Source organism: Lactuca serriola, chromosome 5 (assembly GCF_051521515.1).
Source record: "Lactuca serriola cultivar US96UC23 chromosome 5, Lser_US96UC23_V15, whole genome shotgun sequence".
NCBI classification, from domain to species: Eukaryota; Viridiplantae; Streptophyta; class Magnoliopsida; order Asterales; family Asteraceae; genus Lactuca; species Lactuca serriola.
In genome coordinates this window covers 91,586,711-91,658,799 of record NC_136412.1, presented here as the reverse complement: position 1 = coordinate 91,658,799, position 72,089 = coordinate 91,586,711, and the positions used below count along the sequence as shown (strand labels likewise).

Below are 72,089 nucleotides of genomic sequence, written 5' to 3'. Positions count from 1 at the left end.
TTGATATGTGCCAACGAGGGAGCTTTCCCTGTCCACATCTCGTGAGGAGTTTTGGCAACCTTCTTTGTAGGGACTCGGTTAAGGATATGGGCGGCAGTCTCTAAGGCATACCCCCAGAATGAGATAGGTAGTGAAGCACGACTTATCATAGAATGAACCATGTCTAACAGGGTTCGATTATGCCTTTCTGCCACACCATTCAACTACGGTGTCCTAGGTGGCGTCAATTGCAAAACTATTCCGCATTCCTTGAGATAGTTGTGGAATTCAAGACTTAGGTACTCTCCTCCTCGATCGGATCGAAGCATCTTGATTTTCCTGCCCAATTGATTCTCCAATTCATGTTTGAAATCTTTGAACTTTTCAAATGTTTATGACTTGTGCTTGATTAAGTAGATATACCCATATCTACTATAATCATCGGTGAAAGTCACGTAGAAGCGGTTCCCATATTTTGTGGTGGATCTAAAGGGCCCACACACATCGGTATGTATGAGATCCAATAATCCCTCACCCCTCTCACAAGTGCCAGTGAAGGGTGACTTGGTCATCTTTCCAAGCAAACAAGATTCGCACGTGTCATCTTCCCTAAGGTCAAATGTCTCCAACACTCCATCCTTTTAGAGTTGGGCTATGCGCTTCTTGTTGACATGTCCAAGACGACAATGCCACAAAGATTCTTTATCCTTACTATTGGAAGAATCTATACACAACACATCATTTCCTAGGTTTTCTACAACCATAACAGTTTCATAAATTCCATTACAAGGCATTGCTTCAAAATATAAAACACCATTTAGATAAGCATAAATCGAACCATTCTCATTATTAAACGAATATCTAAATCCTTGTTTAAACAAACCATCAAAAGAAATGACGTTTCTTGCCATATCCGGTGAGTAGCAACAATTATTTAAATCTAAATGCAATCCATTACGAAGCACTAAAGAATACACTCCAATCTTGGTAACAGGCGACGATCTTCTGTTCCCCATGATTAGATTTATTCTTCCAAGCTCCACATCCCTATTTCTTCTTAGTCCCTGCAAATCATAACAAATGTGGTAACCACACCCTGTATCAAGAACCCAAGAAATAGCATGGCATAAATCATTAGATTTAATTGTGTATATACCTGCAAAAGATGGCTTGATCTTTCCATCCTTGATGGCTTGCAGATATTTCGGGCAGCTTCTCTTCCAATGCCCTATTTTGTGGCAATGATGGCACTCTGCCTCTTTTGGGTTAGGGTTGGGCTTGGCAGGATCAACCTTGGTCCCACTAGAAGAGGAACCATCTTGGGACTTTCCCTTGCGGTGGTTCTTCGAAGAAGCCTTCCTTTTCTTGCCCCTTCCCTGCCCAATAGCCAAAACAGGAGCAGCAGACGGATTGGGAGTTGGTGTAACAGACTTGTCCTTCAGGTTGCTCTTAGCAGTCCTTAGGAGACCTTGGAGTTTGCTTAGGGTGACCTCTTCCTTGTTCATGTGGTAGGTCATCCTAAATTGATTGTAGCATGAGGGCAAGGAGTGAAGAACAATGTCGATAGCCAAATCTTCCCCAAAGTTGACATTCAACTTGCGAAGATGATCGACATACCTTTGCATCTTTTGCAAGTGCACGGTAAGAGATTCTCCGCTTCCCATTTTAGCAGTGATCATATTCGTTATGATCTCATAGCGCTCTTGCCTCGCGCTTTGGTGGTATCGCTCCATCAAGTCTAGATGCATCTCATAAGGATACATGTCCTCATAGGACTTTTGGAATTCGGAGTTCATTGTGGCTATCATGATGCAATGGACTTTCGTTGCATCACGCTCATGTGTTTCAAACACGACCATTTCTTCGGGAGTAGTAGTTTCTGGATTGATCTTTTCGAGCTTCTCATCGAGAACATACTCCTTGTCCTCGTAACGAGCGATCGTGCGAATGTATCTTATCAATTCGCTAAAGTTCGATCCATCGAAAGTCACTTTTTGACAAAGGATCATTAGAGTGAATGAGCTAGCAGCAGCGTTGTTTGCATTAGACATCTACAAATAGAAAGGAACAAAGTTGATTAGAGTTAAGTCCCTAATTAACACCCAAAATGGAAATTTAGGGCTAGGACCCAACAACATTATTTACATATTTAGAAAAGGGATACCGTAATCCAATATGCAAATAATTTAGAGGTAAGTGAATGACGATTCACTAATTCTTCACCATGAAAAACATAAGCTTTAAGTTTTAGATGTATTGAGAATTCCTAGATTTTTTTGAGATTCATTGAACTTTTCAATGGCATGTTTAAATCTCGATATGCCCCTTTAGTTTGTGACTGATATACCGAGGATCACAAAGCGGGTGTGAATAACCATGCAAATCTACATGGTGCCTTCATTGTTACAATCACCTATTCGATGTGCCGGTAAACCACACACGCTCCATCGAACTATGACAAACAATGAATCACCCTTTTCCATCTTTGCTTAGAACCAATTAGTATGCCGGTTAACCACACACGCTCCACTAACATCTAAACAAGGGTGCAAAGTGCAATTTCATGGGATTGCATCAATTCACTTTTCCTAAAGTAACTAAGATTGGGAAGTTTATAAAATAGTTTAGTTACTTTATAGTTTCATTATACTTATTAATGAGAAGAGGTTTGCCCTATCCTACCCGTTCGGCTAACGACCCTCCATCAATCAAGCAAGCGGTGGGTGTGAGTGTACACCCATTAAGCGCCATTTTATAGGCAGCAACCTTATACCCACCTTATAGACTGGCTTCGTGAATGAGGTCTACTAACGGTAAGACTAGCATATTTTAACTCATACATATATATATTAAGCTTGTAATAATATATAATTATAGTGTTGAATTTTAAACTTGTAAAATTCTAGGGTTTGAAATTTAAATTATTAAACTTTTAATCACAAACTTAAATTTCAAAACTTGAGGACAAGTTTTAAACTTTTCAAAACATAAGGATCAAATAGCAAATAATGTAAATCAACAATTAAATTATCTCAATTTGATCTTATTCAATATTACTTGCAAGACAATTCACCAATACAATTCAAATAATCAATTATTATCATATAAGGAAATTATTATTCAACTAATTGGTAATTATCTTTTGTTTGGTCAAGAATATACTCATATATATGGTTAAAATAAGATTTTAATGACCCAAAACAGTTAAGGCAAGTTTCCTCAAGAAAAACAGCAAGAAATCTCGAAACTACCTCTTTCTGACGCTCAAACTCGCAGAGTTCCCACTATGGACTAGCCGAGTTGGAGCTACTCACCGAGTCCATAGTGGAACTCGCCGAGTTTATTAGGCAGAAGCATACAAATCGAATTTTTCAAGCAACAAGCAATCAATCAATGCATCAATTCAATAGAAATCAATCAAAGCTCTGATACCACTGATGGGTTTGAGCAATAAGAACTTTCCTATGTGCACATTCAAACCCTAATTGCTTGGATCTAGGTTTCTCTAATTGAAAGTGCATTGAATCCAAGACTTACAATGCTAGATCTAATGTAAACAATTGAATCTAATCATATGAAATTGGATCTAGAACAATACCTTGGATTACTTGCTTGATACTTCTTGTTCTTGGAGCTTAGAGTCACAATTGTCACTCCTCTAATGGCTTACAAACACCAACTAGCAAGAAGATGATCTTGAGAGAGAGGGAGGAGGGTGAGAAATCGGCCCTAGGGTTCCTTGCCTTGCATGAGTGCCGATTTCCCTCACCCTAGGGATCTATTTATACTATGAGCTACTAGGGTTTCTCCTTAAACCCTAATTGAATAACTTAGGCCCTAAGCAATCCAATATCCTCCTAGATACTAGGCTTGGACGAATTTAAGGTTCCCTAACCCTAAATTTCGTCCACCCTCATATCCATAAGGATACATAGCCCAAAACACAACTATCACACATTTGACAATTTATGCCCCTTTATTCAATTAACCTCTTTAAGTCACGAAATTAATTCTTAATTAATGTATGACTTATATTAATCAAATAACAATATTATTCCTTTAATATATTATTCTCATAATATATAAACAATAATATCTCTTCTCTCTTAACAAATCATCATGTCAAGTTGCTATGGTGAAGGCAACCCAAAAGGACCATGCATAACGGGGTCAAGTACTTACCAAATATAGTTATAGCCTTAGACACTAATCCAACAGCACCTTCGCCTTTGTTGCGGTTGTTCCTCTTGTTACCCAATAGGTTGCTCAACATCTTTCGAAGGTATGACAAATCCTCCACCCATGTTCACCACCACTCGCATAACACTCAAGAATTGAACCGTCAAATCATTATCCTTGAAGCGTGTAATGTTCCCAATGAAATTAGGACTCAAAATACCATAAGATTGGGTGAGTCGAGTGACCAAATGTCCACCCGTAATGGGTCTACCGGGCCGATAACTAGCTGCCTTCTTCCCCAAAAATCGTGCAAGCATGTATGGTAGGTCACAGAAAACTTCGGGTGTAATGATGCTCCAAAGATAAAAACAAGTTTTGAGTAGGCACCTTATTCCCAAGATGTTTATGGTTAATGCAGAAAGTGATCAAACGATATAAAAACCGGTAAATAGGAGACCGGATTTGATCTTCACATGCATCACGTGAATTGTACTCGTGATTTGAAATGCTCCTCCAAAACTGGACATCAATCAATCCCAAAGTAAAGTCCTAAACGCAACCTTGTAAGAATGAAATAAAATGGGGTGGTTATGTTTCCTCTTCAGTATAAATCCCCATTCTCCATGCAAACTCACGAAGGCTACATTTGCGCTAGACACCTCCCAAACGGAATGTAAGAGCCCGATTGTAGTTTGGGTCAATAGTTCGTTCTTTAAAATTCACCATGGCAAAGAGCTCAACGGACAATTCCCGATAAACGTGTTCTTAAATAGAAAACAAGTTCCTCCACCCATTGCATGGGAATGAATAAACCCCTCCAATAAATAGTTTTGTCCAATGTCTATCCACTTTCGCAACCGTTCCAACCCTACGCAGCCATGCCAAATCCACCAATGGAGCAATTGCAAACTCTCAGTTGTACAACGACCTAATATGTTCATGTAATTGGTGAGCATTTCTTGTGAAATGTTTTGTGGAAATCGGTAAAGCGGATGGATACTTGATATATCTATGTATTCCTGCTCCTCCGAAACTGCATGTCATGGCCCCATAATACCTGAAAAATAATAAATAGCAAGAAAAACAAACAAACCACCAAGAAATTAAATCATTAAGCAAAACAGAAATCTATGTGCCCAGTATTCACGTCGTGGTCTTGAAGTCCGCGTCGAGAATCCAGTTCATCGTGATTTTCAATCGGCCATTCTATGGTCAAAACGAACTGAAATTAACACTTGGGGTTTGTAGAATCTGCTATTCTGAGGCCTTGTAACACACGTGCAATCAAAATTTACTAACTAATTAACTAAATTTTGGCATTGTAACTCCAAGAACAAACCCTAATCAAAATGCCTAAATCTAGAAGATATTAGTACAACTAAAGTAAATAGATCTTATCAAAGGAGGAGATTAAGCACAAATCTGGAAAAAATGTTGAGATATCCGACAGAAAATTAGAATGTGGGGCTGATGAACTTTTGTGTGTGAGTGATGTTTGAAAGGGATAATATAAAAAATGAAGTCTCCTGAGTTAAAATGGTCCCCCCTGAACTTTTAGTCCACGTCGTGAATTTATTAATTCACGTCATGAATTTTAAAACTCCCAAATATGCATCGTGAAATAATTTATGACCACGACGTTGTAACGCCCCATTTCTGGTATGTAATTTAAATAAAGTATTTTCATTTCTTAAGGGGTACTCGACGAGTCTGTAGCCCGAATCGTCGAGTAGAGACAGGATAATCACGCAGTTTAAGTTGGCAACTCAACGAGTCCATATGTTGGGACTCGGCGAGTTTACCTGTCTAGATGAAGCCCTAATTTCAAGGGTTTGCACCCTATTTAAACACATGCATGCGCCCCAAACCTGCCTCCATCACCCTTAGAGCGTCCTTTACGTAACCTTATCTATTCTTTAAGCAACCTTGAGTGAGTGGGGGGCATATAGAGGTATTAAAACTCGAACCCTTGTTGTTCCTTCAGTTGAATCTCCATAAAAGCTTAATCTAGTCACTTTTGGGCCATTTCTAAAGCTATTAGTGAGTGGGGGCATGTAGGGATAGAATGTCACACCCCAAAACCATGAACGGCAGAAACGTTCTGGGGCGGAGGACGTCATGTACAGTATCACAACAATGAATAAGTAAACAAGCAACAACATCATCCATTGCATTAATAATATAATTTTATACAAGTGTGTTCTGTCAAGTTATATAGACACCAAAAATACATATCAAAATAAAAGACGAATCTTGAACGAACTCCATCTTCTCAAAACCTGGCACATGTACCTGTCTACAGGTGACCTGAGAATACAAGTTATTTTGAAAGCGAGTATCAGCTTTAGAGCTGGTGAGATCATAAGTATATTTGTGTCTGTATTTGTATGAAAGTATTTGTAAGATGTTTTGTAGGATGTTTGAACTCTCCTAGAAAACCCAATGTTTCCTACTAATTGTAGCCTTCTACCAAGGCATCTAGTACATGTGTGTGTGTCTCTTGTAAGAGTGTGCATTTTCCCAAGTCCGACTATCATTAACCAAAAAAATATAGCTTTTACATTACCATGCATCGTGTGAATATTCACGAAGTGAATGTAATGGGAAAATATCATAGTACTGTAGTATTTGTAATAACTGACTACTACTGTACTAACTAGCTTAAACCAATTGACATTTAAAATAACATGTGATCGGCCTGTATCCTACTACCGACTCTAGTAAAACGACGATGTAAGACGCCGTAAGAAATGACATTTGGCACCCGTAGACTTGCAAGTCCCACTGTAGCGAGCAGCAAGGTGTAGGATAGTCAATCCAGTATAGATCTATATGCAAACTCATACGCTCCCCAATTAAGGAGATTCTGGATACAAAAGCGGTCATGGAAGGTAGTGTCGTGCCCCGTTTAGTGGCTAACATAACTATATGTATATGTATATGTATATGTATATGTATATGTATATGTATATGTATATGTATATGTATATGTATATGTATATGTATATGTATATGTATATGTATGTGCCAGCTGTATTGTATGTTCTTTCTCTGTCTAGCATGTATGTTTTGTTTCTCATCACTCTGTACCATGTTTGTTTCTCATAACTCTGTATCTATGTTTGTTACTCATTACTATGTATTAAGTTTGTTTCTCATCACTATGTATTAAGTTTGTTTCTCATCACTATGTATTACTCATGAATGAACTGACTCAATTGTATGTTTCATTGTTCTAGTAATAGTATTAGTATCTTCCTAAACTACCCCTATGGTAGCTTACTAGTAATGTATGAACATGCTTGTATACCCTTGCTACCCAAAGGTATGGAACTGATTGAAGGAACTTTTATGACTATGTATGTATACATGATATACAACTAATATTTAAACGACCTTCGGACGGATAACCGATGCCCTAAAGCCACATCCAAACAAGGAAAAGGAATTAAAGCGAGCTGGCCTTCCTAAGTCTTTTAAACATTGCTTATATAACTATACATATAGAGACATGCATTTGACAATATATAAGTATGAAAGAGTTTAAGTAAAAGTATTTGAGAAGTAAAACAGTTTGTAAAACAGTTTGAAGTAAAGTAGTATGGTAACCCAGTTGAAAAGTAAGAATTTCATTTGTTGATAGCTTTTAATCACATGTGATTGGTTAACAGCTATAGTTGTTCAACTTGTATCCCCCCATAAAAGCATTTAAAAACATTTAAAAGGTTAATTAAGGGGGTATGAACTCACCCTGTAGTGAGTAACTCGAATGAAAGATCGATATAAGATTGTTGGGTGCAATTGGAGTCTTGAGCACAAACGAATCCTATTTAACATATAATTACACATATATGAATATAATTAGTGTTTAAAACAACTAATTATTGGATTGGGACCACCTTAGGGACTAGTAAACACTTATATTGAAGTGTTACAACCATATGTGATTGTATATAAGGGGTGTTTGGCTACACAAGGGAGTGTATGGTCAATACACACACTATAAGTGTGTGTGCGGCCAGGAGGCGTGTGCGGCCGTACACATAGTGTTCTTGACTAAAGATGCTACCTTTTATGAAGATCCTCAAGGAGATTTGGATGATACTTGAGAGGATTTCGGGTCCTAGCTTTGTAGAAGTGTAGAAAGTGTTCCAAATGGCTAAGTGTTCTATATATAGGGAAAGTGTGCGGTTGGGATGGGTGTGTGGCCGCCCACTCTTGTGTGCGGCCGCACACACATTGTGTTGGTGTGATTGGCTCAAATGCAAGGCAATACACCCACAATACTTATCCCACGACTCCTACCCTGCTTATACTAGGCTGTATACACTCTATTTGACTCCAAAGAGTGCTAGAAAATAGCAAAAATGAGTTTAACTTTGATAAGAAATGAAGAATGTAAGCTAGAAATTTTCGGGTTGTCACATCATCCCCCCGTTAGAGGGAATTTCGTCCCGAAATTTGAGTTTAAGCAACTAAGCTATTACAAATAACTAGGTAAAAAGATGAGGATATTTCAGTTTCATCTGATCCTCTCGCTCCCAAGTGAATTCAGGTCCTCACTTGGCGTTCCAGCAGACCTTCACTATCGGGATACGACTCTGTTTTGTTTGCTTGACCTCTCGATCCATGATTTCTACAGGTTCTTCCATGAAGTTGAGGCTCTCATTGATCTCGATCTGGTCGAGTGGGATTACAAGAGTCTCGTCGGACAGACACTTTTTCAAGTTCGAGACGTGGAAAGTAGAATGTACGTTACTGAGTTCGCGCGGTAAGTTAAGTTTGTAAGCTACAGGGCCGATTCTTGCACAATGTACCTTGGATTCAGCTTTCCATGCTTTCCAAAGCGTATCAAGCCCTCCCAAGGTGAGACCTTCAATAGAACACGGTCGCCCACCTGGAATTCCAACGGTTTCCTTCGTTTATCAACGTAGCTTTTCTGTCAGTCTCTGGAGGCTTTCAATCGTTCAAGGATCTGAACGATCTTCTCCGTTGTTTCCCATATGATCTCCGAACCTGTGAGAGTGCTTTCAGGAACTCGTCCTTTAGCTAACTAGGTATCACCCACCTCAGCCCAGCATAGAGGGGATCTGCACTTTCGGTCATAGAGGGCCTCGAATGGAGCTGCCTTTATGCTCGTGTGATAACTGTTGTTGTAGGAAAATTCCACAAGGGGTAAATGAGTATCCCATGTTTTCCCAAAGTCGATCACACAGGCTCGCAACATATCTTCCAAGGTTTGGATAGTCCTCTCACTTTGCCCGTCTGTCTGCGGATGGTAGGTTGTACTCATGTCCAGCCTAGTTCCTAAGGAACTCTGTAGCGACTGCCAGAACCTAAAAGTGAACCTACTATCTTTGCCCAAGATAATGGATATGGGAACACCGTGCATTCATATAATCTCCTTAATGTAAGTTCTTGTAAGTTTCTCCATTTTGTCTGTTTCTTTGATAGGCAGGAAATGTGCGGACTTGGTCAATCTGTCGACGATGACCCATATGGTATCAAGTCCACCCGTTGTCTTGGGCAACTTGGTAATGAAACCCATAGTGATCTGCTCCCACTTCCATTTCAGTATCTCAGGTTGTTGTAGGAGACCTGAGGGTTTCTGGTACTCGACCTTGACCTTCGTGCAAGTAAGGCATTTACTTACGAAGGTAGCAATTTCTGCTTTCATGTTAGGCCACCAGTATAACTTTTTAAGATCCAGATACATCTTATCTGAACCCGGATGCATGGAATAATGAGTGTTGTGCGCCTCGTTCATGAACAAGTCTCTGAAACCACAGAGTTCCGGGGTCCAGATCCGGTCCATGAAATAATAAGCTCTGCCACCCTTAACCTCCAAGTTCTTATCCATCCCTCTCAGGGATTCACCCGCCATGTTTTCAGGCTTCAAAGCGTCGAGCTGAGCCGCCTTAATTTGTGTGGACATGTGTGAATGGATAGTCATAGTCAATGATTTGACTCTATGACCAGAATATTCCTTCCGACTTAGGGCGTCATCTACCACATTGGCTTTACCCGGATGATAACGCATTTCGCATTCGTAATCACTGAGTAGCTCGACCCACCGTCGTTGTCTCATGTTGAGCTCCTTCTGGTCGAATATGTGTTGTAGGCTTTTGTGGTCTGTAAAGATAGTGCTTTTCGTACCATACATGTAATGTCTCCAGATCTTCAGAGCAAACACAGCTGCTCCCAGTTCAAGATCGTGGGTCATGTAATTGACCTCATGTGTCTTCAGTTGTCTCGAGGCATAGGCGATGACCTTACCTCGCGGCATCAGAACACATCTGAGTCCTTGATTTGACGCATCGCAATAGACAACGAAGTCTTCTATTCCTTCGGGAAGGGATAGTATTGGTGTTGTGCACAAGGCTCGTTTGAGCGTTTGGAACGCTCTCTCTTGCTTCTCTTCCCAGTGAAAGGCCATGCCTTTCTGGTTCAGTGTTGTCAGAGGCTTCGCAATGCGGGAGAAGTTCTGAATGAACCTGCGATAGTAGCCAGCAAGGCCTAAAAATTGACGAATTTTTGTAGGCATCTTCGGTGCCGACCAGCTCTCAATGGCTTTAATTTTGGAAGGGTCCACGTGTATTCCCTCTTCGCTAACCACGTGCCCTAAGAATTCGACTCGTCAGATCCAAAATTCGCATTTCGAGAACTTTGCGTAGAGCTTCTCCGAACGTGATGTTTCTAGGACTTGACGCAGATGTTGACTATGCTCCTCCTTACTTCGAGAGTAGATAAGTATGTCATTGATGAAGACGGTGACGAACTGATCCAAGTAAGGACGACACACCCTATTCATTAAGTCCATGAATACAGTAGCGCGTTTGTTAATCCGAACGGCATTACCACGAATTCGTAGTGTCCATAACGAGTTCGGAAGGCTGTCTTCGGGACATCCTCCCTTAGCACTCGTAATTGGTGATATCCGGATCTTAAGTCAATTTTTGAAAAGAAATTCGCCCCTTGAAGTTGGTCAAATAAATCGTCGATACGAGGCAACGAAGAATGATTTTTGACGGTCAGTTTGTTGAGCTCCCTGTAGTCGATGCACATACGAAATGATTCGTCTTTCTTCTTGACGAACAAGACTGGAGCTGCCCAGGGTAAGAAGCTTGGTCTTATAAAGCCCTTGCTGAGTAGTTCGTCAAGTTGACTGGACAGTTCTTGCATCTCTGCAGGTGCTAGACGATAGGGCGATTTGGCTACGGGGGTAGCCCCTGGAACTAAGTCGATTCGGAACTCGACTTGACGTTGCGGAGGTAATCCAGGAAGTTCTTCTGGAAAGATGTCGGGAAAATCGCGTACTGCTGGAATGTTCTGAATGTCCTTCATTTCTTGGCTCACATCGACCACATGAGCAAGGAATGCTCGACATTCCTTTCGCAAGAATTTCTGAGCTTGAATGTTCGAAATGATACGAAGGTTCGTGTCGGGTTTGTCTCCAGAAACTACTAGGGTTTCTCCAGACAGTAGATTAAGGCGAACAGCCTTTTCGTAACACATGATATTGGCACGATGAAAACTCAACCAATCCATGCCGATAATGACGTCGAAACTTTTAATTGCGACTAGCATGATATCGATCGAAAATGAATGGCTATCTAAAGTTAGGGTACACCCTATGAATATGCTGCTAGTGTTCTCTGTCTTTCCATTAGCCATTTCTACAGTGAACGGTTCATTAAGTGTTCATGATTTTGCTTAAGTAAATGAGCAATTTTTTGGTTCACGAAACTCCTCTCCGCTCCACTGTCAAATAGAGTGCATGCATAAAAGTTATCGAGGAGGAACGTACCAGTGACCACTGTGGGGTCGTCAACCGCTTCCTCAAGGCCTATGGCCAGAACTCTTGCCGCTCCACCGGCAAACCCTGCTTTCGGGCAGTTCCTTTTGAAGTGGCCTACCTTGCCACATCCGTAGCAAGTTTGTCCCACTCCAGCACCGGGGACTTGGTTGATTGGCTTCACCGGAACTTTGCAGAAACAGGCAGTGTGCCCCTTCTCGTTGCAGTTCAGACACTGCATCTCCCGGCAGGCACCGACATGATGGAAGTTGCATTTGTTGCACTTGGGCAAACTTCCAGCGTACTGCTTTACCGGAGCAGCAGCGGCAGGTGTTATCGCAGCATGTACTGCCTCGACCTGCTGCTTTTTGGCAGCCTTAGCCTTCTTTTTGTCATCCCAAAACTTCCACTTAGAATCAACGGTTCTTGCGGGTTCTGAGATGGCTAGGGTAGTTGTTGCGGCCGTGGTACGAACCCCATGGTCTATGAGCCGCTGTGCCAATCGTTTGGCACTATCAAATGTAGTGGGGTATGATGCCAATACATTTCCCTAGTATGGTGGCAACAGCCCCCATATGTACCTCTCGATTTTCTTTCCCTATGTATGAACCATGTTGGGACAGAGGGCCACCAGTTCACAGAACCTGGCGGTGTAGGTGACTACATTGGAGCCCTTCATGGTTAGGCTCCACAGTTCTTCCTCTAGCTTATGGATCTCACCCCTCGGTCAGTACTCCTCAGTCATGAGGTCTTTTAAAGTTTCCCAGCCCATAGCATTAGCCACTATAAGAGATAGCGACTTAACATGGCTATTCCACCATGTTAGGGCTTTTGTTTCAAAGGTGCAAGCAGCAAACTTGACCTTGCTCTCCTCCGGACAGGAGTAGATTTCGAAAACCGATTCGGTTTTCTCAAACCATTACGAGAGGGCAATGACTCCGCCAGTCCCTTTGAACGACAATAGCTTGCAGTTGGTGAAGTCCTTGAATGAGCACTCTCTCGAGCGCATAGGAGCTTCGACCTGAATGGAATGAATAGGGGTTCGTCCTTTAGTGGAACCTGATGCATGATATTGAGCCATGGCTGTAGCCACAGCAGCTGCTACAGCAACATTTAGGGCTGCTGTGTCGAACTGAGGAGTAGGTGGTATTGGTGGTGGAGGATTGTGTCTTGTTGATTTATGTGGAGGCATCTTTGAACTATAAGTTTAGAAAGATACAAAAGTTGATAAAAATTTGATAGGAAAATCGATGAGAATGGCACATGGACTAACTCTCCATAGCCCAACAACACAAATGAATAATATGATTGATTGAAGGATGAAAGCATTTGGATATAATTTCCACAAAATTTGATATCTGTCAACAATACTGGAATTACTGATGTAATGAGTTCGGAAAAACGACCTAGGAGTAGGTCTTACATCAACCAAGATGGGAAAATATTGACAGAACAACAACCTAATCAAGACCTAACAGGTCTAAGATTTACAAGGATAGGAAATTAAACTAGAGTTGTTTGCATAACTAAGTTATATCCAAAAGAGAAGTTGGTGAGAATCTATCAGCGACGAGAATTGCTAGAGTGAGTCCTGGAATCCGACAGAAGGCGTTCAATGTCCCTCACACGCCTATCAGACCTAACTTGCTGAGCTCGGAGTTCCCTAACTTCAACTTGGGTCTTAGTGAGTTCTCTATGAAGAGCAGCATTTTGGACCAGAGTCCTTTCATGAGCAGACTCTAGCCGGCGAATACGGATTGTGTTAACGCCAGAGTTGGCGTCAACCTCCATGACTCGGTCGATAGCTGCTCGACCCTGTTCCGTGTTACGAGAAATCCTACGAACCATGATGGGTAGGAATCTGTCAGCTGAACCTCCCTCGGTGAGGTTGTAGAAGCTTATGTCTCCATTGTAAGGAATAGGTTGACCTTGTTCCTGACTCCATCTAGACGAGGGTTTGGGTTTTGAACAACTGGGGGTTGGTTGTTGACTTCTGGCTTCGAGTCGGAACCCTCAGAAAAGCCTTCAACTTCATGATCATCCAACGGAATTGGGTGATCATCCTTTAATTCGTCTTCCAACCATCCTTCATTGCCGTGGTTGGGGTAGTACGGATCTTCGGGATATGGAATCCAGCCATTTAATCTACGCGAGAATAGGGATAAGGAAATAAGTAATAGATGAACTAACTAGATAATTATAAGGTGATCTTTATTAGTTACTCCAATACTTGTTTAGAGCATACCAGTTATATGTAACTCAGACAGGATAGGCCTTCGAATAAGTGACCCTAACTCTAAGCCCACAACCAAACAAGGAACAGGAAGTAGAGCAAAGATCACAGATTCTAAGTCTATGACATCCTAGTCACATATAACCTTAGCATATCCACTAAACAACTATTTACATACCAATAAAGACCTTTAGTTCCCAGATAAGTAATTATAGTAACACAAAATACTCCTATAGTATTTTAAGTTTAATGTTTTGTTCTACTGTTCTCATTGTAGTAGTGTTGGTAAGTTTTTAGACTTATTGCAACCTCACAACTATACTTAGACACATGCTAATCACTCCTCGGATAATGTAGTTGATCAGGCTACATCTTCCCAGGGTTGACCATATGTCTCTAAGTCTACTTGTGTTGTCCAACAATCGTAATACTTTTGTTCTGTCTTAGTGACACTGATTTTAGTATGAATGCAGGTATGTATACTTGGTTAAATATTTTATTATTTAAAAGTATAAACTCTTTATCAGAGTATTTTAATCCCGCTTGTGTTTATAGTTCGTATATCTTTTATGGGTTGATATACTCGATTCACTATAAACAATGATCTGATACCAATCTGTCACACCCCAAAACCATGAACGGCAGAAACGTTCTGGGGCGGAGGATGTCATGTACAGTATCACAACAATGAATAGTAGTAAACAAGCAACAACATCATCCATTGCATTAATAATATAATTTTATACAAGTGTGTTCTGTCAAGTTATATAGACACCTACATATCAAAACAAAAGACGAGTCTTGAACGAACTCCATCTTCTCAAAACCTGGCACCTGTACCTGTCTATTGGTGACCTGAGAATACAAGTTATTTTGAAAGCGAGTATCAACTTTAGAGCTGGTGAGATAATAAGTATATTTGTGTCTGTATTTGTATGAAAGTATTTGTAAGATGTTTTGTAGGATGTTTGAACTCTCCTAGAAAACCCTATGTTTCCTACTAATTATAGCCTTCTACCAAGGCATCTAGTACCTGTGTATGTGTCTCTTGTAAGAGTGTGCATTTTCCCAAGTCCGCCTATCATTAACCAAAAAATATAGTTTATACATTACCGTGCATCGTGTGAATATTCACGAAGTGAATGTAATGGGAAAATATCATAGTACTGTAATATTTGTAATAAGTGACTACTACTGTACTAACTACCTTAAACCAATTGACATTTAAAATAACATGTGATCGACCTGTATCTTGCTACCGACTCTAGTAAAACGACGATGTAAGACGCCGTAAGAAATGACATTTGGCACCCGTAGACTTGTAAGTCCCACTGTAGCGAGCAGCAAGGTGTAGGATAGTCAATCCAGTATAGATTTATACGCAAACTCATACACTCCCCAATTAAGGAGATTCTGGATACAAAAGCGGTCATGGCAGGTAGTGTCATGCTCCGTTTAGTGGCTCACATAACTATATGTATATGTATATGTATGTGCTAGCTGTATTGTGTGTTCTTTCTCTGTCTAGCATGTATGTTTTGTTTCTCATCACTCTGTACCATGTTTGTTTCTCATAACTCTGTATCTATGTTTGTTACTCATTACTATGTATTAAGTTTGTTTCTCATCACTATGTATTAAGTTTGTTTCTCATCACTATGTATTACTCATGAATGAACTGACTCAATTGTATGTTTCATTGTTCTAGTAATAGTATTAGTATCTTCCTAAACTACCCCTATGGTAGCTTACTAGTAATGTATGAACATGCTTGTATACCCTTGCTACCCAAAGGTATGGAACTGATTGAAGGAACTTTTATGACTATGTATGTATACATGATATACAACTAATATTTAAACGACCTTCGGACGGATAACCGATGCCCTAAAGCCACATCCAAACAAGGAAAAGGAATTAAAGCGAGCTGGCCTTCCTAAGTCTTTTAAACATTGCTTATATAACTATACATATAGAGACATGCATTTGACAATATATAAGTATGAAAGAGTTTAAGTAAAAGTATTTGAGAAGTAAAACAGTTTGTAAAACAGTTTGAAGTAAAGTAGTATGGTAACCCAGTTGAAAAGTAAGAATTTCATTTGTTGATAGCTTTTAATCACATGTGATTGGTTAACAGCTATAGTTGTTCAACTTGTATCCCCCCATAAAAGCATTTAAAAACATTTAAAAGGTTAATTAAGGGGGTATGAACTCACCCTGTAGTGAGTAACTCGAATGAAAGATCGATATAAGATTGTTGGGTGCAATTGGAGTCTTGAGCACAAACGAATCCTATTTAACATATAATTACACATATATGAATATAATTAGTGTTTAAAACAACTAATTATTGGATTGGGACCACCTTAGGGACTAGTAATGTGACATCCCCAAAATCACGGCCAGAAAAGACCGATTTCATTTATGCTTTTTAAAATAATTTCAGAGTAAATCCTTTTGATTTAAAAGAGTTGCGGAATTTGTTCCCAAAACAAAATATGATAAAATAATATTTATCAAAGCATTTCATCAAGAGATGCATTTTCATTATATAATCAAAACTCGGGATGTCATGTTCCGATACAGACCATAAAGTATAAACGATAACATTACAAGTCATTCAACAAATATATACATATACAGACTTGTAAACAAAACAACTCGATGATTCGTCCATCTTATGCCCTTGCGCCACTTCCTGTAATACAAATAAAACTGAGTGGGCCAGGCTTGGGAGCCTGGGGAGCATATAGGGTTTTCAACCCACAATAAATAATTATATTAATTTCACCAACCAACAATAACCCGATTACCCATTCCCGTTATCCTCACTTTACGTCCCTAAAACAACAACTATCTCAAGGGACCTAATCTAGGATTTTCATCGGGACGGATATTATTGCGAAGGGGTTTCCTCAACAATAGATATCCTAAAGGTAACCATGAAGGGGATAGAGTACACCGGTGAACACATCGTTCACAACACCTACAGGTTATGAACCTGCTAGCGTTCCACAAGACTGTCTAGAAAGAGTCTGTGGTCGTTATCCATACTCCGCTGAATAACTAGATCAACAACAACAACATCGAGGCCTCTCATCTGTTTATCACACACCAACTATCTACCCATGTTCTACCCAAAATATTAGTAGATATAAATATATATATTTTTATACATAGTTTAAAACCTGTATGGCATTCTCATTCAATACATATTCCAATCAACAGATGAGTCACACCCACATAACACGTATTTCATAGAGAATAAATCAGATCTATGAGATAGAAGAAAGTGAATATACATTCACACACATAACAACCAAATTATACACATAACACGTATTTCGTATAAAATACTTCATAATTATGCGTTAGAAGAAAGTAACTACGCACTCACTTGATCAGAAGATGATCGGATAGTACTACGACTTGCAGAAGTAGTATCCCTCAGTAGATCTGGAAGATCTTCACAAAAACTGGGCTTCTCGCGAGCAGAGCTTCGACTCGGGAATTGCACGTCTCGGGATCTTAGGGGCTTCAGAACTTGCTTCGGGGCTCGGGATTGATACCGGGGCTTCGGGATACTTCTGCCATGCAAAACGATGCAAAACGGGAGAAAGAAAAGAGAATTTGGCAAACGGAGTCGGTTGCCCTCGCAACCCTTTCATAGGATATAGGAGGCTGAGGCCTCGCAGTACACTGGGCGTATTGCCTTATGCGAGGCGTACTGCCTCCGAAATCGTCACTGCTTACATATCCGAAGAACTCAAGTGCGAGGCGTGTCATGCTTCGTTGTACGTTGGGCATACAGCCCTACGCTGGGCGTAACCTGGATAAGTCCGGTGACTCCCCTTCGGATAATGTCGGATTTAATAATTAAAATTTAATTTTAATTATTTAATAAACTTCAAAAATTCATATCTTCTTCATACGAACTCCGTTTTCGACGTTCTTTATATCCACGCGTAGGTGAGACTACGCTCTACAACTTTCGTTTAGACTCCGTCGGCTAATTTTGAATATACTTTTATTATTTATTTTTAGTAGGCCGGGACAAGAAAACTCCGTTATAAATTCATAACTTCTTCATCCGACGTCCGTTTTCGTCTGTCTTTTCACCAATGTGCTAGTATCAACTAGATCTTCGATTCTCATTTATATTGTTTCAACCAACAATCACTCGATCTCGAATCGAGTATTCGGGTTGCATACTGCTAAGTCGAAACTTCAGAAAATCATAACTTCCTCATACGAAGTCAGATTTGGACGTTCTTTTTATGCACGCTCTCGGTTTAACGAACTCTACGACATTCATTTAGATCACTAAGGCTAAATATCACTCTAACGTAAATTTCACTTTTTACGTCATTCAGCGTTGTCGGTTCTGTCGCGAAACTTCGACAGGTCATAACTTCTTCGTTATACTAGGATTTCGGCATTCTTTATATCTCCGGAATCCTTGATTCAACCACTACATCTTCATGCAAAGATATCGGGCTTATCTCACACTTAAATTTTGACGCTTATTTTATTCTTAATTCATTTAAGCCACACAATTAAGCAATTAAGCATAAAACACATAATATTCAAATAATACATTCTTATTATTTCAAAATGGGTTACAAAGGTTAACCTAGACTATTACATTGCTATTAATGACAAGCCCAGAAACGCAGGCGTTACAATTCTCTCCACCTTAGAATGATTATATCCCCGGAATCACACATCCACAAACAACTGCGGGTAGCGACTCATCATGTCGCTCTCCGTTTCCCAGGTGAGATTCGGCCCATTCGTGTGTTTCCATCGGACAACCACTAACTCGACCATCTTGCGTCGCAACTTCTTAGTCTTTTGGTCAACGATTTCCTCTGGTTCTTCAATCAACCTTTTGTTCTCATCGATTCTCAACTCCGAAAGTGGAATCATGTCGGGAACTTCTCCCGTGAACTTCCTCAAATAACACACATGGAAAATGTTATGAATTCCATTCAGTTCTTCTGGTAGTTCGAGCTTGTAAGCTTGGTTCCCAATCCTCTGAAGAACTTTAAACGGTCCAATAAACCTTGGACTTAATTTTCCCCTTTTACCAAATCTTATAAGTCCCTTCCATGGTGAGACTTTAAGCAAAACCGAATCTCCAACTTCAAAAGTCATCGGTCTTCGCTTGTTGTCAGCATAGCTCTTTTGACGATCCTGAGCTGCTAACATTCTTTCCCTAATTATTTTCAACTTTTTAGCAGTTTGATGAACCATCTCCGGTCCCATAAACTGCTTTTCCCCATCCTCAAGCCAACTAGACGGCGTACGACACTTCTGTCCGTACAAAGCTTAATATGGTGCCATCTTTATGCTCGAGTGGAAACTATTATTGTATGAAAATTCTACCAAAGGTAAATGTTCATCCCGGTTACCTTGGAATTTCAGGGTATATGCTCTCAGCATATCTTCAAGTGTTTGTATTGTCCGTTCGCTCTGACCATCAGTCTGCGGATGGTAAGCTGTCCTTAAACACAACTTGTACCCATTTCCTCTTGTAGACTTTTCCAAAACCTTGAGGTGAAACGACTATCACGATCCGATACAATCGTTAACGGAACACCGTGAAGCCTCACAATTTCCTTCACGTAAGAATTCACAAGCTTATCCATAGACCATTTCTCCTTGGCTGCTATGAAATGCACACTCTTAGTGAATCGATCAACGACCACCCAAATCATGTCGTGACCATTCTTTGTTCTGGGCAGTTTAGTGACAAAACACATAGCAATGTCTTCCCACTTACCCATAGGCACAGGCAATGGTTATAAACTCCCGTACGGTTTCTGATGTTGTGTCTTGACTCTCGCACAAGTTACACACTCGGTCACATAGTTTGCAACATCAAGCTTCATCGTTGGCCACCAGTAGTAGGGATTCAGGTCCCTACACTGTAACACCCGGATTCCCAGGTATGAGATTTTGATCCTTTATTTTGGGTTTTGTGGGGGAAATCGGCGAGTTGGCGTCTAGACTCACCGAGTATGGTCGCGGATTCGGATGCAAGTTCACAGCTGGACTCGGCGAGTTCATGAGTGGACTCGGCGAGTCCACGATGTTTAATGAAACCCTAATTTCCAGGGTTTGAGACCTATTTAAAGGCCCTTATGGTCGTCCATTGCGGCTACCACACCCCAGAGAGAGTCCTAGATTGCTTGTGAGGAGAAGAGAGGCCATTGTTGATCATTTGTTGGTGAAATTTGAAGTAGAAGGTGACCAAGGCAAAAGAAGGCTGAAGGAAGTGCAAATCTAGTGTCTTCAGAGATCAAAGGCTTCATATTAAGGTATTCCTTCGGACCTTCTCCAGTTTTGGGTGTTGATTCATAGAGTTAGGGTTTTTAAACCCTTTGGAAGAAGAATATGTAGAGTATTTAGTCCCCTCTCGGGTTTGTGCTTTGGATCTGGACTCAAAGGGGTCCATAGACTTTAACCCATGGAGCTTTATGAGTCATTTGCGGTTATTGGACTTAGGTTGCCATTTTTGGGACTAAATCACCATTTGATGCCATTATGTTAATATATAAGCATCAAGTTTCAAGCTTTACGTGACTTTTGTGCTTGGGAAGGCCAAATCTGTGGATTAGGGGAACAGATCTGACCCCAGGAGGTCAATAGAGATGATGCATGGCATGAACTCGCCGAGTTGTTCTTGAGACTCGGCGAGTAGGGTTAGGGTTTCACGTGAATAACTCTGTGAGTAGACTTGCCGAGTTGGGGGATAACTCAGTGAGTCAGAAGGGGATTAGAGGACTGGGGTTCAAGGCGGTACTCGCCGAGTTGTTCTTGAGACTCGGCGAGTTGAGTCGGGGTGGCCTCGCGATTCATGCCAGGTGTGACTCATCGAGTAAAGAGAAGGACTCGGCGTTCCAAGAGAGGGACTAAGAGAATCAGTGGACACGTGTAGACTCGCCGAGTCGCCCAAGTGCACTCGACGAGTCGGGTCAAAGTTTCACAGTTGACTCTTGTTGACTTTAGGGTTTGGTCAACAGTGAGGCCTTTGAGCCAGGAGAGGGGTAAAATAGTCTTTTACCCTTCTAAGGATGTTAAGAAAGGTTGGAGTATAGTTATATTTATGAGAGTATTTACTTTATGTGATTAGGCGGAGGCTAGATCACGTTTACCGAGAAAGAGACTTACCGAGATATAATAGGTGAGTCTTCTCACTATGATCTACCTGGAAAGGTACCTATGTGTGACCGGAAGGTCTTGTATGCTATGAGTTGCATGTTTTGTATGCGTTATGTATGTGATATGTATGTTATGTATGATATGGGCCGGATGGCATTATGACGTGGACCGGAAGGTCAGGGAGTCATGGACCGGAAGGTCGATACGAGTAGGAGCGAAAGGTCTACTGGGACTGGGACGGAAGTCCCCTGAGACACATGGACCGGAAGGTCGTGTAGAGTATGGCCTGGAAAGGCGTATGTGTGTAAGGGTCATTTTGGGGAACTCACTAAGCATTTATGCTTACAGTTGTTGTGTTATGTGTTTCAGGTACTAGCGAGGACCGTGGAGAGGCGCCGACATGACTCGTACACACTAGAGAGAGGATTTGACTTTTGTGATCTTGGGATACGATATGTTTTGATAACTATTGCTAGATATTTTATAAAATATTTTATGTGAAAATGGTTGTGACAAAATGAAATTTTTGTTTTGAAATTTACGTTGTTACAAGTTGATATCAGAGCCTTGGTTTGAGAGATTCGGATGCACCTTCGGGTGTATCTGAACTCAAAGTGAGGATTTGAGAAAAAAATTTATAATGAACTAAATTTTTTGTAAAGAGTAAAAGAGTTTTGAGACAAACAGAGCAGAGTCGTGTGTACGATCAGCCAACGCCCGAACGGTGAATTCCCAAAAGTACCTTTACATTATGTGTTATGAGATATGTTATGTTACATTATGCATGCTAGAGTAGGCTAGGTATACATATTAGGACTAGAGTGGCCTGATTTGTGATGCCTTAGCCTAGGACGTTTCTGTTGCTGATATGCTTTGAGAGCAAGTGGATAGCAGTTAGGAGCTCATGAGAGTAGAGTACTCGTAATCCAGGATCCAAGGAGGAGGACTTGGAGTGAATACTGATGCGGTGTGGTCAGTAGTATTGGGCCCGTACCACTGAAGACACCGGATCATCGAGCATTCCAAGTAAGAATCTTTTGGACAACGGAGGACGAATAGGGTTGCGTCATCGAGTATGAGTATGCTCGATCGAGTCTCTAATAAACTTTGTTGTATTTCAGAGGCATCATGGTTGGGACACGCCACAGACCTGAGGCGAGCGGTGTGAGTGACGAGGAGCTTCGTCAGAAGACCCACGATGAGGTGGCTGCGGTGATCAGGGCTGAGATTCCGGAGATGTTTGGGTTTATAAAGACCACACTGTTGGAGACTTTTGATGAGCGGTACGCCGCGGTGACTGAGGCCACAGCCGCTGCAGCTACAGCAGCTGTGGCTGCTGCCAGGCCTCAGGGAGGTGACTCGTTGTTGTTCCGGGAGTTCAGCAACACGAAGCCAGCCGAGTTTGATGGGACGCAGGATCCTATCGCTGCGATGAGATGGATTGCTGACATTGAGGGATGCTTCTATATGTTTTCCTGTCAGGAGCATCTGAGGGTACGGTTCGCTTTAAACCAGCTTCGCTTGGGAGCGAAGGATTGGTGGAAGTTCGTAATAGCGAACTTCACTCTTGCAGAGATTTCAGTGGTGACCTGGGAGAGGTTCACCACCATGTTCAGAGACGAGTATGTTCCCCCGGTGGAGAGGGAACAGCTGGTTCAGGAGTTCTTGACCCTCAAGCAGGGTAATGATTCAGTTACTATGGTCACCCGGAAGTTTCATGAGAGGGCGATGTTCTGCCTTGAGCAGGTGTCTACTGAGCAGGCACGGATGAGCTGGTATTTAGGTATTCTGAGGAGGGACATTCGGGAGTTCTTGTCGAACTCGACGTACCGGACATTTGCTGAGCTCCAGGCAAATGCCCGGAAGAAGGAGATTGAGTTGGAGACTCAGGCCAGGGAGGAGGCCGAGTCTTAGAGGATGGATCGCGGTCGGCTCAGTCTCAGCCGGCAGCCAAGTGGACCAAGTCCGCCGATTCGAGGACTGGAGGCCAGAAGGGCCGCACTTGCGGGAAGTGCGGAAAGGGTCATGAGGGGGCCTGTCGATCGGGTGCTTGCTACAAATGTGGCAAGGAGGGGCATATCTCTAGGGATTGCCCCCAAAGGATTTATGGTTTGCTTCCATTGCAACCAGACCGGCCATCGGAAGGCTGAGTGCCCTCAGCTACACCAGGGATCAGCACAGGGATTTGCACCTGCTGCTAGGGTTACCGAGGTTTGACCGGTGAAGGCCGAGGCTCTGAAGGCTCATGGGAGAACTTTTTCAGTTGACTGCGGAGGAGGTCCGCGCGGCGCCCGATGTTGTGGCTTGTACGTATTCTGTATTTTATCTTTTGTTTATGATGTTGTACTTATATGATGATATGCGTATGTACTTTTCTTGTGAGTTCTGTATCTGCTTTGGTATTATTTGACTCGGGTGCGAGTCGGTCATTTGTTTCCTTGGCATTTAGTCAGCACATTAGTATCCATCGTGAGGCATTGAGTCGACCTCTGCGAGTTTCCATAGCTGACGAGTGAGCAGTGTATGCTTTGGAGGTGATTCGAGGGTGTATCCTTGAGATCTTCGGTGTAGAGTTCCCGATAGATCTGGTCCTAATTGCGATGGGGGACGTGTGTGTTATAGTGGGCATGGATTGGTTGAGCCGATTTGGAGCTGTTATAGACTGCGAGTGTCAGTTGGTGACGATACGAGACCCTAGTGGGGGAGTGCTTACGGTGTATGGCGAGGGGACCCGGTGTGGGTCAGCGTTTTGTTCGGCTGCCAGGGCAAGGCAGAGCTTGCAGCAAGGCTGCAGTGGATTCGTAGCCTATGTGATGGACATGCGAGTGGCCGCGGGGAGGCCAAGTTCGATTGATGAGGTTCCGATAATGTGCAAGTTTCCGGATGTTTTTCCCGAGGAACTTCCGGGCGTGCCTCCGGAGAGGCAAGTGGAGTTCCATATCGATTTGGTTCCGGGAGCAGCACCTATCGCCAAGGCGCCTTATCGCCTCGCGCCGCCAGAGATGCAGGAGTTATCCTCGCAGCTTTAGGACCTATTGGGGAAGGGGTTTATTCGACCGAGTAGCTCACCTTGGGGAGCGTCGGTCCTTTTTGTCAAGAAGAAGGATGGTTTACACCGGGTGTGTATTGATTACCGGGAGTTGAACAAGTTGACGGTCAAGAACAGGTATCCGTTGCCAAGGATCGATGATTTGTTCGATCAGTTACAGGGGGCATCTTGGTTCTCCAAGATAGACTTGAGGTCCGGTTATCATCAAATGAGGGTTCGGAATGAAGACATCCAGAAGACAGCATTCAGAACTCATTATGGGCATTACGAGTTTGTGGTGATGCCTTTTGGGATCACTAATTCACCGGCTACGTTCATGGATCTCATGAACAGGGTGTGCAGGCCGATGCTGGATCGATCGGTGATCGTATTCATTGATGATATTTTGGTATATTCGAGGTCCAGAGAACAACATGAGGAGCATTTGAGGGAGATCCTTGGAGTTCTGAGATCGGAGAGGCTGTATGCCAAATTCTCCAAGTGTGAGTTTTGGTTATGAGAGGTTCAGTTCTTGGGACATATCGTCAACCAGAATGGGATATTGGTCGATCCGGCCAAGATTGAGGCAGTCATGAGGTGGGAGGTGCCGAGATCACCCACCGAGATCAGGAGCTTTCTGGAATTGGTCGGCTATTATCGGAGATTTATTAAGGATTTCTCCAAGATCACTGTGCCACTCACCAAGATGTCCCGGAAGGGTGTTGCATTTTCATGGGGTCCGGAGCAGCAGACCTCATTTGAGACACTTCGCCAGAAGTTATGCAAGGCCCCAGTATTAGCTCTTCCGGAAGGGATGGAGGATTTTGTGGTATATTGTGATGCATCGATATCCAGATTGGGAGTGGTGCTTATGCAGAGGGGGTATGTGATAGCGTATGCATCGAGGCAGCTTAAGCCTCATGAGTTGAGATATCCCACTCATGATTTGGAACTGGGAGCGGTAGTGTTCGCCCTCAAGATTTGGCGACATTATTTGTATAGGGTTCGGTGTACGATATACACGGACCACAAGAGCTTGAAGTATTTGATGGATCAGCCCAACCTGAATATGCGCCAGAGGAGGTGGTTGGACGTGGTCAAGGATTATGATTGTGAGATCCTGTACCACCCGGGCAAGGCTAATGTTGTAGCCGATGCTCTGAGCCGAAGGGCAGAGGGCGCCCCATTGCGGGATGTTTGTTTGAGATTGACAGTGATGACCCCGGTGTTGGATGCTATCCGTGGGGCCCGGGCTGAGGCTGTGAGGTCAGAGAGCCAGAAGAGAGAGCGAGTTATTGGGCTGGTATCGGAAGTCGTTACCGATAGCAGGGGGCTTATGACTTTTCAGGGTCGGATATGGGTACCGTCCGTGGGCGGAACGCATACCATTTTGATGGAAGAGGCTCCTCGATCGAAATTCTCGATCCATCCCTGGGCCACTAAGATGTATTTGGACCTGAAAAAGGAATATTGGTGGCCCTGATGAAGAGGGATGTCGCATGGTTTATAGAGAGATGCTTGACCTGTCGCAGGGTTAAGGCCGAACACCAGCGTCCACATGGTAAGCTGCAGCCATTAGAGATTCCCGAGTGGAAATGGGAATAGATTACCATGGATTTCATCACCAAATTGCCAAGGACCACGAGGGGCGTCGATTCAATTTGGGTGATTGTGGACAGGTTGACGAAGAGCGCTCACTTTCTTGCTATCAGTGAGAGCTCTTCTGCTGAGAGGCTGGCAGAGTTGTATGTGAGGGAGGTGGTGTCGCGACATGGAGTTCCGATCTCGATTGTTTCAGATCGAGATGTGCGATTTACTTCCAGATTTTGGAAGAATTTTCACGAGGAGTTGGGTACAAGACTGCATTTCAGTACCGCATACCACTCACAGACGGGCGGGCAGAGTGAGCGGACGATTCAGACGCTCGAGGATATGCTTCGGGCATGTGTATTGGATTTTAGGGGGAGTTGGGACACGTATTTGCCCTTGGCGGAGTTTTCTTATAACAACATCCATCTTTCGATCATTGGCATGACGCCCTTTGAGCTGTTGTATGGGAGGAGGTGTCGAACCTCCATTTGCTGGGGAGAAGTGGGGCAGCGTGGGATGGGCAGCACCGAGATTGTGCTTCAGACGTCAGAGCAGATCCAACAGGTCAGGCAGAGGTTGTTGACCGCTCAGAGTCATGCGGACAGACGCCGGTCCGAGCTCGAGTTTCAGGTCGGCGACTTCGTGCTCCTGAAGGTCTCTCCTTGGAAAGGAGTGATCCGATTCAGGAAGAGGGGCAAGTTGGGGCCCCGATATATTGGTCCTTTCAGGGTGATTGCGAGGGTAGGCAGGGTAGCCTATCGTTTCGAGTTGCCAGCAGAGTTGGGTCAGATTCGTGACACTTTCCACGTATCACAATTGCGAAAGTGTATAGCCGACGAGTCGGCAGTGGTGCCATTAGAAGATATTCAAGTAGATGCGAGCCTGAATTATGCTGAGAGACCGGTGGCGAATAGGGATCGGAAGATCAAGGTTTTAAGGAACAAGGAAGTGTCACTGGTGCAGGTCTAGTGGCAGCATCAGAAAGGGTCAAAGTTAACTTGGGAACCGGAGCGTGAGATGCGGGTGCAACATCCGGAGTTGTTTGCAGAGTGAGACTTCGGGGGCGAAGTCTGATTCTAGTGGGGGAGAATTGTAACTCCCGGATTCCCATGTATGAGATTTTGTTCCTTTATTTTGGGTTTTGTGGGGGAACTCGGCGAGTTGGTGTCTAGACTCGCCAGGTATGGTTGCGGATTCGGATGCGAGTTCACAGCTGGACTCGGCGAGTCCACGTTGTTTAATAAAACCCTAATTTCCAGGGTTTGAGACCTATTTAAAGGCCCCTATGGCCATCCATTGCGGCTACCACACCCCAGAGAGAGTCCTAGATCGCTTGTGAGGAGAAGAGAGGCCATTGTTGATCATTTGTTGGTGAAATTTGAAGGAGAAGGTGACCAAGGCAAAAGAAGGCTGAAGGAAGTGCAAATCTAGTGTCTTCAGAGATCAAAGGCTTCATATTAAGGTATTCCTTCGGACCTTCTCCAGTTTTGGGTGTTGATTCATAGAGTTAGGGTATTTAAACCCTTTAGAAGAAGAATATGTAGAGTATTTAGTCCCCTCTCGAGTTTGTGCTTTGGATCTGGACTCAAAGCTGTCCAGAGACAAGTTTTATGAGTCATTTTGGGGTTATTGGACTTAGGTTGCCATTTTTGGGACTAAATCACCATTTGATGCCATTATGTTAATATATAAGCATCAAGTTTCGAGCTTTACGTGACTTTCGTGCTTGGGAAGGCCAGATCTGTGGATTAGGGGCACAGATCTGACCCCAGGAGGTCAATAGAGATGATGCATGGCATGAACTCGCCGAGTTGTTCTTGAGACTCGACGAGTAGGGTTAGACTTTCACGTGAATAGCTCTGTTAGTAGACTTTCCAAGTTGGGGGATAACTCAGTGAGTCAGAAGGGGATTAAAGGACTGGGTTTGGTCAACAGTGAGGCCTTTAAGCCAGGAGAGGGGTAAAATGGTCTTTTACCCTTCTGAGGATGTTAAGAAAGGTTGGAGTATAGTTATATTTATGGGAGTATTTGCTTTATGTGATTAGGCGGAGGCTAGATCACGTTTCTACCGAGACAGAAACTTACCGAGATATCGGAGGCGAGTCTTCTCACTATGATGTACCTGGAAAGGTACCTATGTGTGACTGGAAGGTCTTGTATGCTATGAGTTGCATGTTTTGTATGCGTTATGTATGTGATATGTATGCTATGTATGATATGGGTCGGAAGGCATTATGACGTGGACCGGAAGGTCATGGAGTCATGGACCGGAAGGTCGATACGAGTAGGAGCGGAAGGTCTACTGAGACTAGGACGGAAGTCCCCTGAGACACATGGACGGGAAGGTCGTGTAGAGTATGGCCTGGAAAGGAGTATGTGTGTAAGGGTCATTTTGGGGAACTCACTAAGCATTTATGCTTACAGTTGTTGTGTTATGTGTTTCAGGTACTAGCGAGGACCGTGGAAAGGCGCTGGCATGACTCGTACACACTAGAGAGAGGATTTGACTTTTGTGATCTTGGGATACGGTATGTTTTGATAACTATTAGTAGATATTTTATAAAACATTTTATGTGAAAATGGTTGTGACAAAATGAAATTTTTGTTTTGAAATTTACGTTGTTACATATACATTTTAGTGCTACCGGGATGAATCGAGTACATGGTCTTGTGAGCTTCTTCCATCAGAAGATCTCTGAGTCCACCTGTCTTAGGTATCCAAATCCGATCTTTGAACAGCTTCAGTCCATGACTGTTTATACAGAACACCAACGTTTTGCCCAAACGTTCCTCCTTTCGGTCATTCTTCTAAGAAGCTTCCTCTTGAGCTTTCTTTATAGTTTCCACAATGGTCGAGACAACTTTAATTCTCAACGCTCTTGGCCTTTTCCTTTCAAGATTGACTTTCTGACTGAGAGCATCAACAACAATATTTGCTTTACCAGGGTGGTAAAGTATCTCACATTCGTAGTCCTTAAGTAACTCTAGCCAGCGTCATTGCCTCATATTCAACTCTTTCTGATTCGGGTAGTTCTTTTCATTCTCTTTCAACTATCGAGATGCATACGTGATCACCTTATCTCTTTGGGTCAAAACACAACCCGATCCAACACCAGACGCATCGCTATAAACAGCGACCTCTTCAACTCCATCAGGTAGAGAAAGTATCGGTGCCTCGCATAGTTTCTTCTTTAGCTTCTCGAATGCTTCTTTATGCATATCATTCCAAGCATAATTAGCTCCTTTGTGGGTCAAAGCTGTTAATAGAGTAGCTATCGAAGAAAAACCTTGGATAAACCTTCGGTAATATCCGGCTAATCCTAAAAAGCTTCGGATCTCCATGGGACTTTTTGGTGGTTCCCACTTCATTACAGCTTCAATATTTGCTGGATCAACCATTATCCCTTCTTGGTTGACCACGAGATCCAAGAATTAGACTTCTCGAATCCAAAAATCACATTTGTAGAACTTTGCATACAACTTCTCCTTCTTCAAAACTTCTAACACTTCTCGTAAGTGTCTGCCATGCTCCTCTTGGCTTTTCGAATAAATCAGAATGTCATCTATGAACATTATCACAGATTTATCTAGGAACGGATTACAAACCCTGTTCATTAAATCCATGAATGCTGCTGGAGCATTGGTTATTGCAAACGACATAACCAAAAACTCGTAGTGCCCATATCGTCTTTTGAATATAGTCTTCTCTATATCCTGCTCTCTTACCTTCAGCTGATGATATCCTGACCTAAGATCGATCTTCGAGAAATAGCTCAAACCTGGAAGTTGATCGAACAGGTCATCAATCCTCAGCAATGGATATCTATTCTTTATTGTTGCTTTATTCAGCTCTCTGTAATCAACGCACATCCTCATGCTCTCGTCTTTCTTCTTTACGAATAACATCGGAGCTCCCTAGGGCGATGAACTAGGTCTAGCGAAACCTTTGTCCAATAACTCCTGAAGTTGCATCATCAGCTCCTTCATCTCTGTCGGTGCTAATCGATAATGTGCTTTTGCGATTGGCATTGTCCTTGGTAACAAGTCTATTCTAAACTCTACTTGTCTATCAGGCGGTAATCCGGGAAGATCTTCGGGAAATACTTCCGGATAATCGCATACGACAGGAATGCTCTGCATCGCCTTTTTCTCCTTCTTAGCATCGATCATGAACGCTAGATACGATGTACATCCTTTGGCTAAACACTTTCTGGCTTTCATCAATGAAATGATTCCAAAATTTACTATGTGTTTATCTCCATACACCATAAACGACTCTTTCCCAGGTGGGTTTACTTTGACTATCTTCTTCTTGCACAATATCTCGACGTCATTGGCGCTAAGCCAATCCATTCCCAACACTATGTCGAAACCATTAAGTTCTATAGGCAATAATTCCTCGCGGAACTTATTCCCATTCAAGTCAATTAAGATGTTTTTCATACGATGGCTAACAGGTACAAACTTTCCACTAGCAACTTCGACTAATAAGGCATTATCTAGTCTATCAACAGGCAAAGCTAGTTTTCCACCAAATTCATGCGAAATAAAGGAGTAGTTGGCTCCAAAATCAAATAAAATTTGGGCAGGCAATGTGTTTACGAGAAAGGTACCTGAAGCGACATCAGCTTCATCTTTAGCAGCTTCCAGTGTCATCTGGAATGCTCTCGCCTTCGGCTTTGGCGGAATGTTGGGTCTAGCTGCCTCCTTCTTCTTTGGACAGTCCCTCGACATGTGTCCCTCCTCACCACAACCATAGCAAACTTTCTTAGCGAGGGTGCATTCATTGGCATAATGCCCCGGCTTTCCACATTTGTAGCATGTGGCCACTGCCTCACATTTTCCATGATGCTTCTTCTTACATTTTTCGCACCATTTCGCTTTGCCTCCTCCTCCTCTCGAACCAGACTTTGAGACTTGTTTTTCTTGTTAGACCCCAAAGGTCCATCGAACTTCCTCTTTTCACCAACCTCTATCCTTTCCGACCCTTTTCCTTCTGCTGGGCCTCCACATTCTTAGCTGTTTTCAGAGTGGTTGCCATCTTGACTGTCGGGCCAAAGTCGGCAGGCAATCCATTAGCAAACCACTCAATCTTGGAGAGTTCCGTTGGCACTAGGTACGGAAATAACTTCATTTTCTCGGTGAATGCAGTAGCATAGTCATCTATGCTCATCCTCCCCTTCTTCAAGTTTTGGAACTCATTGTTCAGATCAATCAGATCTATCTCTGAACAATACTGCTCCCTTAACTGTTCCAAGAACTCCTCCCATGACATTTTCAAGGCTTCTCCTCGTGGCATAGTATCTGCCAACAACTTCCACCAACTCAAGACTCCAGTCTTCAGTTGTCTAACTGCGAAAACAGTCTTCTGTTTGTTGCTACAGTCGCAACTTTCAAATACCATCTCCATTTCGGAGATCCAATCCATAATCTCAACAGGCTTCGGGCTTCCAGAAAGACTTGGCGACTTGGCGCCCAAGAAATTCTTGTGCATTCGCCCATCCTTGTTGTTTCTCCATTCCGGGTCGTTCCTTCGTTCTCCTTGAGTCCCAAGTTGACTCACCATGCGACTATTGTTCCCTTCCTCCGATTGCTCGGGAATCAATTCAGGTTCCTCAATAGGTATGATATTTTCGTCCCTATTATCATGCAACATTTGTCGTATCTCATCCCTTTGTTTGGCTAACATAGCCCAAATCATGGCTTGCACTCCAGCCATTGTTATTGGTTCTGGTGCTGCTGCTACAACAGGTATTTGCTCAATCACTGGCGGTTGATTCCTGTTTTCATCCGCGTTTCCAACGCCACTCCTTATTCTCACCATTTTTGATCTACACACCAAATAAGGTGAAATTAGATCCTCATCCACGATAGATATTCAAATCATCCTTATTACTCCGAAACGTTTACATGTTAGTTCTAATACCGTAGACGTATGCTTAGAATCCTACACACATAGGCTTTCCAGATCCGGATGGCAATAGACCATAGATCCGAACAAATAATATCATATATGGCAACATATAACATTTAGCACATAAAAGCATTTTAGGCAACTTTCCTAAAATAAACTAGTGCTCGTGTCTAAAATATAACAGACACACATCTAACAACCTTCACTTAGCATTCTAAGTTTAAGTCTAGAAATCCTACAAATTCCTAGTTCACTTAAACTAATGCTCTGATACAAACCGTGACATCCCCAAAATCACGGCCAGAAAAGACCGATTTCATTTATGCTTTTTAAAATAATTTCAGAGTAAATCCTTTTGATTTAAAAGAGTTGCGGAATTTGTTCCCAAAACAAAATATGATAAAATAATATTTATCAAAGCATTTCATCAAGAGATGCACTTTCATTATATAATCAAAACTCGGGATGTCATGTTCCGATACAGACCATAAAGCATAAACGATAACATTACAAGTCATTCAACAAATATATACATATACAGACTTTTAAACAAAACAAGTCGATGATTCATCCATCTTATGCCCTTGCGCCACTTCCTGTAATACAAATAAAACTGAGTAGGTCAGGCTTGGGAGCCTGGTGAGCATATAGGGTTTTCAACCCACAATAAATAATTATATTTAATTTCACCAACCAACAATAACCCGATTACCCATTCCCGTTATCCTCACTTTACGTCCCTAAAACAACATCTATCTCAAGGGACCTAATCTAGGATTTTCATTGGGACGGATATTATTGCGAAGGGGTTTCCTCAACAATAGATATCCTAAAGGCAACCATGAGGGGGATAGAGTACACCGGTGAACACATCGTTCACAACACCTACAGGTTATGAACCTGCTAGCGTTCCACAGGACTGTCTAGAAAGAGTCTGTGGTCGTTATCCATACTCTGCTGAATAACTAGATCAACAACAACAACATCGAGGCCTCTCATCTGTTTATCACACACTAACTATCTACCCATGTTCTACCCAACATATTAGTAGATAAAAATATATATTTTTATACATAGTTTAAAACCTGTATAGCATTCTCATTCAATACATATTCCAATCAACAGATGAGGCACACCCACATAACACGTATTTCATAGAGAATAAATCAGATCTATGAGATAGAAGAAAGTGAATATACATTCACACACATAACAACAAAATTATACACATAACACGTATTTCGTATAAAATACTTCATAATTATGCGTTAGAAGAAAGTAACTACACACTCACTTGATCAGAAGATGATCGGATAGTACTACAACTTGCAGAAGTAGTATCCCTCAGTAGATCTGGAAGATCTTCACAAAAACTGGGCTTCTCACGAGTAGAGCTTCGGCTCGGGAATGGCACTTCTCGGGATCTTCGGGGCTTCGGAACTTGCTTCGGGGATCGAGATTTATACCGAGGCTTCGGGATACTTCTGCCATGCAAAACGATGCAAAACGGGAAAAAAAGAAGAGAATTTGGCGAATGGAGTCGGCTTCCCTCGCAACCCTTTTATAGGATATAGGAGCCTGAGGCCTCGCAGTACGCTGGGCGTGTTGCCTTACGCGGGGCATACTGCCTCCGAAATCGTCACTGCTTACGTATCCGAAGAACTCGAGTGCGAGGCATGTCATGCTTCGCTGTATGCTGGGCATAACCTGGATAATTCCGGTGACTCCCCTTCATATAATGTCGGATTTAATAATTAAAATTTAATTTTAATTATTTAATAAACTTCGAAAATTCATATCTTCTTCATACGAACTGCGTTTTCGACGTTCTTTATATCCACGTGTAGGTGAGACTATGCTCTACAACTTTCTTTTAGACTTTGTTGGCTAATTTTGACTATATTTTTATAATTTATTTTTAGTAGGCCGGGACAAGAAAACTCCGTTATAAATTCATAACTTCTTAATCCGACGTCCGTTTTCGTCTGTCTTTTCACCAATGTGCTAATATCAACTAGATCTTCGATTCTCATTTAGATTGTTTCAACCAACAATCACTCGATCTTGAATCGAGTATTCGGGTTGCATACTGCTAAGTCGAAACTTCAGAAAATCATAACTTCCTCATACGAAGTCAGATTTGGGCGTTCTTTTTATGCACGCTCTCGGTTTAACGAACTCTATGACATTCATTTAGATCACTAAGGCTAAATATCGATCTAACGTAAATTTCACTTTTTACGTCATTCAGCGTTGCCGGTTCTGTCGCGAAACTTCAACAGGTCATAACTTCTTCGTTATAACTAGGATTTTTGCATTCTTTATATCTCCGGAATCCTTGATTCAACCACTACATCTTCATGCAAAGATATCGGGCTTATCTCACACTTAAATTTTGACGCTTATTTTATTCTTAATTCATTTAAGCCACACAATTAAGCAGTTAAGCATAAAACACATAATATTCAAATAATACATTCTTATTATTTCAAAATGGGTTACAAAGGATAACCTAGACTATTACATTGATATTAATGACAAGCCTAGAAACACAGGCGTTACAAGTAAACACTTATATTGAAGTGTTACAACCATATGTGATTGTATATAAGGGGTGTTTGGCTACACAAGGGAGTGTATGGTCAATACACATACTATAAGTGTGAGTGCGGCCAGGGTGTGCAGCCAGGAGGCGTGTGCGGCCGTACACATAGTGTTCTTGATGTTCTTGGTGTTCTTGACTAAAGATGCTACCTTTTATGAAGATCCTCAAGGAGATTTGGATGATACTTGAGAGGATTTCGGGTCCTAGCTTTGTAGAAGTGTAGAAAGTGTTCCAAATGGCTAAGTGTTCTATATATAGGGAGAGTGTGCGGCTGGGATGGGTGTGTGGCCGCACACACCTTGTGTTGGTGTGATTGGCTCAAATGCAAGGCGATACACCCACAATACTTATCCCACGACTCCTACCATGCTTATACTAGGCTTTATACACTCTATTTGACTCCAAACAGTGCTAGAAAATAGCAAAAACGAGTTTAACTTTGATAAGAAATGAAGAATGTAAGCTAGAAATTTTCGGGTTGTCACATAGAAGAACATCAGATCTAGTTATGTTTGAGCTTTAAAAGTTCAGATTCCCGAGCTTTATCAAGCCAAACACGCATGCAAGCCCTAGATCTACACTTTTGGCTTATTTAGGGCTTTTAGTCCTCATCTGATCATGCATGCACGTAAAGTTGGAAACTTTACGTGTAAAACCCACTCTAGGAACCCAGATCTATGAATTGAATGCCTTGGAATTGATAAAAATCAAAGATATAGTTGTGTCATGCAAGCGACTTGGCGAGTTGTTCATCGGACTCGACGAGTCGAGTCGCGAGTCCCCAAATTTATTCCTTTAGAGAGATTACGAGTGGAATCAGTGAGTAGGACGTGGACTCAGTGAAATAGGACACGAACTCAGTAATAGAGGGACTCAGCGCGTGTACGCCCTGACTCGGCGAGTCCAAGGCAATCTTCTTGCCTCAAGAACATACTCAACGAGTTGTTCATACTACTCGGCGAGTCACAGACTAGACATGTTCATATAATAAGGATGGACTCGACGAGTTGTTCATACAACTCGGCGAGTCGGATGAAGTTAGACCGGATGCCATTATCAGAGAAGAACTCGTTGAGTCTTTGCCAAACTCGACGAGTAGTAGCGAATAGTGGATAAGAAGAGAGTGTAGGGACTCGAAGAGTTGGCGGCCCAACTCGGCGAGTCTGGTCAACTAAATGTTGACTTTGACCAGGGGTAAAATAGTCATTTTACCCTAAGGGCATTTATCAGTACCTGATCTAGTGTTTTGGGATTTGTAGCCAGACAGTTCCGGAGCAGCAGTCAGCCAGTTTTAGAGTTAGCATCTCAGCAGCCAGCGTTACGAGGTGAGTTTTCCTTCCAGTAGGAACGGGTCTACGGCCTCAATGTTGGCCCGTCTAGTTAGCAGTTGTTCCGGACTTTGGTCTGATGCAGTAGTTCAGTGTGCTTGATGTCTTTGTGATTCAAGCATGTCTTTGTGTTATGTGTTCCGAACTTCGATCCGATGTAGTATGCAGTATATGTGCTTATGCTAGTTGATATGTTTATGCTATGTTATGTTATGCTCAGTCAGTTTCCGGAATTCGGTCCGATGCAGGGGACAAGGTCCTAGTTAGTTCCGGATTTCGGTCCAATGCAGTTAGTTCCGAACTTCGGTTCGATGTAGGGGACTTCAGTCCCAGTCAGTTTCGGACTTCGGTCCGATGCAGTTTCCGGACTTTGGTCCGATGCAGAGGGCAAGGCCCTGGTTAGTTCCGGACTTCGGTCCGATGCAGTTTATGGACTTCGGTCCGATGCAGTAGGCAAGGCATAATAGTTGTTTACGTGCTATTGTATGGTATGTGGTAGTTTGGGGGAGCTCACTAAGCTTCGCGCTTACAGTTTCAGTTTTGGTTTCAAGTACTTCCGCAAGCAAAGGGAAGAGCTCGCAATGATGGCATCGCACACACCACAACTTCAGTTTATCCTGGGAGTTTATTTCGGATGTTATTATGATAGATACAGTTTTGTTTGACACAGTACTATGACATTTGAGTTACTCATTCCATGGTTTTATTATATATGATTTGATTTTCAGCAATATTAAAACAAAAATTTTTGGGTCGTATTTTGGGACGTTTCAAACGTTGTGCATAAAACCACAACTTGATGTCGAGGATTTTATTTCTTTAATCAAAAATTCATTTTTCTTCTAAATTTTTTACTACTCAATCAATTCTAAACCCCATATTTGATTTTTTTTGTAGTAATAAAAATAATCAAGATGACTATGATAAATATATATCCTTAAACTCCACTAAAAAAATTAAAAAAAATGAAAAGTAAAATGCAAACCAAGCTCGGGTTGCCTCGTTATAAGCGCTTCTTTTTATAGGAGTCATGAGTCGGACTTTGTGTCGCCTCATGTTGAATCGGTTGGAGTGTCAACCACCAACTTCACCCTTTGTTCTTTCCATTTTCTCTTGTATGCCCGAACCCTCCTAAGATGCGCCTTCTTAGAATGGCTCTTTGAATATTTAAATAAGTGTATGGATATTTGATTATTTAAGTGAGAGAATGGTTTTTTGATTATTTAAATAAGAGTATGGTCTTTTGAACAATTTATTCAAAAGGTAGGGTATTGTTACTACTATATATACAAGACTTGAGGCTTGCAGTTTTCTTGCCTTTTATGAGTGAAAAACGTGATTTGATGAGGGAGATGCATTCTCGCTCATTTTTGTTCATCTCATGAAGATTACTTGCCTTTATACTCTCTTGCAGTTCATGCTTTGGTTATAAACTTCAAGCATAACAGTTTAAGAGTTTATGGACTAGCATCGACATCAAGTTGAGCCGTTATTGGTGTCTCAAAGGTTCCACATTCTTCATCAACTTCCAAGCCTCCCAAGAGGACCCAAAGAACTACAAAGGTTGTTATCTCTTCTTCCTTTCTTTAGTTGGTGTTTAAATCTTTCTATAACTTGTAAGGAGATCCTTGGTGGGTAAAAAATGTTATGTTATGCTCAAAATTTTAAGTCTTCCGTTGCCATATTTTTTAGTTTATGAAATTATTTTTGAACTAAAACCCAACACAAACTTCCTCTTTTCTCCTACCTTAGCTCTCTCCAATCCCTTCTCCCTTAACTGGGTCTCAAAATGCTTAGTTACTCAGATGGCAACTTTCAAGATGGTTGCTTGTTTGACTATTGGACCAAAATTTGCTAGCAATCCATTAGCAAAATTGTTGACCTTGGAGAGTTCAGTTGGAACTAAATAAGGAACAAGCTTCATTTTCTCCGTAAATCTTTCAGCGTACTCGTTGATGCTCTTCCTTCCCTTCTTCAGATTCTAGAACTCGTTGTTGAGCTCCAGAAGATCTTGCTCAGAGCAGTAACTTCCACCAGCTTAATACCCAGTCTTCAACAGTTTTATGCGAGAACGGTCTTCTACTTGTTGCTACAGTCACAACTTTCAAACATCATCTCTATCTCGGAGATCCAATCCATGACTTCCACCCGTTTTGGGCTTCCATAAAGACTTGGTGGCTTGGATGCCATGAAATCCTTGTATTTGGTTAGTTCCTTCTAACAACTCTTGGCTCTGCTTGGCTAACAATCTGGCTGTAGTTTCCCTCCTCAGACCGTCCTTCATTCAAATCAAGTTGCACAATAGGTACAGTAGGTTCATCCCTATTATTATGAAACATTTGTCACATATCCTCCCTTTTTTTGGCCATCATAGCCCGAATCGTTGTTTGGAATCCTGCCATCGTGATGCTCGGGTGCAGCTGCTACCTCTAGTGCACGCTTAATCACTCGTGGCTCAAGCTACTGCTTACCGATTCCCAATCCGCTTCGATTTTTCACCATGTTGATCTATACACCAAAGCAAATGTTCAGTGTACAGTGACGACAATTAAGATAGGGATAGATTTATTTACGATAGACGTATAAATCTCTTTATCATGCCGAAAAGTTACATGCTAGTTCTAATACCGAAATTAACTGTTTACAAATCTGAACACATAAGGTTTCCAGATCCAATCAACAATTGACCATAGATTCAATCAAATAATAGCATCATAAGGCATATAAGGCATTTTATAGCTATACACAAATTATTTAGCACATAAAAGCAATTTCAACATTTTACCTAAATAAGCTAGTGTCCATGTCTATTCAGGCATACTTCCTAAATATAGTAGACACTCACCTCACAATCATCCCTTAGCATTCTAAGTTTAAGTCTATAAATCCTACAAATTCCTAGTTTGCTTAAACTAATGCTCTGATACTAATCATGACATATCCAGTTTCACGGCCAGAAAAAACTAATTTTTTTTATTGTTTATTTAAAAATCAGAGTATCCTTTTGAAGAATAATAGTGCATAATTTGTTCCCAAAAACATGATAAAGATATTATCAAAGAATTTCCCGAGAAATGTATTTTAATTATATTAAAAACTTTGGGATGTCATCGTGAATACAGTACATAAGCATAAATGGAAATAACATAGGCCTTACAAACATCTATTATTCTACTGGCCTATAATACATAAGTTTCTTATATGATCATCACACCCGTGCTCTTGTGCCATTATCTATAATAAAAAACTAAATGGGTCAGGCTTGGGAACCTGGTGAGCATATAGGGTTTTCAACCCACAATAATTAAATTCTTTATTTTCATCAAATCATTCAACCCGATTACCCATTCCTGTTATCCTAACTTTCTATCCCTAAAGCATATAATTAAAGGGATCTATCCTAAGGATTATCTTCAGGATAGAAAATAATTCTTAGGGGTTTCCTTAGCAATATATGTCAGTAAGGCAACCATGGGGGTGATGGAGTACACCAGGTGAACACTTAGTTCAAAAACACCTACAGGTTGCGAGCCTGCTAGCGTTCCATTAGACTGTCTAGAATAGTCCGTAGTCGTCATCTATACTTCACTAGACGCCCGGATCATCTTTAAAGTCAAGGCATCTCATCATCTATTTCATCTTTCATCTCTTATCATCTATATCATCCTATTTATCCATCATTACCCAACATATTTATAGGTAAAAAAATACATATACAATTTAAAAAAAGTAAAACATGTATAAATTGTTCACCTAGCATAGATATCTGGGATACATATAAAAGGAACATATAACATGTATTTTATCTTAAATACATATCTATGTGTAAGATGAAAGTAACTATGCACTCACTTGTTAAAGTGACGACTCGAAATTTGGACAACGCTTCATTTCTAGCAACTTTCTTTTCCTTTGACGTAACCTAGTATCATTATCACTAAGTCTTAGTCTAATATTTATTGCGACTAATTATTAGTCTAGATTCATCATTGATTTAAAGTCTACTGATATATAGATGATAAGGGACAACCAGGTAAGATCATATCAGAGGTAGGGTCCGTTTGATATATAGAGTATACTGTTTGGAAATCCCACTTTAAACACCTCACTAAATCTAACCTTGTCATCATCCTCGTAAGTAGATCAATTAGTATAACGACTTGGAATCACTGATAAATCTTGTTTATAGGTTCATAATAATTATAATGAATTTAAACATAAGTTACATTTAAAGCGTAATAGGTGTAGCTCAACTTACATGGTTTCTAGCGAAAACTTAGAACTCCGTGGTCAGAAATTCATCGTTGAATCTTTTTTCTAAAAAGATTCTTGTAGTCCTTCAGTGCACACCATACTATACTAAAACTATAGAAAGAGAAGTCGAATCATGAGTGATCAAGATGCTCGGCGATAATAAAAGAAAGACTCTTGAATCAAAAGAATGGTGCAAGAAATATGAGAGCCTAGAGCCTCATATTTATAGTAATTGAATTTTAAAAAACTACCATTTCTAGATACTTAAATGACCTGATAGTTATTTAAATGAGCCAACGTCCATTTATAATCCTACTTTAAATAGATTTAACAATATTTGTACTAAATTAATGTCGAAAGTATTCAGTGTTAGTCTTATAATGACTGCATTGTCGATACTTTTCTAATGATATATACATATGTATACATATATATGATTTATACTTTATTTTAATACGTAAATATGATATTATAAATTATAACTTGTTCATACGAACTCTGTTTTTGATGTTCTTTATAGTCACGCATAGCTATCGACTAGATCTACAACTTTCGTTTAGACTGCATCAACTAATTTTGACTTTATTTTTCGTCCACAGTTTTATAAGATTAAATAATTTTGCAAAAACCATATCTCTCTCGTACGGACTCCATTTTTTTCATTTTTTCTCAAAATTTTTATTTTAAAGAGTACTACGGTTTTCTTTTGGTGGCTTTAGCTAAAAGTCAACCATTCTCTTCGTAGCTTTTTACGTCACACATTCCTTGTGCGTGGCTGACTTTTATATCTTATAAAAATTATATCGAATTCATACGGAGTTGGATTTCTACGAAATTTATATTTTCGGGATCAAGACGACGTGTACTTTCTCTCTGTGTGTGTGTGTGTGTGTGTGTGTGTATATATATATATATTGACACACTTATTTTTACGATTTACGTGCGATTAGGTTGATTTTTTCCTATTGTATTATATTATAATAATCATGAAGCACATAATATTCACACACTTCTTCTTTATTACATCAAATTGGTTACAATTGTTGACCCTAACTATTACATCATCTTATTAATGCTTAGTGAGAAACGCAGACGTTACAACTGGATTGCTCTTGAGTTTGTTAGCTTATAACACAAAGCAGTATTGCCTCAATCCAACTGCACCATGCCAACATATACAAACAATAATCAATAACTAGCAAGTACAGATAATCATACAGATCTACCAATCCAATAGATCATTATAGCATAGAAACATCATATACACAAGGATATGTAACACAAAAAAATGGGTCAGCATTGGTGCCTTCGACCTACGAGTATAATGAGAAAACTCACATCAATCCAAAGACAAGATAGACCACATTCCCCAGCTGACGATATCCACTATCGTCATGCTAAACGCATAATAAAACTCTAATTAATAATTAAGGTAAAACCTAACTCATGAAAGACCTAGGCTTACAATTAAACCTCCTTTAGGCAAAAGACTATTTTACCCTTCCAATCCTAAGTCCTAACATGGTTGACCAAAAGTCAAACCGGTCAAAAAGTCAATGTTCAACCCTAGGTTGACTTACGCTGAGCGTAGCATAACCTACACTCAACATAGAGCTATACCCAGCATAGAGCTACGCCTAACGTAAAGAGGGATACGTACAACGTAGAGCCCCTGCTCCTAAAAACTTATATTAAGCTCTAATACAACAAGCCAAACTTTCAAACTCCCTGATCTGATCTAAATGAATGTCTTAATGGATAAAGTGTATGACTTTATCCCTTTGCATGCCCAAGATGAACACAAAACCAAACTCTAAGTCCATATTGTTACCTTTTTCTCAAGAAATCATGAATAGATGGATGAGAGTCCCCAAGCTCTCATTTTTGTGACTCTATAACCTCAAAAACATCAGAAAGAGGCATTCAAATGGTTTGGAGTTATCCATACTCATAAAAACCAATATTATGGGGAAAAAAGCATAAAACTCATAACCATACTAAATCTGACATGTACAAGCATCAAGATGAAAGCTTTATACCTTCCAAAGATAAATGTTGTGTTGCAAATACCAAAGCTACACACCTTGAAGCTTCCTACTTGATTCTAAAAACACTTTCTTCCTTCAAAGAGCACACAAAACCCTCTAAAAGCTCCAAAACTCACAATTGGTGGATAGAGTTTCAAAGGAACGACATGAAGTGATGGAGGTTGGTCATGGGAAGGATTACATGAAGTTAGAGCCCTTAAATACAACTCAAAACCTTACGGTTAGGGTTTTGGTTTGCAGCGGCTACGCCTAGCGTAGAATAACCTACACCCAACATAGGTCATTAAACTCACATCTAAAATTTAGCACATACGCTCAACGTAGCTTTCCTACGCTCAATGTAGGGCAAAATTCCCAATACCCATGCAACTCCAAACAACAATAACTTCTTCGTTTCAACTCCGTTTTCAATGTTTTTATATGCACGGAAAGGTATTGACGAGCCCCAAAATTATATATAGTTACGTTTGACTAAAAACATATCGAACTAAAATCCTTAATTCATGCAAGAGGCCTACGATATCACCTTTCTAGTTTTACGTTTTTGCTTCGTGGCACAAATCGAGGGCTTTAATCACTTAATCCAACATTATCAATATTCGAAAGGGTCTAAACTCTATTCCTTTGAAATTATAACATCACTAAAACTAGGTGTTATAATGAGACAACTCATAGTGAAACATATTTTTCAAGTAGACCCAAAATGATCCATACATCAAATGTAGGAGACGGTGACAAAAATATCATCCTCAATGATAATTTAAGACCGAACAAGCATGATATGCTCTTCTAAAGTCCATGTAAGTGGTTGATTTGTAGCCATTTTTATTTCTATAATTAAAGACCATCTAACTCTTAATTATAATGGTTCAAGACCATTACACATACCTGAATGTGTACATTTCAAACTAACATTTTAGACCAGGATTCAACTCACACATTCTAGAAAAATACCTCGCACTATTAATATGCATTTACCATCCACTACATAGCTGGTTACAAACTAAGTACAATATCAAACTAATGGCATAAGAATGAGTTCATATGAATTTGGTGTTTGGCATTGTGAAGAAGAAGATTGTTATGTTTGTTCGTATATTAACCCATTTCCTAAAGGCCCAAATTTCCCACTCCTAGATAAAATACATGATGAATTTTTTCAGTGATGACAAACGACGAAGAAGCCAATCTAAGGGACCCTGAAAAGATTCAGATACTCAATCAACGTTCATACGATCTAACAGAACATGTAAATGAAAAAGAAAAATTGATTGTTGGAACTCTATTAAAACTTAAGGAGGTTGAGAAGTGGATTTGGGATATGGATGTGGAGATAGATAGACTTCGGGCGAAACATGGTCATCTAACAAATGTTAGAATTAAAGGAGATTTCATCGACCACGAACAAAATATGTGTGTAACATACACTTGACTAAACTTGTTCAATTATCATGTTTCATATGCATGTTAGTTTAAAAATGAATATTATTAGATATTATATGGTTTTAAACGTTTAAAGTAGGTAGTTATAATAGAATAAAATTATATGTGTTATAAACACCATTTTTCGATATGGTTTTGAGCATCAAGTTATAACGAAATAGTTTTATAATATTTGAAGTAAACTAAATTTAGAATCATTTGAAAGGTATTGGAAGCGATGGGGATGTCTTATGTGATTCCGATCAAAAAGTCAACTATCGGAATTAATGAAAGTATAACGTCTAAGTTGGAAATATGTAAAACTGATTTTTTTTAGAAGATCTTTTCTGGGATATTTTTATTGGAAGTTGTAAATTATATCGTTAGAAACGTATAGGCGAAAACCTCATCGAAAACGGAGTTCCGAGCGAAAAGTTATGCAATTTTTAGTGTTTAGGGGTAAAACGGGTACCCAAACCGGGTCAAACCCGACCCAACTCGGATTTTTACCCATTAAAACACGATCTTGGGTCATTTTTCTGCCATTTTCAGTTCCTCACCATCTGTATGGGAGATTTTCACACACATGATCAATCTTGAACAAGTTTTGAAGATTAAATCAAGCTTTTGAGTGTTCTTGAAGTATCAAGTCTAGTAATCAAGGTATGAACTCTTAATTTTTGGATTAACCCTTGTAATTAATGAGTTATTAAGAGATTAGGGTTTGATCAAAGTGGGTTTACCACTTATTCCATGAAATTAGGCATCAGTTTATGTTATTAACCTAGAATCTTAAATGGAAATCAAGTAACTACATGTAAACTTGAGAATTAATCACGGTTTAAGAGTAATTAGAGAAAATTAGTAATGAAACTCATGGTTTATACTTGAATCAGCATGAATTACTAAAATATTCAGTGTTATCATTGTAAAACAAGAACTTAGTGATATTGATCATGTAAAGGGTAAAATAAAATCATAAAGGGTATAATTGTCCTGTTTTTGTAAAAATCACCAAAATTTGTAGAAAAATAGTATGGATATGTGCTCTATATCCATGGAAAGCTGAGAATTTGTACTTTGATTTTTGTTTTAAAACCAAAATCTAATTCCAGACTTAAGATGGGTGAAAATAGCTATATGTTCAGAGCAGTAAGGCTGAATTTTGAAAGCTTTGGGACATTTTGATAGCTTTGGGATGCTGTGTTGTAAAATTCATAGTAAATTATAGAAAAACCATAAAAATGTGAGGTCAGTGGAATTCTAAAGATATAGGAGTCTATTTTGTTAATATTTAGAATTTGTTAGTTATTTTGATATTTAAGAAGGGTAAATAGATCTGCAAGTGACAGCTATACAAAGAACAAAAAACTAAAATTTCCAAATTGAAAACAACATAACTTGAGATTAGTTGAGTAATTGCTTATGAAATATGAAATATGAACTCCAAGGTTATAATTGAAGGTTTTAGAGGCCTGAGGATGGTGTAATTTCATCAGAATTCAGAATTCTATCGCAACATTCGGTTACAGCACAGTGAGTTAAATATATAGGAACAATTGTATGTTATGTGTTATATGTGCTATATGCTTTCCTGAGTTATTTTGGTTTTATACTGTTGATCATGTAGAGCATGTCTCGTATCACTTCTGGTATTGGCTTTGAGCCTTTGGCCATGTATAGCATGTCTAGTATTATTCTGGTATCAGATTTTTGCCTTTAGCCATGTAGAGCATGTCTCGTATCACTTCTGGTATTGGCTTTGTGCCTTTGGCCATGTAGAGCGTGACTCGTATAACTTCTGGTATTGGCATAGGGATATGTAGGGCTGAAAGCCTGTATATTCTAGCAAAATGATAATAAGAAATTGTATGTTTTCTGTTCCATTTGGGGTGAAGTGTTATTGATGTATATCAAGTATTCAAATTGTTATGTCTCATTGATTGTATATCTTTGAATCAAATCATTGATTGATATGGAAAGTTTGTCACATGATTCACATATGCCTTTGTTGTTCTTTGTTCTTCTTTGCTTCTGTCATATTGGTATATATGGCATAACGTTATATTGTATCTATTTTTGAACTCACTAAGCATCACCGCTTACCCCTCTCAATGTTTAACTATTGCAGGTGATATTCATCCAATATAGTTATGTACTATTAAAAGATGTAGAATATATAATACTATAACTTTTGTATTTAGTGTATAAATTCCTGGGAAATTATGTAATATACTAAAACTTAGTCCGTTTGTATCCAGTCTTTTGTAATTAAACTATCAATGTAAAATATTGTTTATGAATATGCATGTAGCATGTTTTAGAGTAACTTTGAGTAACAATTTCTTTAGTATGAAAGTTTGGGTGCTTTCAATCATGGTATCAGAGCAGTAGTTTAAGTGAACTAAATATCACAGATTGGTATTTAGACTTAAAGTGTCTAACGTTCAATATATGAACGGAGTCATTTGTAAGTATTTGGATACAAACCATAGGAAACATTTAAGTGGGGTATTGGGTAGTGATAAAAACCAGCATTCTAAAATATTAAGTTACTTCAAAATTTTCAGAAAATTAGTTTAAGTGAACTAGGAATTTTGAGAATTTCTAGACTTAAGCATGGATTGATAAGGGATGATGATACGATGTGTATCTAGTATACTTTAGGTTGAATACCTAAATGGACACAAGCACTAGAATATTAAAGGAGACATGCCTTATATTCTAATATGTGCTAAATGATAAACGAATATTGCATGCCATAGGTTTCTTGCTTATATTGCTATTACTTGAGAAAGTTTAAGGTCTGTTGCCGACCTTGGTCTGGAAGAGGAAATTTTATGTATTTCAGATTCTAAAATTTTCGTGTTATAACTAATAAGATTTTTTTTCGAAGTGATAGAGAGACTTATGATAGTTGACATCGATAATTTTATCGATAAATGATCGAGGGATATCATAAAATAATATTTATCAAGTGATATCGTAAATAGTGTATTAATACCTATAGAGTGGTATTGTACATTCAAAGTATAATTGATGAGATAATAACACCTTTAGAAGAATGATGTACGTTTGAAACACATTTGGACGAAATGAATGCTTTGGTGTAATCTGTGACAACCCAAAAATCTCCGTTAGTTTTAACTTCAAAATTAAGTACGTCAAAAATTAGCCAAATTTATCCTAAAAATATTTTTGACCGGATTTAAACCCGTTGGAATATTTTAAATAATATTCGTCAAACGAACCGAAAATAAGGCGGTCTAATTTTAAAAATTGTCGTATTTAACGGTAGTCGTGAAAAACCCCGTTCGCGGTTGGTGTCGGGTGGACCCCAACCAGGCCATAAACTCCACCCTATATAAGGGTTGAGTGGGTTTCATTCCAACCCTTTTCCACACCTTAGGAGTCTCTCTCTCTCTACTTTCTCTCTCTACAAATCGGGTTTGGTCAAAAATCACCTCTTTCAAGCCCCAAACTAGTAAGTGATCTACCCTAACTTGTTGTTTAGCTCATTTAACTTGTAGATTCGTGTTTAAAACACCCAAAACCCTCAAGATCATGAGTTTACGGTCCAAGAACACTCTTGGACCGTAAACACTCATAAATGGGGTTTTGATGCCCAAAAACCCTTCCAAACCACTTGTGGAGCTTAGTTATGACTTAGGGGCTTACATGAAAGGACTTAGAACACCAAAATCTTAACATATGGGGAGTAAACATGAGTTTACGATCTAAGAACATTCTTGGACCGTAAACCCATCTTCAAGGACCATAAACACCTTTTTGGGTGTTAAATTACCCCTCAAACACCTCCAAAAGCTTCCATGAGTGCCTAGAGCCTTGTATTCCTTCCTGAGATGCACCAAAACATGCCCCAATGAGCAACACTTGAGTTTACGGTTTGGGAAGGTCTCCCAAAACTGTAAACACCTTTCCAAGGTGTTTAAGTGCCTTTAACACCTTCCTATGCTCATAAAAGTGACTAGAACCTTGCCTACATAGCCTAGAACCACCAAAGCACAAAAGAAATGGACTAACATGAGTTTATGATCGTAAACTCATGTGTTTACGACCGTAAACTCGTCAAGGAGTGGTCCAAGGACTGTAAACTCCCTATCGTGTCCATTTTGAGACCCAATCACTTCCTTAGCCCTTGATTCAACTCTAGCATGATTCTATGAGTGAGATAAGGCCATTAAACATCCCATGACACCACTACCATGAGTTTACGGCCGTAAACTCATGGGGGAAGTGGTCTTGAAACCGTAAACACCCATAAGGGCCATCATTTGAAGAGTAAACTCCAATGTGAGTCCATACACACCTTATATGCAACCCTTGGTACTTCTAGCACTTGTAGCAAAGTGTTTTTATGTAGTAAGACATCCTTACTTGCTTAATTATTTATTAAATGACTAATTAGATACTTAAATGTATCATTACATGTTAAATAGGATTCGAGTGTGTGGTCAAGTCCTCACTTGACACTTAGCATCCTATACCGTCCATTCATCCGAAACGCCAACGTCAGGTGAGTTCATACCCCCGAATTAACCTTTTAAATGATTTTAACTGCGTTTATAGGGGGAATACAAGTGGATCTATACAGTTTTTATATAAATCACATGTGATTAATAATTGTATAGCCAAATACATTTTTGCATGATACCTGTTTTATCCAGCTTAAGATTTTCCAATCTCACTTTCAACTCTTGTTAAAATATGAAGTTCTCTTTTAGATTATCATAAGTATTCGGAAGGTTTTACGAAGGTTTTACAAAGGTTTTCAAAGTTTGTTTTATAGAATGACATCAAGTCGAACTTCCTTGTTAAGGTTTTCCCAAAGGTTCTCTTCACCTAAACTGTTTTATTCAAATCGTTTTCAAAACTTGTTTTACAAACTAACATCAAGTCATAAATTTCTTATGAGTAAAGGTTTTCCAAAGTTTTCATCAATGTTATCTTCTATGCTTTTATTTTGTTAAATGCATGCCTGTATTTGTATAGTTATATAAATAATGTTTAAAAGACTTAGGAAGGCTAGTTCGCCCTATTTCCTTTTCCTCGTTTGGATGTGGTCTGGTGGGTGTCGATTATCCGTCCGAAGGTCGTTTAAACATTAGTTATATATCATGTATACATATACGGACATAAAGGGATCCATCGACCAGTTCATTTCCCTTGGGTAGCAAGGGCATCCTTTCATTCACCATTCATAGATCAGAGACACTAGTAACTATTATAGGAATAGTTAGGAGATTCTATTTACTCTTTCTAGTATGAGAATTCCAAAGGAATCAGTTCATTCGTGAGTCTATATCGTTATTTCCAGTACTTACATTAGAATTCAAAATACGAGATGCATCTTCAAGACGCGGATATCCCCGTCGTCAAGTTGGTAACCAGAGTCTCCTGGAAGGAGAGCGAGCATTGTATGTATAGATCTATATGGGACTGACACTCCCGCACCCTGACTACTAGCTACAGTCCTCGGCCTACCAAGCCAAGGGGTGACAAATGTCACATTTATTCCGATGCTTGCAGGGCGTCAAGTACTCTAGTGTCAATCAGTATGGTTACGAGTATCTCCATGTTTACCTTATAATTCATGGCTTTATGGTAACGAGAATCAACACCGTACTTCGAGACAATCCACTTAGGATTAGCGGATGTTTTAGACCTTGCTAGCTGTGTCATTCATTTGATACTGTCTGGGGTCTGCGTTTCTTTATTTTTGACCTTGCTAGCTGTATCGTTCATTTGATATTGTTTGGGGTCTGTGTTTCTTTGTTTTAGACCTTGCTAGTTGTATCGTTCATTTGATAATGTCTGGGGTCTGTGTTTCTTTGTTTTAGACCTTGCTAGCTGTATCGTTCATTTGATACTGTCTGTGGTCTGTGTTTCTTTGTTTTAGACCTTGCTAACCGTATCGTTCATTTGATACCGTCTGGGGTCTGTGTTTCCTTTTGTTAGACTGAGCCAGGCGTATCATTCATTTGATATTCCCTGGAGTCTATGTTTTCTTTTGCCTTAGTCAGCAGTATTTCTGCTGAGGCATATGTTATTTTCCCCTAGTATTTTACTAGTGATATTCTCCTACTTTTTTAAAGTCACATACCATATTTTGGTAATGATAGTATGTAAGGGAAAATTACTCTTTAAAACCTAACTCTGTCGAGTCTTGGTAGAAGACTGCTTTTATTTAGAAAATATAGGATTTTCTGGAAAGGATGCTAATACACCGTAGATTCTAAACTACTACTTTTCATAAAGTTATTTTGAATAAAAATGCTTACTTACACAAATGACACTAAATACTTATGAACTCACCAACATTTATAAAATGTTGATACTCGCTTTCAAAATAACTTGTATTCTCAGGTCAGCGATAGACAGGTACATCCCAGGAGCTTTTGTGGAGTTAGACTAGAACCGAGCTGCATATATACTAGTTTATGTATTACTTTAATGTCTCTATGAAATGTAACTTATGTAAAACTATTACTATTAATGCAATGGTTGTTGTACTTTGATTATTATACTACATATGTTGTGATACTTGACATGACGTCATCCACCCCAGAACGTTTCCGCCGTTCCGGTATTGGGGTGTGACATAATCCATGAAGTTATTCCACCGCTATCCAGATTGAAGTGGTGATTGCTTATAGAGTCGGAAGAACCAAAGATGATGATAAATACTTCGGCAGTATCGAAATTGATGTTGTGTAAGATTTAGAAGAATTAAAAGAAGAAGATATATACGCATAGTATTACATAAGAAGATATGTTGTTGTTAGAAATGATAGAGAACCGAGTCAAAGCTAGTAGAACATGTTGAGATGCAGCTATAATGCGGACATCTTAGGATAAACTCCTATGAAGTAGACTTAAAAGATACAACCATCAGAAGAAAACTTACTCATATGCAGATATGACGATGTCATGAAAGGATAATGAAACGAACAAATGTGCATGATGGTTTTCATGAGTTAGAAGATGATGCAGGTAGTTGGAGACCGTTTGTCTCCATGTTGCTAGAGTAAATTCAGGTATAGTGTGTCATGTAGAGTAGACACTACCCGAGAAAGAATTTATATGAAGAATTGGAAGTAAAATTTCTATCGACCTATGAAAAAGTATTAGAATATGCTAGATCGAGCATATGCATGAAAAGGATTCTAGAAGGCGAGTATAAGAAATCCAAGATATGTTTGATAGAAATGCGAAATCCCCAGTTGACTCTAGGAGAAATTGTCGTATGTACTTGTTTGAACACATTCATGTGTGATAAGTTCCTTTGTAAAATTCTTGGTATGGTGACTTGGAGACTGCGAGACAATTCTTGGAACGAGTATGAGTAGGTGTGAATGGTAGTAGAGGCCTATACTACCGGAAGCACAGGACAGGACTCACGCTTGAATCAGGAAAAGTCACAAGGTTACTAAGGTACTCATAGTTGATATTGTTTTGTTTGTTTCCTTAATTACCTTCGTTTCGGTGATGACCAAGAAGATGATATTTGTTCAGACTTTAGTGGTCATAAAGAATAGACTTCGATTAAAGTAAATTTGCGAAGTGAATTGATTGGTTCAGAGAACCATGTCTCGTCTAGTAACAAAATTTCAGTCAGAGAATTGAAGAAGGAGATGGTCAAGGTAGTTGACAGAAATATAATGATCTTCATTAAACGATTGAGCAACCATTAGTCAGAGATGCTTCCTATTATGAAGACGATGAAAATTTAGTTATTCATGGAAGGATTACGGTATGAAATCCGTGAATTAATAATTAATCGAAATATTCTATCATTCGACAAAATTGTTGAGTATGCACGAAAGTGTGATCATGACTTAGAAATACGTGGTGCCACTCTTTCTATTCCGAAGCATCCACGTGTTGATCAAACTGTCTCTGTTTTCTTTATTCCACCAGCTCGATCTGCTCGATATGATTCTAGCAGACAAATACAATCTCATAATACCTTTCGTGATCGCGGTAGGTCACAATCTTTTTCTCTCCAGTCACCATCGTGTCGAAAATGTGGAAAGAATCATCAGGGTCAATGAATGACAGAAAAGGGCCAATGATTTGCTATGGATGCGGAGAAAAGGGTCATGTGAAGCCCATTTGCCCGAGGAAGAATGTTACATGCTATGCTTGTGGTGCTACTGGCCACAAAAAACATTTTTGCCCTACGCTTTTTAGTTAGATGGTCGGAAGTCAAGCTTCCGTTCAACAACTGATGAGTACTTCAACTAAAAAGGAGGAGGTTCCAAAAGCTAAAGGCCATGCATACTAGATTATCGCAGAGGAGGCACGCAAGGACCTGAATGTTGTGACCGGCACTTTTCTCGTCAAATTCTAGACCTGCTCACATCTTATTTGATTCTGATGCCTCAGATTCTTTTGTGTCTCGAGAATTCGTGTATTCTTTTCAAATTACTTGTTACGCATTTGTCTAATCATCTCATGTAGATACCATATGAAGTATATCATTACTTGCTGATAAAGTCTATAGAGATTGTGTCATAGAAATTGAAGGTTATAGTTTTCTTACTAACCTGATTCCTATCTCTTTGCCCAACTTTGAAATTATTCTCGACATGGATTGGTTGTCAAAGAACCATGCAAAACTCTTGTACTACGAAAAGATGGTATGCATCCCTATCGAAGGGGAGGATTCTATTTATGTCTACAGTGAAAATAATAATTTCTTTCTTAAAAACTCGTAAGTTTATATCGAATGGATATTTTACTTATCCGGCTTATATAGTTGATATCTCAAAAGAGGGGAATAAAATTGTAAATGATGTTCCCGTTAATAATGAAAATCCTGATATTTTTCCCCGACGATTTTCCTGGTCTTCCCCCGATAGGCAAATAGAATTCTAGACTGGCTTTATGTCTAGTGCTGCTCCAATTGCCAAAGTTTGCTAGACAGAATGATAGCATTTGGGTAGTTATCGACCGACTAACTAAGAGTGTACATTTTCTTGCCATGCATGAAATAACTTTAATGGAGAAATACGCACAGTATACTTGGATGAAACGAATGCGAGACATGGTGTGCCACTAAAGATTATTTCCAATCGTGATACTTGCTTCACTTCTCATTTTTGGGCAAGTATGCAATGTGAAATGGGATATCGTGTTACTCTTAGCACAACCTATCATCATCCCAGACTGATGGTCAGAAGAAAAGAACAATCCAAACAGTAGAAAATATAGTGAAGGTATATAAAGCATTATATAGGCGTAAATGTCATACTATGTTGGCATGATGTAGGACAGAAAGTCCTTAGTGCTCCAGAAATGATTCAAGACACCACTGATAAGATTCAAATTGTACGAGAAAGAATAAAAGCGGCCCAGGATCGACAAAAGTTCTATGCAGTAAAGAGAAGACGACCTATAGAACTCCAGGTGGATGAATTCGTAATGTTGCAGGTATTCCCATGGAAATGCATTATGTGATTTGGGAAGAAAGGAAAATTGAGTCCTAAAATTGTTGGACCTTTCAAAATCATCCAGAGAATTGATAAGCAAGCATACCGCTTGGAATTGCCGGAAGATTTGGCAGGTATTCATGATGCGTTTCATGTGAGTTATCTATGTAAATGTTCAAGCATATATGATGAAACGGTCCCGTTATCCAAGGTGAAATTGGATAATAAAGTAAGATATGTAGAAGATCCCGAAGAGATTATAAATGAGAGAACGGTTTATTTATGTAATAAAGAAGTAGAGTTAGTGTTTATTAAGTGGAAACATCATCGAGACCCAAATTATACTTAGGAAAGTAAGAGTGAGATAAGAACGAAATATCCCCGGTTATTTAAATCGATATGATTTCGGGGACGAAATCCTCAAAATGAGGAGGTTTTTGTAACATACACTTGACTAAACTTGTTCAATTATCATGTTTCATATGCATGTTAGTTTAAAAATGAATATTATTAGATATGATATGGTTTTAAACGTTTAAAGTAGGTAGTTATAATGGAATAAAATTATGTGTTATAAACACCATGTTTCGATATGGTTTTGAGCGTCGAGTTATAACGAAATAGTTTTATAATATTTGAAGTTAAACTAAATTTAGAATCATTTGGAAGGTATTGGAAGTGATGGGGATGTCTTATGTGATCCGATCAAAAAGTCAACTATCGCAATTAACGAAAGTATAACGTCTAAGTTGGAAATATGTAAAACTGATTTTTTTAGAAGATCTTTTCTGGGATATTTTTATTGGAAGTTGTAAATTATATCGTTAGAAACGTATAGGCGAAAACCTCATCGAAAACGGAGTTCCGAGCGAAAAGTTATGCAATTTTTAGTGTTTAGGGGTAAAACGGGTACCCAAACCGGGTCAAACCCGACCCAACTCGGATTTTTACCCATTAAAACACGATCTTGGGTCATTTTTCTGCCATTTTCAGTTCCTCACCATCCGTATGGGAGATTTTCACACACATGATCAATCTTGAACAAGTTTTGAAGATTAAATCAAGATTTTGAGTGTTCTTGAAGTATCAAGTCTAGTAATCAAGGTATGAGCTCTTAATTTTTGGATTAACCCTTGTAATTAGTGAGTTATTAAGAGATTAGGGTTTGATCAAAGTGGGTTTACCACTTATTCCATGAAATTAGGCATGAGTTTATGTTATTAACCTAGAATCTTAAATGGAAATCAAGTAATTACATGTAAACTTGAGAATTAATCACGGTTTAAGAGTAATTAGTGAAAATTAGTAATGAAACTCACGGTTTATACTTGAATCAGCATGAATTACTAAAATATTCAGTGTTATCATTGTAAAACAAGAACTTAGTGATATTGATCATGTAAAGGGTAAAATAAAATCATAAAGGGTATAATTGTCCTGTTTTTGTAAAAATCACCAAAATCTGTAGAAAAATAGTATGGATATGTGCTCTATATCCATGGAAAGATGAGAATGTGTACTTTGATTTTTGTTTTAAAACCAAAATCTAATTCCGGACTTAAGATGGGTGAAAACAGCTATATGTTCAGAGCAGTAAGGCTGAATTTTGACAGCTTTGGGATGCTGTGTTGTAAAATTCATAGTAAATTATAGAAAAACCATAAAAATGTGAGGTCAGTGGAATTAGAAAGATATAGGAGTCTATTTTGTTAATATTTAGAATTTGTTAGTTATTTTGATATTTAAGAAGGGTAAAGAGATCTGCAAGTGACAGCTATACAAAGAACAAAAAACTAAAATTTCCAAATTGAAAACAACATAACTTGAGATTAGTTGAGTAATTGCTTATGAAATCTGAAATATGAACTCCAGGGGTATAATTGAAGGTTTTAGAGGCCTGAGGATGGTGTAATTTCATCAGAATTCAGAATTCTATCGCAACATTCGGTTACAGCACAGTGAGTTAAATATATAGGAACAATTGTATGTTATGTGTTATATGTGCTATATGCTTTCCTGAGTTATTTTGGTTTTATACTGTTGATCATGTAGAGCATGTATCGTATCACTTCTGGTATTGGCTTTGAGCCTTTGGCCATGTATAGCATGTCTCGTATTATTCTGGTATCGGATTTTTGCCTTTAGCCATGTAGAGCATGTCTCGTATCACTTCTGGTATTGGCTTTGTGCCTTTGGCCATGTAGAGCGTGACTCGTATAACTTCTGGTATTGGCATAGGGCTATGTAGGGCTGAAAGCCTGTATATTCTAGCAAAATGATAATCAGAAATTGTATGTTTTCTGTGCCATTTGGGCTGAAGTGTTATTGATGTATATCAAGTATTGAAATTGTTATGTCTCATTGATTGTATATCTTTGAATCAAATCATTGACTGACATGGAAAGTTTGTCACATGATTCACATATGCCTTTGTTGTTCTTTGTTCTTCTTTGCTTTTGTCATATTGGTATATATGACATAACGTTATATTGTACCTATTTTTGAACTCACTAAGCGTCACCGCTTACCCCTCTTAGTGTTTAATTATTGCAGGTGATATTCATCCAATATAGTTATGTACTGTTAGAAGATGTAGAATATATAATATTATAACTTTTGTATTTAGTGTATAAATTCCTGGAAAATTATGTAATATACTAAAACTTAGTCTGTTTGTATCCAGTCTTTTGTAATTAAACTATCAATGTAAAATATTGTTTATGAATATGCATGTCGCATGTTTTAGAGTAACTTGGAGTAACAATGTCTTTAGTATGAAAGTTTGGGTTCTTTCAATGTGTCCCTTATAATTTTCAAATTTGTGAATATTAATTTAAGTATGTAATAGCTTTTGTAAGGTTCGTTTATTTAATTCGAATGAAAAGTATCACCCTTTAAGAAAAGCATACCATTTCTTTACATATTTAAGTTTAAAATGACATTGTATTATTTAAACTTAGAGTTTATTTCTAGGATAATTGAGAATTTACATATAGTGAAAACTAACAGTGTCTATATGATAAGTTCTTTGTATTACAGACAATCCTGATTAGCTCTACGGATTCCGGACACTTATTTTGCATCCCAAAATCATATTCAATAGATAGTCTATACTTATTTCCTCTTTATAGAGTTTTAGTAACAGATTTGAAGTTACTTATATGGTCATAATGGTTAAAAGTAACAATAAATCTACTTGTAATGTATTTCGGACACGTCATAATGGCTAAAAGTAACAATAAATCTACATGTAATATATTTCGGACACATTTTATGCATTCATGACTCGTTCTATTCATTCCAATGTACATAAAATTGTTTATAAACTTGAGTTCAAGTACATGAATAAATAGAACTAACCTATCTGTTGTATCAATGATATAAAACGCTAAAAAACTTTGTTTTTTGGTTGCAAGAAATTCAAAACGAGCAGCATCCATAATGATATCTTGACATGTGAATGTCTGGCGCCATATTTATACAATCCGGTATTGGGCTTGACCCGTTTTGCCTGCTTTAAAATGCCCATTCCTAAATAAATGATCTTTAAAGAAAAGGTTATTATATAAAAACACCCTTCAAAATTTAGTTAGATTACTTTCCATATATATATATATATATATATATATATATATATATATATATATATATATATATATATATATATATATATATATAATACGGTTCAGGTTCATTTGAAACCATTCTAATTTTGTGAGACCGTGAGACCAAATCTAAAAATAACTTTAAAATGCAAAATAAATGGAAAAATCCAAAAAAAAAAAATTAAATATTATTTTCAGAACTTCAATTAACTAAAAAAAATATAAAAAAATTAAAAAAATAAATAAATAAAATCCGTTTTTTTTTTTTTTTTTGAAAAATACGTGAAATATTCTAAATAGAATATTACACTGACATATTCTAAAAAATAATTTTAAAATGCAAAATAAATGGAAAAATCTAAAAATTCTTTTTTTTAAATATTATTTTCGGAACTTGAATTAACTAAAAAAAATTAAAAAAAAATCATATTTTTTTTAAAAAATACGTGAAATATTCTAAAAATAATTTTAAATGCAAAATAAATGGAAAAATCAAAAAATTCTTTTTTTAAATATTATTTTCGAAACTTGAACTAACTAAAAAAAATAAAATAAATAAAAAAAATAAAAAAATGTGTCTCACGGTCTCACAAAATTGGGCTGTCTCACATGAACCTAACCCTATATAATACTATAATAGGATAATACTAAAATAGGCTGCCATAATACATATATAAAATATGATTATATATGATAGTTGGGTACGTTTGGTAAAGTTGTGGCAAAGGAAAACAAGTTTTGTCAAAGCTTTTTCATATTGAAAAAACTTACAAAAAAAAGTCTAATCATGGTTGCTTTAAAAAGTATTTAATGTGAACTGTAATAGTTAAGTAAATACAATATCTACATACAAGTGAATTAAGCATAGAACAAACTTTAATTCGGAATATTTAGCGTATTTCTTCTATTTCTGCTTATACTCAGTCATGTTTTGCAAGCATTTTTGCTAGTTTATTAATAGATTTTTACCGTTACAAAAAATCTAAATATAGTTTTTGACCCAATTAAGCACTTGGGTTGGAGCTTGCTTGGGTTCGTTCACTGAGGTTAGCAATGACTTGAAGGTGATGGTTGCAAACATCGAATCCACTGAGAGTAGTAATACTCCTAACATCTTGTTATATCAGCTTTTTGAGTGTCATCTTATTTTATTACATTTAACACCTAATTTAATAGGGAGTGGTAACACTCCTAACACTCTATATTTTTTTTTCTTTTTTCTAATTTTATTAAATTACTTTATTTTAATACACAAACATTTTTTATACATAAATATTAGTCAAATTTTATTTTTTTAAACCACCAACAATTAATATAATATAAACTAGATAGATGACCCCCGCATTGCGGGGGTCGGAAGGTGTCATTTTTGTGTGGAAGTATAGTACATTGTTCTAATTGGTAGCTATAGTAAAGTATGTTGCTATTGTCAACGTTTCGCCAATTTACAAATACACAAATATGTTGTAGTATGCTATAATATAATGACCCCTTTATGTTGCAAAGTAAATAGCAAGTGCAAGTAGTTCTTACCAATCACATCAGCTTTACAAAGAAGGGCAAAACTCGGAATATGAAGTTCTTGGATCATAGCATGTGTGCTCTCAATGCATGGCTGTTATTAACTGAACAAATTTAAGTGCATAAATATATAATATTTTTGCATTTAATTTAAATTCATTTGTAGACGAACCCCATCTAAACCCTACATGAAAAAGGCCACATATTATGTAAATGCAATGCATTATTCAAGTCTACATTTTATAATAGATTATGAAAATTAAGAAAACTGAAGGAATGATATGTTGCTGAAGCTGTTTCAGCTACGTGGGGATTGCATCCTCCGGAGTTCTACTAAAAAGCTTTGTAGGTAAGTGCCCAACCACCTCAACTCTCGCTCTGTATGTTATAAAAGTATTTAGAAGCTAGATCCATAAAATAAACCAACATTTAAAACCGAGAGGGTAAAAAGGTAATTATACCTTCGAATAGATAATTTGTTGGACAACAGTAGATGATGGAACAACTGCAAGCCATATTGGTACATTGGTATGACAACATAAGCTGCAAACATCTCTCCTATTCTAATCTTTCTTGCGACTTTTAAGGCGAATTCCATTTGAATACAACTATCAACTCCTAATTATTCGAAAAAAAGTACCAACATTTCCATATCACAATCATGTGCTTTTATTTTCTGCAAAAAAAATGAGATTGCAATTAAAATTTATAGTAATTGACTTTCTTAATGAACTTTATGATAGTCAAACATTCAAAAATACTATAAGTTGGACACATGACATGATAAAAGAAGTGTTAATAGTTTCTGCTTGTAAGTTTGTCTTCCTAGATATAAAAAAATACATATGTTTTCATTTAGCTTGAAATGGAAATTGCATATCATGTGATACCCTTATTCAAATGAAATATAAATTTAAGAAATTGATAAACAAATCAATTACAATAAAAGAAGTGTTAATAGTTTCTGCTTGTAAGTTTGTCTTCCTACATATAAAAGAAAATACATATGTTTTCATTTAGCTTGAAATGGAAATTGCATATCATGTGATACCTCTATTCAATTGAAATAAAAATTTAAGGAATTGATAAACAAATCAATTACCATAGTACATGTGGTTACTGGGAAAAAAAGAAATTACACATCATCAGTAAAAAAAAAAAAAAAAATCAGAATACAACTTTAGATATCGAACCTATGTTATAATATTTTTATAAGAAAAAGAACAAATAGCCATGAATATAATTCATTCATGTTCATGAAATTAGAATTACAACTAAAAAAATTACCTGATATGCAAAGTAGAAAACATTTTTTATGCCAACTTTGATGTTGTAGAAGCTATATGGGTGACAATTCCAATAACCTGTTGATGGACCTACAATTTATAATAGTTTTAAAGTGCAGATTTGATGATGGCCATTTAAAACACATTTTTGATATAATTAGTTGATATATTACCATTTTCTTTTATGTTGATTAATCTATTATATAATTACTGTGAATAGTTATATATTATCAAACAGTTAGATGGTTAAGTGATACGTTATTTACATAAAATTTCAAGAATCACCGGTCCATGCCAAAAAGTTAAAAACATGTCGCTTAGGTACCTAAGTGATAAAGTCTGTTTCTCCTTCACCCTTTCTTTCACCTTGAGAAATCAGAAGCCGGATGCTGAAACTGCAAAAATAGAGGCTTCAATCGACAATGGAAACTCCAATAGACATCAAACAAAAACAAAATAAAACATCAACAATGAAGAGCAGAATATCAAAATTACCACAAATTAGAGAAATAAGCATACACTCAAAGTAACATCTACAAATACAAAATTACAAAATATCAAAATTCATCTTATGCAGTTTTAAATATTCAGACAAAGTTTTAGAAAAAATACTCAACTCTAACCTGTGCAGAATCCTTCCTGGAGTTATCACCAACAATTACTATGTAAAACCAATTTGAACAAACTTCCATGCTTTCAGGACTATGTACTCCATCCAAATAAAACACCATGCCACCTTCACATTGCTAGAGCATCCCTACACTCATATGGCATACAAAAAGCATCAATGATTGAATAATAAATATGTAATAATGACTTTTTCTTAAATCAAAGTAAGTATGTTTGTATATGAATGTTGGTCAAGATCTTATTGCTGACTTGTCCTTCAACAACCTCTCATATGTATCTTTTCGACTGTAAAAACAATATCAAACATGTGGATTATAATATCTAGCAGCATATATCAACATTCTCTGCTGATAACAAATACCAAAATGCCCCTACTATCTATGTAACAAAACTGAATCAACAAAGTACAACAACAATGAAAATATGGATCTACTTAATGAGATAAGCACTTCGTGTTCATAATCGTATGTTATACCCCAACCATAAGTAATTGTATTCTAGTAAAAACTAAGTTGCAAATTTCAAACATACTGTTAATACTATCTATGAAAATAAACTTTAATGTTCCTTTAAAGAAGGATTTACCTGTTGGTGATTCTGGTTGCTGGTGAATCCATGGTTTTTGTTTGGATGATATTACCCTTCTCCTGTTTTCTGGCTTAGTGCTGCTGAAAACCCAAAGGCCAATTCAGACATAAAAATCTGTTTGTTGACCATTGTTATGGTCAATCACAACGGAATGGCGTCGTTTCTAGTCTGATGCCACCTGTTGGTCCTGAAAGACATAAAACAGGGAGTTTAAAAGGAGTTTGAGTATGGATGAATAGATCCAATTATAAATGTCAGAATCAACTAAACTAAGAGTCTACTTAATCAAGTAGGGTAGACAAACCAAAATGGAGTTTCCAACAAATACCAATATAAATAACATGAGAGAAAGCCAAAGAAGAAGACAACAAAACAAAAAGGGACAAACAGTTAGAGATACAACTATATTTTAAGCAGCTAATGAAAGGCGGTGAGCACCACTTCCTCCCACCTTCTTATCGTCATCTCCTACTAAAGTGAGCCTTCATAGGAAAATTTGATACCTTCGTTATTGATCTGAATCTATTAAAATATCTAAGTATACAATCAAATTAATGGAAAATAAAGAACTAACCAAGATCTGCCGGAAACCACCCATTAGGCAGTGGTGTATTGGGATACTGTTGGAGCCAGGACACCCTCTACCCTAGGAGTATGAATGATGGAATAGAACGGCCAACCCACATGATTAAAATGAAGAATAATATAAATAAAAATACTTCCCGGTATACGACCTTAGAATGTCATGACCAAGCTATCACCGAAGAATCGATAGAGGAGGAAGCGGAGGTGGAGATGTAGAAAAATGAGACGAAGATGTGATGAGTAGGGAATCCCTAATACTGGAAATGGAAATAATAATATAACAACTCCTCCATACCTGGTAGCTTGCGTCTGCCCCTGACTCCACTAATTGCAACGATCGTCGACGCTGAAGCTGTTGAGCTCTCCTGGTTGGGAAACAGGATTCGACCTCAGCTGAAAGAAATAAAAAAAAACGCAAGAAGGTGACTAATTAGTGACCTTATCGATGAGTTATGGCTGTGGTGGTTGAGACTGGTGTTGCCGACGTGTTTGATTTTCCTCTGTGTCTAATACGAACGGTCGTAGGGTTGTGGTTGCCGGCATTCACAGCGATCGAAGAGAGAAGGCGGAAGAAGAAGCAATCGGTGGAGACATCGATTAGAGGATGGAAGGATCGAGAACTCAAAGTGTTAACTGTAAGGCGACGGAGGAATAAGGCAAAGAAGAAGCGGTAGAGAAGAATACAAAGAGATTATAGAATGGGAAGGGTGGGTAACATTGAGAAAAGTGTGTATGGGCGGTGGATTGTTTGAGGAGATAACACCTGGCCATCACGTGTAATCCACTATCGGTGGTGGGTTCTTCTGCATCATATGGCGGTGAATGTAGTAGCGGTGGTTTGTTATTGAAAGAGGAAGCGGTTGTATGCATATTAAGCGAGAAGATGAGCGGTAAAGTGAGACACAAACAAAAATAAAGGGACCGAAAATGTAATTTAAGGGACCAAAATTGGGCAAAATGTCAAACATAGACAAATAAAGAAAGGACTAATTTTGCCAACCCTTAGCTACTTTACTGTAGCTAAGGGTGGATAAATTTAATATATTGTATAATCAATTACATGAAAATAAGTATAATATTTAAATGCGTGGTCCTTTTGGTAATTTCAGAAACTTGGTTTGTGAGAGAAATTAAGATGAGGGTGTGATGTGTAAGTCTGAGATTTTTAGAGGTCCATTTCTATCAAAGTCAGATTTTCATGTCTTGTCCTTCCCAACAACAATCGATTGCATTTCGTCGAACACATTGGTTGCATTACTCATCTCTCCCTTTCTCTAACCTCTTTGTGAAATTGTCAAAGCTGAAAACATGTCAATTCAATCATGACTTTACCCAATTGGTTTTCAGGAAGAGAAGGAATACCGCAAACCAAACTGCGAATAACTCAAAGTTTGTGAATAGGAGATTAGGGGCAGAATCACAAAAAAAAGGAAAGAGTCAATCATCTCTCTCTCCCTCCCTCCCTCCCTCTCTCTCTCTCCTTGGTGGGTTCTTTGCAAGCCATTTAACATAACCAATGGGGTGGAGTAGCGAATTGGTAGCGATGGCAGGGGCGAGGCTTAGCACCACCCACTCCCTTTAGTAGTAAAGTTCCAGACGAACAGGTTTTGAAGTTCAACAACAAGTAAATGATATGTAGACAGCCATGGAGAGGCTTTTGGGTGATATGCAAATGTGGTCCTTAGAAAAAAAAAGTTGGAGGTGATTATTTTGACATTTTGTATTAAAGAACTATTAAAAAAATTTAATAAACATTAAAGAAAATGTAGCAGTTAAATTATCAAGTAAAATAGTCATTTATTTCTTTTTAATTTTAATTGATCATATCCACAATATTTTACACGAAGAAAATGACCAAGCCAACCATTTTTGCAATTTTTTTCTAGATATTAGCAGACGGAATGGGCATTGTGGTGTGCTCGTTGTGCTGAGGTGGCACCCTCAACGACGTCGTGACGGGGGAGAACACCGCCCCCTTCTTGTTGCATCTTGTTGTGGTGCTTCTTGTTGTCTCCATGACAAGAAGAAACGAGCTATTCTATTGGCTGTCAAATTATCTTTCTCTATCTCTCTCCTCTTAACATAGTGTGATAACATCATGAACACCACCTGTAACGACCGAAAAATACAACCAATTTTAAATTTTCAAAAACATCTCGATTCCATTAAATCTTTACAAAAAGTTTTTCAATACAAAACATTTAACGTGTTCCCATAATCACAATACTACGAAATCATGAGGAGTGGTACGATCACGCCTTCGCCTTGCCACGATCCCCTGAAGAACCTGAAAAACATAAAACCACAACTGTAAGCCCGAAAGCTTAGTGAGATATCCCCAAAATACCAACCACAAATACCATACACGCATAACATGCCATAACATATCCGATCACAGAACAGCCATGCACTTCGGGTCTACTGTGTGATTGGTCCGCCGCACCGGCCTACAGTCCACCTGGTCCACCCTCTGAGTCTATCCACATACATCGAGTCTGCAGTGTGATTGGTCCGCCCGCTCCCGGGCCTTCAATCCACCTGATCCACTCGCTGAGTCTACAGTATGACTGGTCCGCCCGTACCGGGCCTTCAGTCTATCTTGTCCACTCTCCGAGCCTTCGGCACGTCTGGTCCGCCCTTTCGGGGCCTACAGCCTATCCGGACCGCTCGCTGGGCCTTCGGGACAACCGGTCCGCCTTGGGTATCTTGGCCTACAGCACACAGCAGGACCCGCCTCAACCCAACTACAGTCCAAACAACCATGTGCACATATACATACAATCATATAGCAATTCATAGTCAACAAGCAGATCAAACAGATCACATAGCATATCATCATCTAACCAGGATGCCGACCTAACAGGTCACTAGCATAGCATCTCCCTATCTCTCAGGATACCGATCTCAATCAAGTCTCTAACATATACCATCCTAGCTCTCAGGATGCAAACATATCATAGCAACAACATAAAAACAACTACCTGGGTCTCAATCCGATAAGGGCCGACCTTGGTGCCTTAGACCCTGATGATATAGTGAGGATAACTCACCTCGAAACTGTCGACTGAACAGATAACCCAAGCTGCTCCGATCACTGATACGATCTCCACCACTGGACAATCACCAATGCACTGAACTCAAAACAATAAACAGCAATTACCAAAATGCCCCTGGAAACCACTGGCCAATCCTTGGTCAAAGACAAGGTCAAAGTCAACCCCTGACTGACTCTACTCACCGAGTCAACCCGATGACTCGCCGAGTCCCCATACTCAGAACTTCCCTCAATCCGCGACCTAACTCGCCGAGTCACCCCAAGACTCGTCGAGTTCAACAACTCTGAGTCCACTCGCACACAACTCACCGAGTCATCCCTTGACTCACTAATTCTCGACTCGACCAGAAAATATTGGGACTCCTCGACAAGACTCGCCGAGTCCAAGAACAGGCTCGCCGAGTCTAAGGCTATCTTCAACCTACTCGCCGAGTTGTTCATATAACTCGCCGAGTTCCAGGCCATCTTTATCCAACTCGCCGAGTTGTTCTTCCAACTCGTCGAGTTCCAGCTCATCTTCAAGCAACTCGTCGAGTACACCCATGTGACTCGCCGAGTACCACCGGTCTGAATCCATTCAGAAGCATTCCAGGCCATGCAATTGCTCCAAAACATAGATCTAGCCTCCTACAACTCATCCATCAAGTACAGTGGCCAACTTTACGTGAATCCAAAGAGATCTATGCAATTTTGCACATTAGGGCTAAGGTTTGGGACATGATAGCTTTATCCAACACTCAACACAGGGACTTTCATGTTTTCCAACACTTCTCCATTCCAGATCTGAGGTAGCAACCTCAGATCTAACCTCTAAACTCCAAAACACCAAAAGATATGATCTCAACACCCCTAAAATGAAGAATCTAGACAATAGCAGCTCAAACAATGGAAAGATACCTCAAAAGGAAGCTCCAAGAGAAGATTATCCCGAATCCTTGCAAAGCCCTTTGATCCAAGCCTCTTCTTCTTTAGAATCTCTTCAACAACCACCTCTCCAAGCTCTAATTTGCTCAACAATGGTGCTTCTCCACGATTTTGGGGTTTCTGGGACTCAAGGGGTGATAAAGAGGCTGGGAGGAAAGCATAATGTTCTTTATATAGGGCTTAACCCCGTGAATTAGGGTTTTCTCCACTCAGCGCCTACTCGCCGAGTCCACCTCATTGACTCGCCGAGTCGGCTACTTAACACGCGACCAAATCGCGACTCTACTCACCGAGTCCATCCATGGACTCGCCGAGTCACTCTTTCCCAATTTACTCTTTTAGCCCTTCCACTCTACTCTTGATATTTCGGGATGTTACAATTCTCCCCCACTTAAATTAGGCTTCGTCCTCGAAGCCTACAGCAATTCAATCCCAAAGATACTCCCACAATGCGCCACCTGGCCTTAACCGGCCAAGTCCCTCAAGGCATACCCATCAAAACTCAAACACACTTTCTCTTTCCTTACGGTGTCCTGACCACCGTCTCGAGCCGGGCACCGGCTGTACCCTCTGATAATCACACTCAACAACCGAGAATTACCCATGAAGCATCACTGCCCCAAATCCCAACAATCACTCGACCCATAAGGGCTAGAAAGCCATGAACCATCGGATCCCTGATCCGAATCCCACTCTATCCATCCCGTGACGACGGAAAGACCCATTCTCAATCTCAGAGCAACTCCCACGAGTTATCCTCTTGCAATCACATACACATACTGAATTTTCTCTAGCACCCTCAGGTTGGGAAAACCTGATACACTGATGATATCCTCCAACACCCCCCCCCCCCCAGGATGAACCAACAATACATATCCAATACCCTAATCAGAATCACACTGAGAGCCCAAGACTCTCTCCCTGCATCCCTTCCGAGTCTCTTGGCTCTACATCTGCGGAATTCCTCCGCAACCTCAGCAGACATCCCAAACCGGATGAGCTTCTATTCCACTGCCGCAAACACGCTGCTTAAAAACCATACTCGAATTACTCTAATCATAACTCTGCTCTGCCGTTTTCACTTTCGTGAACTTGCACTCCCTCTCGGAGTTACACACCTCTCTCACTTCCTTTTCCAAGGAATCCACTTGGCCATATTGCCACTCCAACAAGTGCCACGGTGCTCGCCCAACGCTACACCACCCATTTAGTGTATCCACTATCCATCCAACACACATACTCTGACTCTCATCGCAGGGACTCTCAAGCCCCTGCACTATCTCCACTAATCAAGATCACTACCTGGGGCCAGACCTTCTAATGCAATCACACTGCAACATACATAATCCGTATCCTCAAACTGATCCAATAATACCTGCAGAGTCTTCAGCATGACTGGACCGCCTCACCAGGCCTTCAGCCCATCTGGACCACTCTCAGAACCTTCAGCCAATCTGGACCGCTCTCAGTGCCTTCAGTTTGGCTGGACCGTTCTCCGAGCCTTCGGCCTGACTGGTACGCCTACCGGCCTTCAGTCTATCCAGACCGCTCAACTAGCATCCAACATTCCGAGCTATCCCCCCCGGAAATCCTCCCATGCATACCGTTCTAGCCCTCTAGGGGTTTTGAACTCTAACTCCATCATACATACTCGATCCCGGCCTGCTCCCATCCCCCCCCCCCCCAATCAAATGCCCTAGGTCTGAATCCCTCCCCGCATGTCCGACACTTACTCCTATCAGCCTATACTCTGGGCTGACAGAACACTTGCTGAATCCCAATAGCTAAGCACTTTCAATTACTCATCGATCTCCCGGAGAATTCTCTAATTCTCCCCCACTTGGGCACTAACTATCAACCACCGGTTGCCATCACCGACCTCCCAAAACAACTCTTGCACAAAGAAAACACTTACACACGGACTGCTTCTCACAAGCATAAACAACCTCAACAAGATCTCACATCAATCACCGATCATCCTGCTCGAAATAAACCCAATCTGCATCTAACCACTCCTCAGAAAGCAAATATTACCCGGCCTGCAACCCAATGTCGGGTTTCCACTAATAACCCTCATGAATGATAACCAATGGAATTCCCAAAACAATAACCCATAATCAAAACCACAACCCGCAAAATGACGAATACCACAACGAAAGCCAAACAAAATACCAGCTCATAAACAATACACCACAATATCACAAGATAATGAGATATGAAGAAAGAAACATACCTGCAGCTGCATCCGACACTGCTCTGACCTCCTCTGCCGCAAGCTGATAAGCACGACCCTAAGCCCTTGGGGGCTCCGCTCCACCCTGACCTCCACCTGTGATCCTCAAAATGGCCGGTGCTGGAGCCTGCACCGGTCCTGCAGCAAGCTGTGGACAATTGACCCTCAAATGCCCAACCTGATGACAATGATAACAAATCCTCAAATCCCGAACTGGCGTTGATTGCTGACAATCCCTCGCATAGTGCCCCTCCTTTCCGCACTTGCGGCATGCACCACCGGACCTACAAACCCCGGTGTGACCCCTCCCACACTTCCCACAAGTGTGGCTGCTCAGATCCCCCACTCTAACATCAACGGTCTTGGACTGTTTCGACGCCGGATGCGACTGCACCGGAGCCTGCCTCAGCTCACGCAACTGCAACTCAATCTCTAACTCACGCCGCCTAGCGGCCTCCTGCAACTCCAACAAGGTCTCGCACCTCTGCGCAGACACAAACTGTCTGATGTCCCTCTTGAGCATGCTCAGATATCGGGACATCTGAGCCTGCTCCGAAGCGAACTCTGGGCAAACCATCGCCCTCTCAGTGAACATTCTGTAGATCTCAGTCACCGACTCCGAATCCTGCTTCAGCTCAAGGAACTCCTGAGCCAATCTCTCCCTCTCAACCTGCTGAACATAACGAGTGCTGAACATTTCTCTGAACTGATCCCACGAAACCGCAGCCCTCTGCGCATCCGAATATGACCTCGTGGTCAATCTCCACCAATCCTTCGCCCTGAGCCTCAACAGGTTCAGAGCACACCTCACCCTCTGATCAGCAGGGCATGAACACGTGAAGAAACACCCGTCCACGTCTGATAACCACCTCATAGCAACAATCGGGTACTGAACTCCATCGAATGTGGGAGGCTTCGTATTATCGAAGTCCCGATACTGAAAACCCCGACTAGCTCCTCCCCCTGCCGCTTCTACAGCCGCTGTAGTCGCCGCGGCAACCGTCTCAGTGAGAGCTGCATAGCGCTCATCAAAATACTCAACCATGGCGGTCTTAATTGACCCAAACAGCTCTGGCAACTCAGCCCGGAACAACTCAGCAATCTCATCACGCAGGATCTCACGAATCCTCGCATCCAACTCACTCGTGCTCATCTGACCGATAACCTCGGGCGGAACTCTCTCTCCAGCTCCCGATCCTGACCCGGATCCACTCTCATCATGCCTCGGATTCTCCATCCTAAAAAGAAACACCACACAAAATCTCAGACTCTTCCCACCATCCTGGGATCCAACTCTCTCAACCCAACCCTAGAGATCATGGTTTCCCTAATACGCGTATGGGTCCTGTGCTTTCAGTAGTACGGGCCCATACTACCTTCCACACCTACCCATATTTCTATGGAGTGTAACGACCCAAATTTCACGTCCAAAAATTTCGTTTTAAAAACATTACTTTAGAAAACATTAATAGTTTCAAACATTGTTTGATCAAATCATAACAAAACGTAAGCCATGTCTAAAAGTCAAATCATACAATCATCAAAATATCAGAGTATAAATCCCAGAGAATCTCGTAAGTGCGGAAACCCGTGTGTGTGCATGATGTGCCGCTACCGCGCCGGCTCCTTCCCCTTCGATGAAGAGGTACCTGAAACCAAAACTATAAAATGTAAGCACAAAGCTTAGTGAGTTCCCCCAACGTACCACATACCATACAAACAAATAACACGCATACTGCCAGGCTATTCTGGGGTGCCTGACTACCCGGTACGGCCATTCTGGGGTGCCGACTACCCGTGTCAAGCCATTCTGGGGTGCTGACTACCCATGTCAAGGCATTCTGGGGTGCTGACTACCCATCGGTCCTAACAACCGATCCTCGGGGACTAGTCCCCTCCTACTACCACTATCGCATATAACATAACAGGCTAGCATGCAAACATATCATCACGTACTGTCAGACATTTCTGGGGTGTCTGACTACCCTCCGGTCCTAACAACCAAACTCTACTATTATCACATATAACATATCATGCTAGCATATAACATATCAGATAGTAGTAACCTAGATGATATCACAAAGACAATCATCTAACATACGACTCCTACTAGTGGGCCGGCATTGTGGCCATAGACCCACCGCTACTGGAAGGTAACTCACCTCGAAGTAGCTGCCGAACTGAGCGGGAACTGACTGTCTACTGCTGCTGCTGCTGCTCCGGAAATCCTCCGGCTGCAATTCCCACAACATACTCAATCAAACACTGCTAACTGTCCTTTGGGTAAAATGACCATTTTACCCCTGATTATGACCTAAGTCAAAATCAGAGTCAACTTTCAGTTGACCCGACTCGCCGAGTTGGCTTTCCAACTCGCCGAGTCCCTACCCAAACGTTTGCCCTGAATCCCGTTCCTACTCGTCGAGTTAGGCGACGACTCGACGAGTTCTCCTTCTTAACAGATACTCAAGTCCTTCATCCAACTTGTCGAGTTGTATGAACAACTCGTCGAGTTCATCATCATCCGATGAAAACTTATGCTAAGACTCACCGAGTTGTATGAACAACTCGCCGAGTCTGTTCTTGATCTAAGGAGATTGCCTTGAACTCGCCGAGTCAGGGCATTGACTCGCCGAGTACCTCCATAGATGAGTTCAGCTTCCGATTCACTAAGTCACACCCCATGACTCACTGCTCACTCGACACTACGAAAAGGGGACAAACTCGCAGATTCGCGAGCAGACTCGCCGAGTCATATGAACGACTCGCCGAGTCGTTGCCATGCACCCACTAAATACACAGATTTGCTCGATTCCAGTCCATGCCATTCACAGATCTGGACTTCTAGGACACGAATCACACGTAAAGTTTCCAACTTTACGTGTGGATATTCACCAATATGGATTTTAGAGCTCAAAATGTCTCAAAAGGGTAGATCTAGGGTTAACAAGCAACATGGGGCCATAAAGCTAACAGATCTGAGCTCCTGGAGCTCAATCTTGCCTAGATCCAGAGGCCAAACATCTTATTACGACATATAATGCACATACAAGCTTGGGGATTTGTCCAAGAAAGACCTAAATGAAGTACTAAGCATAGAATCATGGGGAAAACGGGTTATACCTCAAAGGAACTGCTGGAAGAACACAATAATGTGTGGATGGCTTCCCTTCTTCTGGATCTACTTCCTTCCTCCTTTAAAACCTTCAAAAACACACACAATAGCCTCAAGCTCTCAAGGAACAAGCTTAGAACGAGGGTTGGGAGCTCTGGGGGGGTGAATGGGGGCTGTCCTGGGGCGGATAGGCTGCTTAAATAGGGTGCAAACCCCTGAAACTTAGGGTTTCATCGAACAGCGGTGACTCGCCGAGTCCAGAATATGAACTAAGCACTTTCGCAGCTGAGAAACATGGAAAGTGCTGTGGATCTGGCTGAGCTCGGCTGGCAGATCCAACCTATACGCCACCTTGCCCACCCGGGCAACAACCCTGAACGGTCCGATGAATCTCGGGCCCAACTTGCCATGCTTCCTGAATCGGATGACGCCTTTCCAAGGCGACACCTTCAGGAGAACCATATCCCTGACTTGAAACTCCAAGTCGGATCGACGCTTGTCGGCGTAACTTTTCTGCCGAATCTGAGCAGTCTGAAGCCTGCTCCGGACCTGCTGAATCCTCTCGGTCGTCTTGAGCACCACTTCGGTGCTCCCCATGACTCTCTGGCCAACTTCACCCCAGCATATCGGGGTTCTGCACCTTCGTCCGTACAACAACTCAAATGGAGGACGATCAATACTCGCGTGGTAGCTGTTGTTGTATGAGAACTCGGCCAGGGGAAGATAGGTATCCCAGCTACCACCGAAGTCTAGCACGCACGCCCGCAACATATCCTCCAGAGTCTGGATGGTCCGCTCGCTCTGGCCATCCGTCTGCGGGTGAAAGGCGGTGCTAAAATGCAGACGAGTGCCCAACTCGTCATGGAATCTCTTCCAAAATCTGGAAGTAAAACGCACATCCCTGTCCAAGATCACCGATACCGGCACCCCGTGCCGTGCCACGATCTCCCTGATATAGATGTCGGCCAATTTCTCGGCCGATATGCTCTCCTGAATCGGAATAAAATGAGCACTCTTGGTCAATCTATCCACGATGACCCAAATCGAATCCACTCCACCTGCGGTCCTGGGAAGCTCCATGATAAAATTCATTGTGATATCTTCTCATTTCCACAGTGGAATATCCAACGGCTGCATCTTGCCATGCGGTCTCTGATGTTCGGCCTTGACCTTCCTGCAGGTCAAACACCACTCGACGTACCATGCCACATCCCGTTTCATGCAGGGCCACGAGTAATCCAGACGAAGATCCCTATACATCTTCGTCGCCCCGGGATGAATAGAGAATCGGGACTTGTGCGCCTCCTCCATCAAAATCTGGCGCACGCCTCCGTGATACGGCACCCACACCCTACGGTGTAGTGTCAATAGTCCTCGGCTATCATAATCAAAGGAGGACACCTGACCCACTACACGCTCACTCTTTCGATGTTCCTCCTTGATAGCCTCCTGCTGAGCCTCCCGAATTTGCTCCAACAGGGGAGTCGCCACGGTCATCCTCAAGCAGACGTCCCTGATCGGCGCCGCCTTGCGGCTAAGCGCATCGG

The 72,089-nt window shown here is 40.1% G+C and overlaps 2 long non-coding RNA genes across 16 annotated transcripts; one reads left to right on the top strand and one right to left on the bottom strand.

The window, feature by feature from the left end:
- The first annotated feature begins 54,002 nt into the window (after nt 1–54,002).
- Nucleotides 54,003–55,751, top strand: LOC145051012 (uncharacterized). Its single transcript, XR_013683444.1, has 3 exons — nt 54,003–54,104; nt 54,873–54,958; nt 55,554–55,751. It is a non-coding gene; the product is annotated as an uncharacterized LOC145051012 (long non-coding RNA).
- Nucleotides 55,752–56,406: 655 nt separating this feature from the next.
- On the bottom strand, nt 56,407–62,079 carry LOC145052774 (uncharacterized). Of its 15 annotated transcripts, none has more exons than XR_013684175.1 (10): nt 61,654–62,078; nt 61,511–61,580; nt 60,628–61,384; nt 60,036–60,169; nt 59,908–59,945; nt 59,738–59,807; nt 59,414–59,502; nt 58,588–58,802; nt 58,139–58,504; nt 56,408–56,544 (listed from the first exon to the last, which is right to left on the bottom strand). It is a non-coding gene; the product is annotated as an uncharacterized LOC145052774 (long non-coding RNA). The 15 variants fall into 15 exon arrangements; XR_013684177.1 differs by having other exon boundaries at nt 56,414–56,544; nt 60,628–60,817; nt 61,034–61,112; nt 61,205–62,076; XR_013684182.1 differs by having other exon boundaries at nt 56,415–56,544; nt 60,628–60,817; nt 61,654–62,076.
- Between the last annotated feature and the right edge of the window lie 10,010 nt (nt 62,080–72,089).